Source organism: Falco cherrug, chromosome 1 (genome assembly GCF_023634085.1).
Source record: "Falco cherrug isolate bFalChe1 chromosome 1, bFalChe1.pri, whole genome shotgun sequence".
NCBI classification, from domain to species: Eukaryota; Metazoa; Chordata; class Aves; order Falconiformes; family Falconidae; genus Falco; species Falco cherrug.
Window position 1 is genome coordinate 116,846,960 of NC_073697.1, and position 70,694 is coordinate 116,917,653.

Genomic DNA, 70,694 nt, shown 5'->3' on the forward strand with positions numbered 1-70,694 from the left:
TGCTTCATTTCTGTAGAATTCAAGGTTTGATTCTATTTTGGAAAGAAGATTTCCAGTGCATATTCACATCTGCCCCTTCCCTCCTAATCCCAGGGTGGTCATTTATCCCTACAGAGCCTTCAGCCCTTTCCCAGCCTTCTCCTATATCCAACACCGTGGGCTTATCATAAGCCTCAAAACAAAAAAAAAAGCTTTCTTCAGCTTCCAGAAACAGATAACTCCTCAAGAACATCAGCTTTCCAGAAACACACAAAACTAATTTTTAGGCCTCCTAGTTATTGGAAAACACAACCCAAAAGGCAGCTCCGAAACATGGCTCAGATAACTACTGCTTGCATGAGCAGAGGTGATGGAGCCAGCCCTCCCTTCAGCTCCTGGGCTTGCTGTGGTGTCCCCAGCTCAGGGACAGCAGGACATGCCCAAGGTCACAGGGGAAGAGCCAAGGGAAGACTCAAAACATCAGCTCCAAAGCCCCCACCTGACTCCCTGCAAAGCACTTTCCTCTTGTCTCACCACCCTTCCCCACTGACACCCCTCCTTGTGCCCCTGCGAGGACAGGGGGAGGGACTGTCACCCCGCTATTTCATGAGGGCTCCTGCCTGAAAGCAACCAAAAGGTCCCACACAATCACTGAAGATAAACACAGATATATGCAACGGGAAGGTTTCTCCTGAACCCTGATGGAAGATTCTCAGATAGCCATGGATACAGGCACACATCGGGGCTTATTAACAGCTTGGGGGGGGGGGGGGGGGGGGGGGCAGCCCTTCCCACCCAGCTCCATCCATAATGGATGAGGCTTCAAAAGCCCATGAGTAGCCCAGGAGAAGGCAGCTGCTGCGAATCTCTGCTCCTGCGCCACGGGCAAAGGAAGCAAGCGATCCAAGCACAGAAGGAAACAGGTCTTTTATCCATCCCCTTTCAAGGGGGATTCCCATTAAGGGGAAAAAAAAAATTATCATGAATAACTGGATTTCTGACCTGCAGCCTGGTTCAGCACCATGCCATGCTTACTCATCCACGTGTCCTTTCCCGCACGCCTGGCTCCAGCATGCTGCACCGTACAGCCAGATATTTTTAATTGGAGCAAGCAGGCGCAGGCTGTCCCTTGTGTCATTGCGTGCACCCCGCTGAGCCAAGCAACCTGCAGTGTCGCAGATTGAACCCAGACATTGCCTAATTTCCTGGGTGAGCCCAGGCAGGCAGAAACTCAGCAGCAGAGCTGGCTACACACCCGCCATCAAAATGGAAATTTAGCTGTAGACGTGTCACTGGAAATTAAAATTTTTGCAGGGGAAAGAAAAAAAAAAAAAGAACTATTATTAATCATTTGTTCCAATTTTTCATTAAAAGCAAGAATTTTCCTTAAAGTAAATGTTGGTTACAGAAAAGCAGCTGTTTGTTTTGTTTTCTCTAACCAAAACCAGAAGATTGGTCTTGAAAAAGTTTTTGAAAACCAGCTGCTTTGGTCAATAAAGCAAAAACAAAAGGAAACTGTTGCAATGATTAAAACAAACGTTTCTCTCTGAACTTCCAAGAATATAAAGAAAAGACACGATTCAATTGATTGTAGTCAGTATTTGAATCACTTGACACTCCGCAGATGATGAGTGTTTGCTGCCTGCAGCATCCCAGACCTCTGCAGCCCCTTCCTGCTCCGGGTGTGCCGCAGTCTCAGCAGGACGGGATAACAGCCATGCGTTGGCAAAAAAAAAAAAAAAAAATAATAAAAAAAATATTCCTGTGCCCAGGCTTTCAAGGACCAAACCCACAACAGGACAGTAATTGTCTCTTGTTGGTATTAGATCTGAAGCCCTTCCAGGCAGCCCCCCAGCACCACGTGCATGGGGAGCTTTCGCATGGCTGCGGGTGCAGAAAGGACCCCCAGAGCCCTGAGCTCAGCTCCAGTTGGTCACAGCTCATGGAGACACGTTGGGAAGTGCTGTGCCACAGCCCTTTGCAATCCCTTGGTGCTTTCTTAGTTACCTGGACTGGTGTTTCCATCTCCCCCACCTTGACCATAGTTCTGTCTTTCCAAGGCTGATGAAGTTAAGCAGATCACTCTGGCAGACTTGTCTCTCTGGCTTACTCGCAGCATTTCAGTCACTAGGAAAAAAAAAAAAAAGAGAGAGAGAGAAAAAAAAATAAATCAAGATGTCTCCCTGGATCTTATGTTCTTTATTGATTTTTCAATTTGGACAAACAAAGCGTCATTCAAAAACCAAACTCTTCCTCATTAATGCACCTTCTCTGTATCATGTTCTATAGCAATCAATTAACACATAAATAATTAAAACAACATTTTACAATAAAATGTTTTGTCCATAAGAAGGCCTGTGATGTGTGAATTACAAGGCATTAATTCATACCTAGTTTTCTTAATGGACCTTGACCTTCGGCCTCATGTCTAGTGACAATGAAGTGTGAATTAATCCACCGTATTTCATGCACTGTCAACTCATCCCATCTAAATGGAGCACAGCCCCCCGAAAGGTCACCCAAATCTGCAGGGAGAGCAGATGTGGATGGTGTCAGCTTTACTGCAGCCCTTGGAAAGGTTTGGGGTGCACTGCATGGGGTGCCCCAAGGCTCCAGCGGCACCAGGCAAAGCCTGAGACCATCTCCCCTCCCCAGCCCTGGGCTTTATTTAACTCAACGCCAGAGCATATGGGCTTGGGATCCCCTTGCAGGGTAAAAATGCCACCATCAGCCCTCCCGTTGTTTAAGCAGAAGCTCGCCTAATGCCTTAGTCTGGCCTCTGCAAAGCCTTGCGGGATCCAGGCATGGGCTGCTCTGCGGAGGTCGCCCACCCCACGCCAGCCCCACCACCCAGGGCTTCACATCCCTTGAGGGCTGGGTGAGCAGCAGCACCCCCTTTGCTCTGCACCCCATGCATTGGGTCCATGGCCATTACGGGAGGAGCAGAGGTCCAGAGCTCAGACCTCCAGTCCCTAGAAAGCCCACATCCTGGAGGACACCGGCCCCTGGTCCTCTCTAGGCAGCGGGTTCACTCAGCCTCATTGGAGGGATGCTTCGAAGGAAAGGATGCAAATTCTATTACCCATCCCTCAAGGTTTCCTCCGTTAAAAAATCAGATCTGGGCTGTGAACATGTCTGTGCTCCTGCACTTTGAGATGAGCTTTAATTAAGAGGTAAAATTATTAAAGCTGCAAGTTATTATAGCCTTAGGACCCCGGCCAGTGATATGAAGCAGATGGTCCAGGGGCAAGCAAAAGCCCTTTAATAAAGAAGCGTTTGCAATTCATGAGCATTAATTATGTCCACTTCTCTCATTTTAAAATGTTATGCTTGTCAGCCCTGGTATTGTGTGGAAAGCAAGCATGATGAATTAGGCAAACCCCTTCTGGTTCAGGACATATTCTTTGTGTGACGAAAATTAAAAGTATTATCTCCCAGAAGATAGAGTGATTAGAATATTTAAGCACTCGGGGTTCCCCACCCTTCCTCAGCCTCCCTCCCCACCACCTCAGCTTCCCTTTTCAGGTTTTGGAGGGCACTGCTGGGGTCCGGCTGCCCCAGGAGGCAGCAGGGGATGCATCTCCCCGGTCCCTGGGATGCTGACTGAGGGCACTGGGGTGCTCCAAACAGCTGTTAAACGGGGAACTGGTGCCACCCGGAGCAAGTCACTTGTCCTCGTGCTGCACCCCATATATTATTTATAATAAGACTAGCCCATGAAACAAAGATGAGGGAGAGGGTCTATCCCATTGAATTCCTTGCTCTGCTGCAGTTTGCTGTCACCACCACCATGCTTCCTCACCTGATTTCCATGGGTGTGAAGTGCCACACCATGGTACCTGCTTGCCAGATGTTCTGTCCTGCCACCAGATCCCTGGCCGGAGCTGCAGCGTTTCAGTGGGACCACACACAGCTGGAGAGAGCCCTGCCAACCCAGGCAGTGCTGGGCTGGGGAAACCAAGGTGATACCACATGGTACAGCAGACAGGAGGCTCAGATCCCAGCCTGGACCTCCTAAAGCTGCAATCACAGTGCCCACCTGCCCTGCTCACCTGGGTGGTACAACAGCTTCAGGGCTAAAAGCAACGCACCTGGGGGCTGTTAGGGGAGGGCAGCATCCAGGATCCAAACGCATGGACAGCCCTGGGTAAGACCAGCTCTGCAGCCATTGCTGTCACTCCTCTTTTTGCAATGAGAGCCATATCTTAAACTTTCGCTAGTCCAGGGGCAGGAAATACTCTGACATCCCTGCAACAGCACCCAAGTCTCCAAATCTCAGCGTACCCACACTGCATGGGAGAGTGGGGCAGAGATTCATGCAGGACTTCCCTCAGGCCAGTTTACCTCCATATGCTGCTAGCACAGCCTCAAGCTGCTGAATAATCCCAGATTTTTGGAGTCTCAAAAGGGGAGGAAATATTGAATCTGTGCTACTCTTTTCAGAGAGCATCCATGACTATGTGGATTCAGGTAAATGCATATATGAGACCTTCCATTTGGGATGCAACAGATGGAGCAGCCTTGCTGTGCTGCTGGGAGGGAGCTCTGGCTGATGCCTGGGCCAGTGCTAGGTGAGCTCTGGTTGCTCATCACTTTCATTGATGGACTGAGAGAGTTGAATCCGTTTGTCTTGGTGGTAAGAGGTAGGCTTGAGACTGGTTTGGGCTGTAAGGGACAGATTGAGGAGGTGTGGGAAGCACTGGGAGCACTTCAGAAAAACAGCCACCGACAGCACTGCCCATCCTCACGTGGAACCTGAAAACATGGCACAGGGAACTGGTCACGCCGGCACATCAGGAAACCCCGCAAAGCCACGTGAACGTACCAGTCTGTCTTATTGTTGTCCTTTGCTTTCTCCCCTCATCTTTTTTCTCTGGGCACTTGAAGCATTCGTTAAGACCATTTAAAACATAACAGTGAATAATTTCTCCTACCACCCTCAACAACGAGAATCTCAACAAAGAGCCGAAAAGCCTCTCCTTGCATTTTCCTAGGTAGAAACTCAGGTTTTCCATGCAAGGGAGGTCTTGTGCCATGCCTGATGTTACAAGGTCGGTGGGAAAGGGCAAAGGATCTGAACTTGCTCAGACTGCTCCCCAACCCCCAAAGGCATCAGATAACCCAGTCTGACCTTACAGCATGAAGCCGCCTGCCCTCCCTGTAACAGCTTCACCCACTACAGAGCCTCATTTAAATATGACATAGTTTACATTCACAGAAATTTACTGGCTCTTCCTTTTGCCCTAAATTAAGCCCCATTATGGGACCATTTGATTTTTCCAGGGGTTAGTCAGAGAAGCCCAGGACTGGAGGAAATCATCTGTGTAAGCCCCCTGCAGAGTCCCAGCAAGGGCTGAGCACCAGGCTTTGGGAGGGTGCGAATCCACTCTGAAAATGGACCAATTCATCCCAAAAAAGCCATCCCACACACTGTGCTGACCACTGCTAAGCACCAGCCTGAGCTGGTCTGCGTTGAAATGAATCCCCAGCCTAGAGCCTGGAAGCTGATGCTTTAAGTGAAATGGGTCCTGCCTGTGAACCCTTACACAAAATAAACAAACCCAAACGCTTGGGTCTGGCTTTATTCAGGCAGCCCAGAGGAGGAGGTGGCTGTGGGTGCTTGTTTGCTGCAGTGATGGCTCAGTGCAATGGCTGGCTCGTACCTTGGTGCCTCTGCATTGCACCAGAGCTTGGGTCAGCTCATGACACCCTTTGCCCCCCTCCCTGTGCAGGGGTCCCAGGGGACAAACCCACCCGCTCCCACTGTGCAATGCAGGCTGGCAAGTACACACTGCTCCTACCTGCGCTTTGCAAGGGAGAAAACTGAGGCAGCAGTGGCTTGCCCACCGAAAAGCATTGCACAGCGTTGGTTTTAGGTTGGCTTGGTCGAATCGATCCACGAGGCCGTGTGGATGCTGAGCTCTGTCAGCACAGGAGCTCCCTAGGACCCTGCATCCAGCAGCCTGCTGCAAGCGCTGCAGGAACCTGCTGCCCCCTCCTGCACGTTTCTAGGGATCAGGGATTTTGTTTGCTTGCCTGCCAGCTTCACGGGATTTTATTTTTGCTTCCCGATTTAATTTGCCTGTCATTTATTTATAGCTATGCTTATAAAATATGCGGCCCCTTCTGAAACCTCTGTCCACATCAATGCTTGCAGGGACCAAAATAATTGCCACGTACACTGCTGGGCAAGACCAGCCCCAGAGGTAATGATCTCAGGCTGCTGCGGGACTGTGGAGCATCCTTTCCCAGGCCAGAACATTCAGCCATGCAGCCGTTTACTGTATTAACACTAAATTTCATGCTTGTGTTCCCATCCCTTCCCTGGCCACGTCTAGGCACTTCTGGTCACTCCCTGCCAGAAGAAGCACAGCTGGTGCTGCCATCTGAGCTCAGAGCCACTGCATGAAGACATCTCAGCACAGGGACAGCATGCCGACAAGGTCGCCAGGGTTTGCTCTGAGACCTCTCAGGAAGAGGAATGGGCGACCCTGCTGCAAGGTTCTCTAGTGAACCCCAAAGTGTTGTCAGTTGTCTCAGGGGCATCCAAACAGGCTTTAGGGGCAGGTATGGGAAGCATCTAATGCAAACTCTTCTCTGGCATGGATCCTGCCCAAAGGACCATGAGCTAAACCTGCCAGGAGCGCCCAGGCAGGGCTCAGCCCCAGCGCTGGCTCCCTGCTGGGAGGGACCAGTCCTGCAGCCATCCTTCCGAGGGCACCGAACGTCCCTGGAGGAGCAGCTAACAGACCATGCCCAGCAGACACCCAGGGCTCAGAGCAGACCCAAGGCTCATCCTTGTGCCCGAGACATCCAGCCAGGGCCGGGGGATGCGGCTCAGGTCTCCAGGAGGGCAGTGCATTTTTGGAGCAGCACCTGGAGGCCAGGTAGGGCTCCCCACAGTGACTGGAGCCAGCCTACAGCACAACTCTCCCAGGTCAAGCACCAAAGCACGGGCCTTTTCAGCTGCTGAAGGATAAATCAAATACACAGCTACCTCCTGCCACTGGTGGGTTATTGACATATGCAATGCTTCTCTTGCACATGCATGCATATAATTTGCATACGCAATTATCCCTTGACACAGGTATCTCAATTGCCTTGCTGTGAGCCTGCCCAGCTTGCAGCCGGCGAGAACACACGCTGCTTTTCCAGCGCAACACAGGGGTCAAAGGAGGCTCAGATCCCCCCAGCGCTCATTTCCCTGCCTCACGCACATGAAACCCAACCCCACACCACCGTTTTCGACCAAGTTCAACACCAGCACACCTCACCCTAGCTCATTGCCAAATTCAGCTGATTCCTCGGGTCCTGGGCCGGGCACACGAAGGGCTGTGCGGGGCTTGGGGAACATGCACCCCCAGAGCTCCGACAGCCACCGGGGCTCGGGAGCCTCCTGCTCCACCTGCTCCTGGCTGCAGAGGGGTCAGGTGCAGCTCCACCAGCGCAGCCGGGGGCACCGGGGCGCCCCTGGGCTCAGGGGGTCTCTCATTAAGGAGGAATAAGAAGAGAAGAGGGGGGGAGAAAAATCAGATACTGAACACAAGGAAAGGGAGGCGGAAAGTAATTCATTATCCCAGCTTACACCCAGGCCTATTAACTACTCCCCATCCCCTCGGCGTGGGCGGTAGGAAATCCTGCCCCGCACCAGGGCAGATGGCAGCGCCTCCAAATCACCCCCAGGTGCTTCACGGTCAATTAGAGGGAGTGTGGAGCAAGGGAGAGGGGTTAAAGATTACGCAAAGGGCCAGGCCAGTGACACAGCGGGGAGCTCTGCTGCTCATCTATATCATAGACACTAATTTGGTTTAATTTACTTCAAAGACTCTCCTGTAGGCTGTGGCATACGCAGGGCTGGGATCTATTTTTCTCAAAAGATGTTTGAAAGAGGGCAGGGGCCTTTCTCTTGAAAGCATCCCAAAGAGTGCTTTGGGGTTTGGTGTTTTTTGTGTTTGTTTGTGGTTTTTTTGTTGTTGTTGTTTGGTGGGTTTTTTTTCTTACAAGAGCTGTCTCTAAAGGCAGATAAGAGGGAGCCCTGGGAAATGAAAGCCAAAAAAGTATATATGAAAGGAAACACAACCAACAAAGACTGAAATGAAGCAGTTAAAGCACTTCAGAATAAAGCCTCTCCCCACCCAGTGCCTGCCGAGGGGCAATAAAAGCATCCTGCAAAGTACTAGCCACAGATTACCCCGGGAAAGTTAAAGTGTTGAATTATCTCCCAGGAAGCAAATAAACCAGGGAACGACTTGGAGCTTTTATCCTTTCATCAGTCTGGGAAGAAGTGGCTTGTTAATGCTGGGAGGCTTAGGGAGAATGGGAACACAAGCAAAACAGGGCAGCAGCTCAGAGCAGGATCCCCCTCGGTGGGCAGGAGGAAAGCGGGAGGACTGGGTCCTGGGTGCAGCATCCACCTGCTCCCTCCTGCACGGTGGGCGAGGTAGAGCCAGGGCCAGGGAGCTCCGGCTGCCAGCCCAGCTCTGAGCATCTTCCTGCAGCCTTGGGTGATCACAGCTGCCCTTCTCCATCCCACCCCAGGGAAGGGGCAGCACCTCCTTGGGGGGAGGGGATGCCAGACACAGCAAGAGCTAAGGGGTTTCCCTGTGGGAGCATCCCCGGTGCCCTTTCAGCCACAGCACAGATCATCCTTGGCTGAATTCAGGGTTAGACCCACTAAACACTCCTGGGGGTCTCTGCAGCATCTCAGGCACCTCCTGACTTCCAGGCAGGGCACTCCAGCACTGGCACCAGTGACTCACTGCTCAGCAGCCAGGCCAAAGCGTCATCCCCTGACTGCAGCCCCCAGTCAGCCTGTCCCTGCGAGGGGAGAGAGGAGCTGCAGCAGAGGAAGCACTCCATAAATCACCCCACAAAGAGGCTGTGTTCAAGGAAGCATCAATAATCATGTTAAATAATTACGAGGGAAAAAGTTGACCAAGTGAGAATGGGAGGGCTACGGGGTCAGCACCAGAGGGCAGAGAGGGGAGGGAGAGTTTTGAGGGCAGTCTGGAGGATGAGGGCAGCAAAGGGATGGGAGGGCTCAGGGGATGGGTAATAGATGCAGAAGAAAAAGTGTTGCTAGACTCCAAAAGCAGGCTGAGACTGCTCCAGCCAAGTCCCAAATGGATCTATATATTCACTAACCATATCCCAGCTTCAACCTGTTTGAGGAAAATGCAGCCCTCAGCACCCCTGTGCTAGGGAGAATCCAGCAGGGGAGATCTGCCATGGATGCTTTTATTTAAAGGCCAGTCCTAGTAGTGGTGGTGTTATCACATTTAGTTGAATTAACCAGATTACAAAACAGCAATAAAGCCTGTTCAGACAACATACAATCTGAGTCTTCTGCTAGTCTCAAACAGGGCTGAAGTGGGCAGCCTCAGAGCCCTCCCATCCAGGACAGGTTATCTGACATTATTTGTGTCAAATAAAAACAACAGGAAAAAAATTGCCACCTACCTCAGTTCTTGCAACAATAAAGCAAACATGGAAGTGGTTCATCTTATTTAGTTGATAAAAACAGACTAAGTAACCAAGGTAGACAAAAAAAAATAATAAAAAAATTAAAACAGCAACCTGCATCAGGGCTGTTCAACTTATAGTGCCAGGGTCACTTACCTGTACTGCTTCCTCCACACGGATTATATAGGATGACTAATTGCATGTTGCCAGCAAACTCTGCCAATTTGCTAATTGACTTGAGTTTGTCATGAGGCTATCTGACCCTCTCTGCAAGGTGTTGGCCCTTGACATGGTCCTGGATTTGCTTCAGGTGTCTTCCATGTTCATTAACTGATTCCAGCAAGGGGGTGGGGAGGGACTGGAGCATCTTTAGGCGACTTGTGTGATGCCTCCAAAAGCCTGGTTCTCTATAAAGAGCCATGCTTGCTCCCACTTGGTTCATCTTTGTGTGTCTGCAACTGAGCACTCCCTGGCTGAGTCACACTCGAGTGAGCCGACTTGTTCATTTTGACAGACTAAAAGACTCTTGCAACCTGTCAGCCACCATGGGCTGAAGAAAACCTTTCCTGCACGAATTAATGTGACATTGACCAAAGAAGTCAAGCCAGAATGAACTAATTAGCTAGCTGGCACTTAGGGCAGCAGCAGCTGCATTTCCCCAGCGTAGCCAGCGTGCTAGCACCTGCCTTATCGGCACGTGAAAAGACCAGGTCGGTGCCAGAAGAGAGGGCTTCAGAACCCCAGCCAGGGCTATGCCCAGGGTGGGAGTGCTGCTGCGAGCTTTGCAAGGAGACCCGGCTGATACCCTGGCCCAAGAGATCTGGTTGTCACCCCGGGCGAGGACAGTTGGTTGGCACCCCAGCCATGCTCACCGGAGCCCGCAGCGTGGCCAAGCTCAGCCCAAACACTTTCTGTCCGCTCAGGGCTGCAGGGAAAGGCTTAGCTGCTCCTACCCATGCCAGCTTTACAGCCAGGTCCTGCACGGGGACCATGCCCCTGCACCTGCGAGGTGTCCCCCAGAGCAGGGTTGGTGGCACCAGCGGGGCTGGGGGCTGCTCTCACACCACAGCCCGGGAGGGCTCTAGGAAGCGCGGTGGGAGCTGGGAGCCATGGCGGGCTGTGTGGGGAAAGGGGGCTGCATGGGGAAAGGGGGCTGCGAACAGAACGGCTGCTCCCAGGCACCCAGGATTTTTATTCCTACCATAATTTTTCAATTTACAAGGCAGTAAATGAAAGAGGAAGACGAGATTTGCTCAGCGCATTTTTCAGAAGTATTTACTGCTGAGAACGCTCAAAAAGCCATTTAAACAATTGCTTTTATGATACAACACACATTACAGAAACTTCCCTAATATTTTTTTTCACCCCTCTGCCACTTTGCATCACGCTGCTGCCGTGTTGTTCAGTTAGCTGGTTTATGGGCTGTTTTGATTTTAATTGGGCTGTAGCCCCAGGATGCACTGAAATTTTTGAGTTTCATTTAGCTCGGTGTGCTTACAGCTAATCGGGCAAAAGTGCTGGGTCCTGCCTTAATGTCTCCTGTCATCTTGTGAGCCAGGAGAGCCGGGAGCGGGGAACACAGCACCCGATGGGGGTGACGCACCTCCAGCCTGGGTGCTGGTGGTCCCCCACAGCCCTTGTAGAGATGGGTTCCTGGGCTGGGGTCTAGAGGATGGTCCCTGTGGCCGTTGGATGGCATGAGGGGTAGGCTGAGGCCTGGGATGCTCAGGCTGGTGTTTAGGAAAGGCTTTTTCACGGGGCGGGGGGGAGGCGGGGGAGTGTCGGGGACTCAGCCCTGGAGGGTGCCAAGGCTTGGCTGAGCAAAGCCCAGCTCAGCCCGGGGCATGGTCCCACCCCAGGCAGGGGACAGGACTAGAGACCTCTGGGGCTCCCTGCATTTTTAATTCTTAATTATCTGCACTTTAACCCAGCCATTCCCAGCGGGCAGTAAGTGACGCCAAGAGGGGGGGACAACCCTCCACACCGCCAGCACCGCGGCTGGGAGCTGCATCCCACCTACCGCCCCCAGCCGCCCCCAGGGACCGGCGATGCTCCCACCCCGGGGGCACATCACTTCAGCCCTGTCCCTGCTGTCATCTGGGGGGACACCCGGACCCTGCGCCTTCAGAGCGCGGCCCCCGCAGCGGGGTGTCCTGCGGCGCCCCGCACCCTGCCGTGCCGCCTGCAGCCAGCGGGCGGCGCCCACGCACCGCGCAGGGCCGGCCCCCTCCGCACCGCTGCCCTGGGGCAGAGGGAAGGGAAAGGGAAGAAGGGAAAGGGAAAGGAAAGGAAAAAAGATCAAAAAAAGCCCGTTCCAGGCCAGCACGGGGGCTGTGGTGGAGGGACAGGACGCAGCTGCCGGGTGTCGCCCAGCTCCTGTCGCCACAGGGCCACCCAGGTGGGAGCACGTTTGCAGTGGCTGTGAGCCAGGGTAATGGGGGGGGGGGGGGGGGGGGGGGGCAGGTTCCCACCCAGCCGAGTCAGCCCCCAGGAGGCAGGCTGGGGGGATACACATCAGCCCTGGTGCAAATAGGTGGCAGTTCCCCTTGGGCCCATTTCCAAAAGGGATTCAAACCTTCGTGTCTTTTCCACATCAAAAGTCACCTCGCTCCTCATGCTTTTAAAAACGCATCCCCCGGACAAAGCCAGGATGCAGCACTGAGGTGTTGGCACTGATGCTGCTCACTTGTTTACACCTTGAATGGATGGAGAGCACCGCGCTGAGAGGCAAAAATTAAGCAGTCAGCTTTTTGTGCCTTCTGAGATAACTGATTCAAACTAAGAAAGAGCATCTTTAATTTTCCCACAGGAGGAGGAAAAAGCACATGTGTTCCTACCTGCTCCTCAGAAGGGAAATGTTTGTCCCCTTTGCATGGTGAGTGGTGCCAAGCCCAGCAGGACCCAGGGTGGCCGTGTGTCCCAGCACTGCAGCTCGTGGGGGCTTAAATGCTGCTTCAGCAAGTGAGATACCGCCCTGGGCTTAGTTGGAGCTCAGCAAAATTAGCACATGGGGGAAATACTCCCAGCTGGAAGGTGATGACCAGGAGCACCCAGATGGGGTGGTCCCGCTGCGCTACCCACGCTCTGCATTGGGTGGCTGAGAAGATGCAAGGCAGCTCCTGCTCCTTTCCTTTGGGATGTGGCTGGGATGAGGGCTTTGGGATCTGGCCTGATGTTAATAACTGGCCTCAACAGGCAGCCTTACAAGAGCCATTGTGTTTCTGCCAGCACCGGTTGCTACATCAGCACAGACATTTAACAGCCAAATGAATGGGCCAACGGAAGTGTGAGCGTCTGTGCCAACCACTGGGGCTGCAGGTACTGCCCACAGGGTGCTAATCCCCCCGGCCATAACTGCACCCCCCGGCTCTGGGTGTTTCGGCACACAGGACTGAAAGGCTCCTGCTGTTTGTGCTGGGTGGCAGAGCCAGCCGGATCCCCCCAGGGCAGCTGCTGCTGACCTGAGCCGTCCTGGCTTGGGACACTGGGAGGGGTGAGTGTGGTCCTGCCAGCTGCTGCCCGGCTGCTGTCTCTGGGGAGCTGGTGGTCACATCACGTGAGCATCCTAGGACAGAGGTGGAATGATAAGCACGCACCAGCACTATGGCACTGGGCTCAGCTCCTGGCCCCAGTGCGAGCTCTGGTGCAGTCTTACCCCTCCGGCACAGACACATGTGCCACGCAGGCAGCCCAGCGAGCTCAGAGCCTCTCTCAGCACCATGAATTATCCCACAGATCCGCTACATGGCATCACTCGGAGCCTCTCTCAGCGCCATGAATTATCCCACAGATCTGCACATGGCATCGTCAAGAACCTCCGAGGCGTGGCCGGGCAAGCAGACTGGTAGAGCACAGCCCAGCTCTAACCCGCAAAAACGCCAAAAGCAACTGAGTTATTCTGACTTTTATTTCATTGCTTCTTAGTCCACACAGTCGGTATAAAATCAGAAAAGCAAAGCAAAAAAAAAAAAAAAAAAAAAGAACCAAAAAGAAAAAACAACCCCAAAATGAAACAAAAACAACAACAGCAACACAGTGTCTGGAGTCCTCAGAAGGCAGCCTGGGGTCTGCGCAGGTGCCCGTTCAATTCATGGCCAGACATGTCACTGCCACACAGAGAGAGGACAGACATCCCGCTCCGGCCGAAAACAGACCGACGGGCGCAACCCAGAGCTGTTTCTGTTCCTCTTGACCACAGCGGGGGGAAAAACGGAACGTCAGTTATAAATGCTTTATTAAAAATAATAGTAAGAGCAAGTCTAAGTACAAAAGCAGTTATAGCTCATTTATATTACACAGAATTATTTTTCATTTCTAGCTTGGTTGTTTACCTCCAGATTGTTAACTGAATTTCCAGTGAATAAGGTTAAATGGCTAGCAATATAAGGAATGGTAAATAGATAGCACCATTTCATATATCTGGTATTTGATTTCATAGATATACTGGGTTTGCTTCTTTCTCATCGGTGGTTTAGCTCCACGGCAAGGATAAAGCACATTTCACGGTTGGGAGCATCAGTGCCCCAGCAGCTCGGCTCGGCACGGCACGGCACGGCACAGCACACCCCCCGGCCCCACTGGCACAGGTGCCGGGGGCACCCCCAGAGCCCCCGCGGGCGAAGGCAGACAGCCCGTGCTGGATTGCAATCCAACCTAAGTGATTTAAAAGCCCAAACTCCCAGCGGGTGTGGTGGCAAGGCAATGGGACTTAGGCACATAAGTCATTTAGGCACTTGGGGCAATCAAAGCCTTTGTTCCAAAATCCTTCAAACCTTTAGGAAGCATCTCCCATCAGATCTGGATGTGCACTTCAGTTACCAGGATCACAGCATGTGGCAGGAGTGGGGGGGACTAACCCTCCGGCTGGCGTAAACAGGCGTAACTCTGATTTATGCCAGCCTAAAACCAGTCAGAGCTGGGGTTTTCTGATGGTTCAATACAGGCTGGGATGGGGAAGGAGAGTTCAGGTCAAAGAGGATTTTGCATGAGAGAAAAATCACTGCGCTCTTGTTACACTGTTAGGAGTAATAATTCCTTAGGCACTTGCTTTAGGCTTTAAAACATAGCATATGGTCAACAAAAGCAAACAATACTATGTACATATATGTAAAAAGTGTTATAAATAGTTTTTTTAAACCATAGATACTATATACATCTTCAATTAACAAGTAACCCTTTGAGTGTTTCCTTTTGGGGTCGGTTGGGTTTGGTTTTGGTTTTGGTGGGAGGGTTTATTCCTTTTTTTTTTTTTTTTTGTGTGTTAATTTTCTTTTCCGTTTTCTCGTCTATTTTCCCCCGCCTCCGTCTCCTCCGTGGACATCATGAGTGCCCTTGTCACACCACACCACCTCCTGCAGCATCACTCGCGCTTCCGTAGGATGACGTAGACGATGCCGCTGGCGAGGGCCAGGGGGAAGGCCAGCCACGCCAGGATATAGGCGAAGCCGTAGGAGGTGTTTTCTGAGGCTTGGTGCCAGTCCGTGTGCCTCACTGTGAAGATGGCCGCACCGGTCATCACGCAGAGCCCTGCCAGGGAAGCACACATGGGTTAGCAACGCCATGCACGGAGCAGTTCCCTGCTGGAAACCTGGAGCCGGAGTGGATAATACCCAGTACCAATATGGGAAACTTTTTATTATTGCCCCCTTGTTATCGTGTCTCTTGGACAGCTACAGATGATCGGGGCGGGGAGTGATGCTGTGGGCTCTGCGCTGGCTGCAGGTGAGTGGGGGTGTCTGCTGGACTGTGGAAGTGAAGCAGAAGCCCCTGGAGCAGGCAAAGCTGGAGCATCACCCGGGCTAACCCATCCTTCAGGCAAGCATCAGGCAGCCCCCTGCTCCAGGCTGCTGCTCCAGACCAACCCTGCTCCCTTGGGCAGCTTGTTCAAAACCCAGAGTGTAGCCTGAGCAGAGCTGCTGCAAGAGGGCACACACAAACCCGGCTTGTTTTAAAGCATGAGAGCTTCTGTATCACCTGCTCAGGCAGACAGCTGGGGTGAAGGACGCCCTGGCCTGGCAGGGTCTGTGCCGTGCGATGCCTTGTCCCCTTCCAGGGCTGAGCGAGGAGCTCAGCTGCAAGCCCCGCTCGCTGCAAGCCCCCCTGCGCCCATGGCTTGTCCCTCTTCCCAGCTCCTGGCACCCACCCTTGCCAGCCAGGGCCCAGCACAGGTCCCCGAGGGCTGTCCGGCCAGGCCCAGCTCCGGTAGGCAGCATTCAAGCTTTGTTGTAAAAACAACCCATCAACGTTGGGGACTGCCCAGAGCGAACACAAAGCCACCTCTATTTCTGCCCGAAAAGAAGCTCTTTCAGTCCATCCCAGCAGTTCTATTATACAGTCGTGGGGCTGTTGTCGGAGCTGAGTTCCAAATACCCTGCACGGACCTCGGGACCACCTACATTTAACCACCGTGATATTTGAGCTGTAATTCCACTTGACACTGCTCCTTTGTTCTGGGAAAGTGCAGAAGTGGGAATATGTTTCATTAACACGCCGCTGGTGCGGTTTCCATTCTCTGAGCACGAGAGCCAACTCCCACTGCCCCGGCCCATGCACAGGGAGCACAACAATTGTCTGCCGAGGCTGGTGGGACAGAAAGCAGGCGCGTGGCCATGCCAGTCACCTACAGACAGCAGAAAATACAGCAGCAATTGTCCGTGCGAGGAAATTGGCAAAATGGAGGCAATGGTTCTGACTGCACTTCTGCAGCATCTGCACTACTTTCGGCCTGGAGAACACGCTCGGGAAGTGAAGCACAGCTGCATTTGGCTGCTTGCACCAATGCAAGCAATAATGCATCACCACTTTAAAGCCTGGTTTTAAGAACACCCTCTAGTTTTGTTTTGACAGGCCAGGAGGGCAAATGCTACCGCAAATGTGCTCCTGCAGGTTTGCACGTGCTGCCCTAGCCCCGCAGATGAAGCAGGCTGGGTGCTGGTGCAGGCTTGAGGTCAGCTCTCCAATGCAGGTTTCTGCAAAAAGCTGTGGGATATGTGGAAAGCGCAGCCCTCGAGGCTGAGCTTACCCTCTCCACCCCTCAAGGACAGCAGCTCCAGGGTGGGAGGCATGACAGGAAAGGGATGAAAGTGATGCTGAAGATGGAGAGAGTGATGGAAAAGCTGGGTCAGACCTGGAGAGATCCAAACCAATGTCTCTCCCATGCTGGGCTTATGCAGCTATGGGAAGTTACCTGTCAATGTGATGGACCCGCCAAGGATGGAGGGGAGCTGTCAAGGGCCTTTTGATGCCTTTGTGATGGCTAAAATCCCATCAGGGCAAATTTAGCTAGACTTCAAGGCATGTTCCCAAGCAGTGTGGAGAAGGTGCGGGGGATGCATCCTGCCCTGCTGCCGCACAACAGACCCGAATGACCTTGTGCATCTCTTCTCACCCTGACCTCCACTCCCCAGCTCCCCTGAGCCACAGCCTAAGCCACAGTGCAGACCAGCCCCTGACCTGCTCCCCGGCTCTCAGGACACCACTGCCTGGCTCTGCCACGCAAGAGCACCCAGCAGTCCTGCTCTCGGCACCCGCTGGTTCAGGTCCAGCGCTGCTGTCTTTCAGGTTCCAAAACTGGAGACCCTCAGCATCGCCAGGCTGTATCACGCCGCGAGGCGGTGCAGGGTGATGGAGGGCTTCAGCAAGAGCCTTCCCATCCCCTCCCAGAAGGAGGGAGGTCCTCTCCATCTCTGCTGGAGCTGAAAGCAAAGCACTCAGGTGGGTAAGACCTTGTCCCTGGCAGACCTGCAGCAGGGCTTTGTGGTGCCAGGGCTTTGCAAGGCATGGATAAACACCTGCAATGCCTGAAGGCCACAGGAATTTCTTCCATTGGCTTTAGACAGCAGTGGCCTTCCACAGCAAGCTGCAAGGAGACCACATGAGGTTCAGCTCCTTTGACCAGAACCATCCATACCTCCTCCAGGTGGGATCTCCTGAAATTCAGGGTCACAAAGGCCACAACTGCCCTGAGCCCCCTTCTCCAGCCCTGATGGGGGAGAACAGCAAGGATGGCCACCAGTGCCCACCTCTGCATGGTCCGTTCCAATCCAGACCTCTGCCTACAGGTTCCTCAGGCCATAGGAATAAGATCACTCTTTTCCTGTCCTTCTTACTGGCTGGGGATGGATTTTGACCCATGGCTCAAACCCAACAAGGAAAAAGACAGCAGGTCTATAGCCTGACCCTGCATCCCCTTAGGACACCCAGCACAGCACGGACAAAAGGATTGCAGTCCCATTTTTTCTTCCTCCAGGAATGAGGATTCACCACCGATCACTCAGGAGAGAGAAGCCTTCTGCTCCCAGATCTATTAGACAAGCTCTCAGGCAGATAATTGCATTATTAATGCCCATTTCCCCTCCCTGTGTCCGTGCCTGTAATGTGTTTCTACACATCCATCTTTTCAGAGACAGTGAACTGATCTGAACTCATCACCTGCGTCACGGCCAGGCAGATACGCTTATAACAGATTTCATGCCACACCTGCTAATAAAGGTTAGCCCCGAACTTTTCCAGGGTTTGTGAAGATCGGTTGCTTAGAGGATGCTCAGAAACTTTGTTTAAATTCAGTGGATGAGTTTTTCCACTGATTTAGGGGCAGGACCTGGGGTGGCTTTTAGTGTAACATCTAAAGCTCTAGCAAACAACTAGTCTCCTTCCCAGACAGTCTGTCACAATTTAGCCAGAACCTTGCTGCACCATTTCATTTTTCTGGTCTTGAATGCTTGAAAATCCTCCCCACTGGTTTCATATGTGGAAACGTAAACGGAGCCCGTGGCTTTACAGCATCTATATTTGGAGAACTGCAACGTAGGACATGAACCGTGGCTCATTTCCAGTGCTGAGTTCTTTAAGAGTTAAAAATAGTAGCTGACAGTTCAAAGTCAGCTGGCTCACCCTGCACGCTCCAGCGCTCTTTGCTGAAGTGGAAAGCACCAGGCCCCCTTATGGCAAGTTTATAAATAATCATTGCATCCTCTTTTGCCAAAAGAGGTTTGCCACTACTTCCCCCAGCCCGCCAGCAGTTGCGGAAACCTCGCCCAGGCCAGCGGAGGTGGGTCCCAGAGCCAGCGTGGCCGCCCTGGACCCTCAGCATCCCACCCGGTGCCATGGGAGGAGGGGGAGGCAGAGCCCCCAGCCTGGCAGCCCCCGCGCCCTGCTTGCCCCACCACCCACGGTGGGCACAGCTCTGCCTCCAGCAGGCACCTGGCCCCTCTGAAACCTCCCCGGCCAGCACAGCGACCCCCTTACACCTTCCACGATCCAAAGGTTTGGATGCATAACGCCCTGACAGATGGATCCCATCCCGCAGCGTGCGAAACCTCACCAGACCTGAATTATTCATCCCCTCCCCCCCACCCTGAGCCAGGCAGGAGCCAGCTCAGGGGTCCTGCTTCCTGTACCCCAGGGTGTGATCATTCCCACCGTTACCCGATCATTCCCACCGTTACCCTCTCTTCTGCTGGAAAGCCCTTTCCCCACCGCTGACAGCCCCATCGATTGGCCCCCACTTACCAGCAAGGATTTGGAAGATTCCAGTAACGTAAAACCGCCCGCCCTTGGTGAGTGTGAACAGCTGGCAAAAGAACAGGAACAGGGATAAGACGCTGAAGATGATGGAGAGGATCATCATTGCTTGGACTGACTGCAGCCATTCTGGGGAAAGACAGACAGACAGAAACGTCAGTGTGGGCACCACAGATAGCAAGCGCCCACCACAGCCCGTGGCCTCAGCATCCTCCTCATGCCACCATCCCATCCCTGGCTCCCATTAAGTTTAACAGCTGGGGGATGCAGCCACATCCAGTGCTGCACCAGCTGGTGTGGTCCTCAGCACAGGCAGAGCGCTGCCTGGGATGGAGGATGCCACGTGCACAGACCTGCATGCTGGGGTAACATGAATTGCGGGGCCACACACTTTCACAAGGAACATTTCTAATAAAATACGAGCAGAGAGACGAGCTCCAGTCTGAAGCCTGCAGAAACAGTGACGAAGCCTCTGCCCCACCTTCATGTCAGGCCCTGGGAGTTCTGCTGTATAGAAACACAAAATCCATGTGCAACAAGCCATGAGACACCGAGCTGGCCAAGCTCAGAGGTAAAATAAATACACAGTGAGTGAGAACACCCTCTGCCCTTGTGGAGTCAAACCTTTTGGAAAAAGCCTTCCCCAGCTGCCAAACACAACTGCCTCCCAGAGCAGACCAGTTAAACCAGCCCCTGAGTGAGTCACTGCCCAGCTATTTCCAGGCTTCGTGGGTGTGTAACTCCCCACGTAAAAAATAAAATAAATAAACAAGCAAAATGCTGCTCCATCCCATGAGCTGCTGCAGCTTGGTGGAAAGAGACAGTGCCTGACGGTACTAGGACGGCGCCCTGCGCACAAACACCTCTGCCTTTGCTTCTCCTTATAGAATCTGAGATCAAAATGGGTATTCACAGCCTTCCTTGAGAGGGTCTTTAAGGATGCAATATTGATTAATTCACCATGGAAGGCAGACAGGACTTGGTACAGGTAAACTGAGACACAAACCACCCAGTGAAAGGCAGAAGAACCATGCTTTGGGCTGGATCCTCGCACAGGGGACAGCGAGGCAGCACTGAAGTCTCAGTCCCAGTATCATCTTCCTGCCAGTTTTACTCCCTGCAGCTTCGCTCCCCCGGCCGCACGCTGCGAGAGCCAGCTTTCTGCAGCAAGTACCTGAAACGCAGCAAAACTTCCACATCAAGCTATGCTTCAGCTCAGCGACCTTCGTGTGGGACTGCCCTGAGCAGCGTCTGCTCTCAGAGGAGCAAGCACGCTTCTCCCCCAGATCCTCGCAAAGCTGCACTCGTGGAGGGGAGAGAGGAATTTGAGCTGGAGAGCGAGGTACAGCCTTCAGCTGGGACAGCAGTGATGATCCATGCCTGAACCCTTCCAGCAAATCCGTGCCTGCAGGGAACATCCTGTGCAATTGAGTAACGTCTGGCGCGTTTGGCTTTGCACCATCAATCCTGCCCCTCGCCTTTGCCTCCCCGTGTTCACGCAATGGAGCAATTCAAGTCCTGCTCACCGAAGCAGACTGAACCCACCCAGAGCGGCCCCTGCTCATTGCAGCCTGCTTTTTCCTTCCCCTCCTTTCCACCATTCCCACACCAAACTGCTCTGCAGCGTTACCCGGCCCTGCTGAAGAGCTGCTGCGCTTCACCCGAGTCAGCGCCGCTGGGTTTACATCCACATGCACCAGTTGCTGCTGTTCCTTAGGAAGGAGCAGCTACCACTGCTGTCACTCCCAGGAAATCCCAGCGTAGCTTACACACCGATGCGCAGACGAAATGTCCCACAGATTTCATCACTCTCAGCTGGCCAGGCAGGGAAACCCACTGCCTCACCCACAGCTGCCCCCTCCGCTCTGCCCATGCTCGGCCAGGGAGCAGCGGAGGGAAGGAGGCAGCTCAAACGCTGCTAAAATCAAGTCATAAATCATTCCTTAGATGGGATCAGAAAGTATGGTTAGAGGATGCCCAGCTGCTGAATTGCCTTCTCCATCCACGTTCCACCACAGAAAGGGCTCCCGTCCCAGGTGTGAGAAGCTGAACCTTCATCTCACCATCTCCCGAGCCCCACAGCCCTGCCCCACTCCGTGTCCTGGCTCAGCCCACGCCTGCCCAGCCCCAAGCCCTGCAGTCAGGTCCAGGACCCAGGAAGCCAAGTCTTTTGTGATCTCAAAGGCCACGGGATCTGGCCCAGAGAGGAGCCCTTTCTGCTCCGAGGTGGATGCTCCAACTGCCAGTTATTTTAAGGAGAAGGCTCTCTAGATGGAAAGCTGAGCTGAGCTGCCCTTTTAATTGCATCCGCCTTCCCGTGCCTCTTTTTTGGTTCTGAATGCAAATGATTGATACAGGCTTTGCACAATCCCGTTGTAATAAAGAGCTGTGACAGAGGAATACAAAGGCAGGCACTGAGGGAGAGGGGAAAGCCCACCGTGACCGCAGGGCTCTCAGCGGCCAGAGAGCAGCAATCGCACAAGCTGGCAAGCAGGAAAATTGGAGATAATCCCACAGACCAGAGCTCTGGATCTGCTCACATCCAGCCCTTTGCTGACTTTTATTGGCCTCCTTTGTAAAAACAAGGGGCAGGATCCCCAGCTTATGACTCGGAGACCCACCAGTGCAAGCCGTTATACTCCCATTAAGTCCAAGCCCAGCTGCCCCCAGACTTCAGCTGTATTAGCACAGCTCATTGCCTTTAATTCCTTTGAAAACACCACTAGAATGGCGGATAAGATTGCTGCTTCCTCAGCCCCATATGCTCTCAACTCTGCTGCTATTAGTGCTCTCTCCTACCTATAGGCTTTTAAAAATAAAGCAAGTTTGCCACAGGGAGGTCTGCGCCCTGTCAGTTGTACCACGGGGCTGTCAGCACTGTTTACTCCCAGGCTGTTATTTGTGGTTTCCCCTGGGCAGTGAGTCGATTATTCCATTTTTCTCCTGCATCTCTTCAGCTCTGTGTTTATCTCTTTGTTCTTCAGGAGGAGGAAGAAAAGGAAACAGAGTGGAAAGGACAGATAACACCCTGCACGCCGCTTCCGGAGAGGACCCGTTGGGAGCAGTTTTCGAGCCCTTTCAGGCAGTCAGAAACAAAGTCAGAAGTTTTTACAAAACAATTTTACAAAACAAATTTGAAAATTTCCCTAAGCCCTGCAAACTCTGATGTGCTCATGCCGCCGCTTGTAACAGCGGGGAAAAAGATTTCACCCCGGGGATGCTGAAGACCACGTTCCACTGCCCTGAAGTCTAACGTGAAAGATGGAAACTCAGAGCAGAAATGGAAACCCAGAGCAGAAATTGCAGCTGACCCCACTAGAGCAGCAGATGCTAACCCAACCCCTTCCAGCAAAGCCCCAGCCCCCCTTGCAAGGAGGTTTTATACCCAGATGAGGGGTGCAGCTGAGCAGGATTGATGGGGCAGGCAGAAACATGCCCTTGGGCAGGAGCAGAGGGCTTTAAAAGACAGGCACTGGCTCCCCAGGGTTTAATTCACTGCTCTGTTTTAGACACCCTGTCCTCTTTTGAGCTAGCCAAGAAGAAAGAATGAAGTACAAACTGCAAAGAAACTTATATGAGCAATCAGCTTATGTACTCGCTGTAAGACATCACTAGATTAGTGCTGGGCACTAAAACCACCTGTGTGCCATGAGCTGATGGTAACATTCGGAGGAAAGCTTTCCCTTTGCAAACTGCATATGCACTGCATCCATCAAAAGCAGCCACTTCTCAGGAAGAAAGCACCCACTAAGGAGGTAACTGCAGCACATAACATATACAAAACTAGAGGGAGGGGAAATTCACGCCCACATCTGCAGGGTAAAACCTGCTCCTGCAGTGCTGCTGACCATGTATCAGCAGGGTCAGGAGCACATGCACCTACTGGCACAAGGTACCAGCCCAGCTCTGTCCACAAAAGCCGTAGTATCTGAGAAGGGTTTTTTCAAAGCAGACTCTCGGGCTTCAAGGTCTGACCAAGAAACTGAACCCAACCTGCATCCTCACCTGTGAAGCAGATAGGTCACATCGCAAGCGCTGGGGCTTGCAAGGGTGTTAAACCTTGATACTCAAACACACCTTAAGAGGGTTGAAAAAGGGTGAACTAAAGATGCAGAAATATTAGCTCAATGGCATCGTTCTTCTGGGCCTGACCTTCAGACTGCTGCCCCTTGGCAACTCGCTGTAGCAACTCAGAAAGTCAAAAAAGCTCAGCTACCCGCAGCACTACTCCTGAGTGGCACAGACCCCCCTGCTGCCTCCCACAGCCCCGTCACCCAAAGTGAACATCTCCTGTTGGGGACAACAGCATCACAGTTCATCAGCTGCATCCAGCAGAGCTGCTAACATCTCCTAGCGAAAATCCAGCTCCGTGACACTGCAGTTTTCTTCTGCTTTGGTCCCAGACCTCCCACCAGCACGAAATCAAACCTTCCCCAGCTGCATTTGTGGCTGCTGAATGTTCAAGCCAGGAAAAGCAGGTTTTGCACCCAGCAGTTGCTCCTTTCCCATCCTCCTATGGTCCATCCTCTGGAGGGGACCACAGAGTGCTGGTTGAGGTATTCCTGGAAAAACCACCAGAAAAGGGCGATTTTAAAGGGCTCCCAAAGTGTTTGTAAGGGCCAGGGGAGGAGCAGGTGAGAAACACTGGGGCTGCGGGGAGGCAGTGAATGAACTCAGTACTGCCCGAGACTTCTTGGTCCTCTTCTGTAGCTCCTTCAGAAGGAGATGAAACCCCCAAAGCCCTCTGTTCTCCTCTCGTCCTCTTTTCCTCTCAGCTGTCCTCCCTTTTGCCTTCTCCTTGAAGCTGCACCCAAGAAGTCCCCGAGGCCAGGAGATCTGTAGCTCTCCAGAGCTGCCATGTTCAGTCATCCAGTCAGACTGTTGAAGCTCACAACCCACAGAGGCAACCTCTGATGCTGTGGAGGCAGCAGAAAGCTGCTGGCACCATGAAAAACACCTTCCAACAGCTCCACAATGCCCAAGCCAGCTCCTCTCCAAGACCCTCGGTGTGGTGGCTCCGACTTCCTTTTGGTTTGTGTGTGAGAGTGAGCTGAGGTGGTCGACACGTCACTTCAGGCTCAGGTCCTCCAAAGGGCTTAGGTACCAGCTCCCACTGATTCCGAGTCCAGGCACCAGGAGCAGGGATGGGGAGCGATGCTGCCCTGACCCACAGGCACGTTGCAGGTATACACCTGGTCTGTGGCCACAGGGGCATCCAAGAGTCTCATCAAGGCCAAAAAAACGTTGATTTAAGGGTTCTCCAGCATGGTCCTCTGCAGTGGACCCACCGACCCATTCTTCTGGTTTTGCAGTCATTGTTAGTCCACACGTCAACTTCTTCCTCCCTTTCTCTCCTCTTCTATGGGCCAAAGCCCCCCACACAGCAGGGAAGGTTGACTGACCCCCTTCCACAGAAAAATGGGAGCCAAAGAGCCCTGAAGCAGCTGAGAAGGAAAAGCACGAGTTCCCTCCCTCTCCTTATCAGATGCTCTTTGTAAGAAGAACAAGAAACAGTAAAAAAATGGCTTTAACCAGAGGAAATCCCTTTAATATCATAGGCTACGTGGTTATGGGAGAAACTGATCTGAAATACAAAATGTTCTCCGGGAATACCCCACAATTTATTTGAGACAACTAAGGGGCAAGCTGTAGTCACCCACAGCTGGCAGAGAGGGGTTCAGCCCTGCCCCAGTCAGGGCAATGAGGTCAAGCGATGGCGAAGCGGGTGTCCTGGACCCACAGACTGCCGAGGGTAAAAGCTGGCTCTGCTGCAGACTGCAAAGACCCTGAAGGATCAGCTACGTCCCCAAATCAAGATACCTGTACATGCAGTCCCTGAGCTGAACGGGGCCAGCTGATGGCTAGAACCTCAAGCGTAAAGGCTACTACACAAACAAGCTACTCGGTATTTACTGCAGGGCTCGTCATAACAGATCCAGCATCTTAGACCTGGGGAATTTCTCGCTAGTTTGCAGCTGCCCAGCAGAAGTAAAGCAAAAGGCTGCGACGGTGCTGTGCCCGCAGGCTCAGCGAGACGCGCAGCCTAAGTGTGGCAGGTTACTTCAGCATTCAACAAAAAGCTGAAACCACTTTTTAAAATCCTTGCACTTCTAACTTGCAGGGGTGACTAGACTATTGCTTCCACCTCACCCTCGTGCACTGGGAAGTGTCCCCTCGCCAGTGACAAACCCTCCAAGTCTCAATCCACTTGGTGCAGTCTCAGTCCTTCCAGTGGGCTGGAGGGGAATCTGCTCCCATCTCTTTTTGTTGAGGTATTTTATACTCACTAGCAATACTGGAATTAGGCATTGAGAAGTAATTTTCCTCAGCGCAAGGCTTCACTGAAGCCTAGCAGCGTCGTTTTCAGTCACAAAAAGGATACAGCAGGTTAAATGGCACCTCCATCTCTCAATACCTTTTCTATGCCATGTGAATCCAGCCTTGCTGGAATAAAGGGTCTGAAAGAAGGGCAGCAAAGCCACTCGGGAGGGGGGGCTGACAGACCAAAAGCGATGGGGGTTCAGATGTTTCAGTTATGCATTTTAAAGTGGAGAAACAGCAGCGCAGCTCCTCCTGGGAACAGCTGATGGGTCAGGGCACCGATGCCCCTAACTCATGCCAGGAATGAAGATCTGTCCTGCCTTCTCCAGCCCAAAGAAAATGCATTTCAAGCACCAGCAGTGCTGCTTAGGGCACCACCTGCCAGAGCAAAGAGGGACGGTCAGTGTGCAGAAGAGCGGGGCAATGCCCCGGTGTGAGGCAGTGCCTGCCCCATCGATGGGAGGTCCATCCCTGCCCACCCAGGCTGTCCAGGGCAGATCTCCATGCTGGACAACCCACCTGGGCTTTGCTTGTGGCCATCACATCAGCAAATTAGCAGGTGCATCACACGGCCCATAGCACTTAGTAATCATGTGGACTGGCAGCCTGCACATTTCCCAAGGTTTAGGGTTTTCTTTTCCCTTTAAAAAAGCCAAAAAACCACCAGCCTGTCTGCGAACAAGCCAGTCATGTGAAAGCCACAGAGCAGTGACAGGAGAAACTGTGGGAAAACAATAGGAAAAGTGTCTCCTGATGTTACAGGAGGATGCGGGGATCTCCAGGGAGGTTCCCGTTCCTTCCCCACATTCCCCACTCCCACTGAAATCAGAAGAAGAATAGTAGAAAGTAGCAGAAAAAAAAATCTTCTTGCCTGCATGAAAATTCAGTTGTGGAAGGCAGAGGACATTTTTGGAGGAAAAAATACCACCATCTGCAAATTTGGGGTGGAATCTACTTAAGAGCAGTTGGGCGGTGCAGGTCCGGCCGTGTGCCCCATGTTTGCAGCGGGATCGCACAGCTGGGGGCTGGCGCGCAGCCGTGCCGACGCACAGTTCTGGGATTCAGAGCTGAATTCTTGAGATAAGTCTTTTCCAGGAATGTCTGACAGTGCAAACGAAGCAAAGATTGCAACATTTTTTCCATAGTTCTCGGCCTCTTGAAAAAAAAAAAAGGCATTATCTAACAAGCAAATGCAAAACTCAAAGCAACAAGCAGGCAGTTGTAAAAGGTGAAGAAGTGGGCATCTGCCCCCAGCCTGGTGTTTCCTCCTCCCTCCCTGCACACATTTCCACCAGGGCTGCTCAGCCCTCACACATGCACGGGGTTCAAACCCTGCCAAGAGGAATGTGGGAGGTGGGCGCTCAGCCCCCTCCAAGGCCAGCTCCAGCCTGTACCCCAGGTCTGCTAATGTCCCAGGAAGCCCCGGTCTGGCAGTCCTGCAGCCAACTCTTGGGCTGTTCTGCTGCTTATTCCATCCCGTGGGATAATCTGTGAAGTCCGGAGCACAGTCCCCAACCTGCCCCTGTGTTCAACACAAGTGCATCTTGCTGGCACCTGGTTTTAGCAAGTTGAGTTTCTCGTTGGGCATCTGCATAATGGTCATGGAAACAAAAGGGTCCCTGTGCAGCTGCCCCCTCCTCACCGTGCTGAGACCGAGAGGGGCACCGCAGCACAACACCCCCCAAAGCCCCCATCCGTGCTGAACGCACAAGACCCCACCCTCCCTAATTCCACATATTCCGAGTACTGAGCACCACCCCTTCCCAAAAAGAGAGGAAGAAGTGACTGCACTACAGCGGCCACTGCAATGGCCAGAAGAAACACCGTCTCTACGTCAGGACTAAGTTCTGCCAAAATTCCCAAGCGAGGATTTCTTGCTCTTAGCCCAGAGCAGACCTTGGCACTCTGCAGTTAACCATTAAGTACCCTCCTTGGCACAAGACAGAGAAACAAGTTCTTACAGCTTTCTACAACTGCGTGTAGCACGCACAGCCGTTGGAAGAGATTTAAATGGGAATGGTTTGCAGTATCTGGTATGGGATCTTTCTTATCTTTTAAAGTAAGCATATTCCTAGCAAAGAGCATATGAGGAGCATAACAAGGTTGAGGGAGGGACAAGCACAAGCCTCAGAGGTGTCTCGGCCACAGTATCCTTGCCCTGTGTTCCCACTATCGCTTCACATAGTGACCGACCACAATTCCCCCAGCAGCGTGGGGTGGTGGGAGCAAGGGGCCCAGAGATGGGCAGCGGGGAGGGAGAGAGCAGGGATCTACTGGAAAGGAAGCCACATGGCAGTTTTGTTCTGGTTTTACAGACAGATTTTAAAAGCCTTGTGCAGGCCTAGGAAATATCTTTTAATTTTGTGTTCCTACAGCACCGGTGAGCTCTGGATCCTGCATCCAGAGTCCCACCAGATGAAGACTGGTCCTGAGTAGCACTGCTCCCACACTCCTGTCATGGGTGGATGAGGCACAAGCCCTTGCCCAAGCAAAATCCCCTTCTGATGCCGGAGCAGAGCCTTCATATGAACAAGAGCTGTCAGAAAGCTCTTTCAGGCTCGAGCACCATTGCACCTCACTCACAGCAGCCCGCTGGGGCACCTTATCAACCAAACTCAGCTGCTCAACTGCATTCTTAGCAGGGTCATCTTGACTATAGTCCCATTAATGATAAAAAAAATGAGGGAAGCCCTTCTTTGAGCAGTTTCTGGGAGCAGGGCAATATAGATGCACAACACCCAGCGGGACAGTCAGATGTGGAGGAAACGATCCCAACTGCTTTTTGGACAAGCCCCTCTCAACACCGATAACTCCTCGACACGCAGCATCCTGCAAACACCCAGAATAAGCAGTGCAGGTTTGAAAAGCAAAAGAATTGGGGAGGCTTTACAGCCCTGGGCTCTGGGACTCCTGGGGGCCATCGCTGCCTTTTATTTCAAAACGCAAAGTCAGCAGTTTTGGAGCACGGATGAATGGCCGTGAAGCAGCCTGCCTACGCTGCAGATAGCCAGCACCAGCCAACTGCTGATGAAGGACATGGCTCCAGAAGGCTCCTCGGCTGGGATAGGATCCAGCCGCTTCCTGGCCAGCCTGGACACCACCAGGCGTCAGCAGAGACCAGCACGGCAGCTTCGTTCCCACCCAGAGCAGAGCCTGGGCCCGTGCACGGGAACAGCCGCTGCTTTCAGCCCAGGGGAGGTAAGAGGGAGGGTGAGCATCAGCATCCACCCCCCTGCGTGGGGGAACCACGACTGTTTTGCTCCCAGCAGGCTGGGGATTAGGGTGACCCACATCTCCAAAAACCTCCGATAGTCCCCCATCGCCGCAACCCTTTGAAAGCATCTCAGTGTTCCCTCCTTGTCGACCTAGTGCTCCCAGTGCGACCATTCCCTCCTTGCCGACACCACGCGGCATTGGTTTGCTCCTGTGCCAGGACCATGTTTCCAGCACAGTATGACTGTGCGTGCAGTGACATCGCCATGATTCACAGGTGGTTTCACTGGGGGAATCTGTTTCCATGGGAAAGCAAAAGCCAAGCTAACTGAAAACGAATGCTGGACACACTGGCATTAGCCCTGTCTTCTGGGGAAACTGAGGCACAGGCTTGCCTGACACCCCGAGCACAGATTTCTCATTCCTGGTACCTCTGTATGCCCTGGAAACTCTGTCACAGCATCTTAGCAACTACTCCTCCCCTGCTGACCTCAGCAAGCACTTCGCTGGGCGATGTCACCCAGCGTGACATCAGCCTTCACCCAGCTTGGTCCAGAGGCGGCTGCTCAGCCACCCCAGCTGTGCAGGTGCCACGGGCACCATTTCAGCAGCAGGATGAAGAGCCTGAGCACTCAGCACATCCCACACACAGTGCTCAACAGCCAGCTGTAGGGTGAGGCGTGTGCCTGAAACCTCAGCCTGTCATAGCAGCAAAAAGCAGTGCAGCTTTCCAGGCAGGGACACGCTGTCAGTGGGGTACCACGCGCATCTTTGCGACACCCTCACAACCGGAGCAAAAGGGAGGTGTGCCAGAATCAGTCCCTCCACGCCCAGCAGGGCGATGGGTGCTCAGCAAGCCCTGCTCCAAGGACTGCCTCGTGTTTGTACATCCGAGTGAAATCAAAACAGGCTGATAACAGGACACCACCCAACAGGGCTTGAGCCAGTCACCTCCAGTGCGGCTGAGCATGCCAAACACACTACCACAGTGCTACCAGGAGCTGCCCCGCAGCTCGAGGGCAGAAGGGCAGAGCAACGGGCACTGGGTCTGGTACCCACGCCAAGCCCCATCACAACATCAGGGACTGGTAAGGTGTTAGGGAGCCATCTCTCCACTACATCCCCCCATCAAGACATCAACAACGTGGTGGAGCCCTGCCCCTCCATCTGGGGACAGGGCAGAGGAGGCAAGGGGAAGGGCTGGGAGGGAACAGCTTTGGGGGTGCAGGAAAAAGCAAGAGGGAATCACAAATAACCTGCACAGGCAAATCCCCCCTGATTTCCCATGTCCAGGGAAGTCACTAGAAGTGATGGGCAGCACCAGCCCTGACTGCTGGGCAGCACTCACCGTTCGTGGACGACGTCAGGCAGTGGAAGACGCTACCAGAAGTGCAGTTCTGCCAGAGGTCTGCCGTGTGCCCGCCATTCACCAGCCATTGCTGCAAAAGAGACGCAGCCCCGTGAGCAGGACCCTGGCAGGAGGCAGCAGGCAGCCGAACGCCCCCCCACAAGGCTTCGGCACCGGCCAGCCCCAGTGCGTACTGGTACGCGCGTGCCTGGCCAGGCGCTCCCAGGCACATGCTTTTCTTTGGGGCGTTTGGGGTTTGGAAAGTAAATACTGATATTTTCTTTTAGCTGCTTTCGCCTCAACGGCAGAAAAACAGAACCTCTTTATTCTCTTTAACATGGATCAAGTCCCACGGGGGACGTGCATTTCCCTCCCCTCTGCTGTCCTCGCCTGGTGCCAAGCCGGGCTATTTGAATGTTTCCACGTGATTTCTAACGACTCAGAAGATTTTTGTAACGTCTTCTACTACCATTACCACTCCCCCCCTCAAAAAAAAAAAGAAAAAAAAATAATATGGGAAAGAAGAACCTGGTGAAGCAAGCCTGGAATTCACTAGCTCCACAAAACTGCTGCCTTAAAACCAAGTCAAACCTCTTCCTAAGAAGATTACACATTAATTGGGCTTAAGACTGAGCGCAGTGCTGGGAACCCTCACTGCAACATCCAGCCCTTCCCACTGCTTGCAAAACTTGAGCCTTGAAAATCGCCAGCAGGAGCCCATCTGGGTTAGGAGACAGAGGCTGTGCCTAACTCACAGCCCTAAAGGAGCAGAGCTGGAGAGCAAAACGCTGGTGCTGAGCAGCCAGTGCCCAAACCAGCCCCCTTCCCAGGGGTTTTACCCACACTGGCTGTACTGGTCCTGCGGGCTGAAGCCCATGAGCAGGCGGAGCTCCTTTGCGAAAGGGGAGCGCAGCGTCACCCCCAAGGAGGGTATTTTGGGTGCTCTGAGGCTGCTCCCTGATGCGAACCAGCGTGGGGACGATGAGGAGATGGGCTTCATCAGCACCGATGCCCTGAGCACCCGCTGCCGCACGCAGCCCAGCACCCCACCAGTTCCACCTGCCAGCACAAAGCCAGAAGGAGCTCTCTGTGTGAGATGCTCCAAAATTCCACTGCTAGTAAGACCAGCAATCGGCAAGTTTCCCGCTAAAAGCCAGGCTGTAAAATAAACCACAAAGAAAAATAACACCATCTGCTCTTGCCATGCCGTGCCCCCCCCCACAGCCGCCCCTGCCCTGCCGGTGCCGGAGGAGCCCGCACTTACGCTGACGATGGTGGAGACGAAGAGCAGCACCAGCACGGTGACATGGAGCACGATGATCCCCAGCAGCAAAAGCAGCATCTCGGCGGCGGGCAGCGCTGGAGGGGACAGGGATGCCGCTGGGCGCGGGCCCGGTCCGGGGCGGCAGGAGGCGCACGGCAGCGCCTGGACCCGCCCGCGCCGGGGGATGCTCGGGCAGCGCCCGGCTCCCGGCTTCCCCCCCCCGGCCCCTGCCTGCCCCCCCCCCCCCCCCGGAGACCCCCGGGGGCCCCTCCGAGCCCTTCCCCCGAGCCTGCTCCCCCAAGCCCTCTTACCGAGGGGGCTACCCCCCGCCCCGCTCCCCTGGGGTCTTACCCGAGGGCGGCCCCCCAGCTCCTCTCCTCCGAGGGGGGGCTCCGATCCCTCTCCCCGAGGGCACCTCCGGGGCGGGGGAGGGGTCCATCGCGGCGCATGTCACCCGAGGGGCTACCCCGGCCCCTCTCAGCTGGGAGGGGGGTCCCCTGCCCACCTACCCAAAGGACCACTGGGGGTGACTCTGCCTGCTCGTCTCCCCAGGGCAGGCTTTCCCCGGCCCATCTGCCCTGGAGACCCCCGGGGGACGGTGGGGTCGGGGCGTTTACCTCGGCCTCTCTTCTCCGGCGGGTGCCCTCGGCCCATCTCCCCTCGGCACCCCCCGCTGAGGCTCTTTTGGACCCTCTCCCCGGAGAAGGGGGGGGCTCTCCCCAGCCTATTCCCCCCTCGGCACTCTCGGAGAAGAGGGGAGGGGGGCTGCCCTGACCCCACTCCCTAGAGGACCCCCGGAGCTGGGGGCCTCCCTCAGTCCCTCTCCCCTGCGGACCCCCGGAGGGTCTCTCCGGCCCTTCGGGGTGCCTGTTGCCCTCCCCGGGGAGCGCCCCGCGGTGCCCCCGCAGCCTGGCTGGCGGAGCGGGCCGCCCGGGCCGTACTCACGTCGCGGCGGAGCCGAGCGGAGCGGAGCTGGAGCGGAACGGGCGGCGGGAGCGGGCGGCGGCGCTGACAAGTTTCCCCTTTAACCGGGGCCACCGCCCCGCTTGCGTCTGCGGGACAGGGAGGGCTCTGCGGCGGCGCCCGGCCGCTCCTCCTATAAATGTGGCAGCGCCCCAGCCCCGGCCCGCCTCCCCCGAGCGAGAGTCACTCACCGTCCCATCCCCATCCCCATCCCCATCCCCATCCCCATCCCCATCCCCATCCCCATCCCCATCCCCATCCCCATCCCCATCCCCATCCCCATCCCCATCCCCACACACCGCCGTTCCCGCCTTCGCCCTCCAGCCGCGCAGCGGGGACATGTGGGGCGACACCCACCCCATGGCCTGCCTGCCCCCCTACTTCTTACCCACGACGCTCCCCCCTCAGCGAGGACCCCTGGCTTGGCCACGCGTGTCTTGGGGGGCACTGCGTGTCAGGGCGGCCGTCACGGAGCTGGGCTGTGCCCCACGCAGGATGTGGCCAGTGTCCCGCAGCTGGCAGCTGGGGCGGGGGGTCCTAAAGCAGATAAGGGGAGGGCTGGCAGGGGGTTTCCCCTTCCAGGGCTGCCAGGGGACGGGGCACAGGGAGCTCTGCTGCATCAGGTGGGTGCCAGAAGCAGGGACCCGAGGGACAGGACCTGGGGAGCGAGCATCTGGCTGTGCTGAGCTGAGGGGTGCTGAGCCGAGGGGAGCGTCATCTGATTTACACAGCGGGGCTGCCTCCAGGAGAGCGACACCTTTGCCATTTGCTCCTACGATGGCGATGTGATTCTGACTCTCGAGCTGGAGTATCTTAGCACTTGAAAGCCAAATTCTGCGGAACCGAGCAACTTTTTGCTAAATAGAGTATGAGATTTTCCAAAATGCTGGAGGACTCGATAGCTCGGAGAGGAAGGGGTGGCTGCACTCCGTAGGCAGCCCGTGCTCATTCCTCAACCACAGCTAACCTGCTGAAATGAACACCCTAGAGCCACCCACACCCACACAGCCCTAGTCCCCACAGGAGACGTGCACACTCCTCCCCTGCACACTCCGGGGAGTCCTGAGCACTAGCACCAACCTCCCATCACCTCTCCCCTCTTCATGCACCAGCTCCAAACTAGTCCTGCTTTGTTGCAGAGACGAGGGAATTCGGCATCCAGCCACCAAAATTGTAAATCTTGGGAGAAAAGAGGGAGAGAAGCGTGCTTGGCTCCTTCCTCCTGGCAAGCACAGGCGTGTTCCCTGCAGCACAGGCTCTGGCTCCTCCGCACTCGTGTAAGTAGTCCCATAACACACGTTAGCCAGCAACTGGGAGTTCAGAGCACTCTGGGGGTGAGGGGGAGATGGGCCAGCGGCTCAGACGAGGCCCCTGGCCTCACACCATGCTCCAGCCTGTTTCAGTACCTGCCTGCATGCCCCACTGCAATGCCACCAAGCCAAACTGTGCTCCAGCAGTGCCAGCTCTGCCTGGTGCAGGTTTGCCCAGCCTGGTTCCAAAGGATGTGATTTGCCCTTTCTTCTGAAAAATGCCCGCCCATTCCCCTGCTACCACCACCGCCCCCCCGCCCCCGCTGCTGCTGCCTGCCACAGCAGCCTGCTGCATGTGCCGCCGTCAGAAGCCAGTGCCATCTGTGACTGCAAGCCCCACAGGACTACAACATCTGCACAACCATCAGGACATTCCTCACTAATGAGGCTATTTCAGGCTGTCTTGCCTCTGTGGGTCGGCTGCCCGTGCTGCTTTCAGAGCAGAAGCCACCACGCTCCAGGCAGCACAAACACAGAGCGAGAAGGGTCTTGTCCCCAGGGACTGCCACTCAGCCTGCCGTTAGAGACTATCTTCTGATTCGGGTGTGTAGGTCTGAGATCTCAGCTGCTGTCTCTCTGGATAAATAATCTAACCTGCTCCCCCAAAGCAGAGCGGGAAGATGCACAGTGGTGAAAGGCAGCTGGGAGGTGTGGGACTCACATACTGCACCCGAGCTCCTCCATGAATGCGGGAGAGCAAACCCACCTCTGCTCCAGTTCTGAAAATGGTGCCAAAAGCAGCTTTTTAAGCACAAAAGAAATATCTGAAACTCAAATCAGGGAAAGAGTAGCCTGCGGGTAATGAAGCCTGTTTTGGCTGAGAGTCGCAGATTAGGAATGGTGGAGGCAGCCCAGAGAGAAGAGCACATCACTCCCGTGCTCCTCAGACACTTCTCTTCTTGGAAAGGTGCACGATCCAAAAGGAGAAGGGCTTTGGAAAAACATCTGCTGAGCACGTGCTATGACAGCAGCTCTGGTGATGGGACCATGCTGCCCCAGGGAGCATGGCGAGTTCCCGTGAAAGTGCTGGAGGCAAAGCTCCTCCATGTGCCCTCCATCAACCAGAGGTGCTGGATGGCGACTGTCCGGGCCAGGACAAGAGGAGGCAAGAAAGCGAGGATGCTCACAGCAGAGCCCTTGAGGTTTTGCTGCAGAGACAGCATCGCCAGCAGAGCCGGCACAGGCTGGAGCACTGCAGTGCTCCCCATCAAGGGGCTCACAGTTGCCCCAGCTCAGTCTCCATGTGAGTGTGGGTAGCAGTGGCCATCACCGCCTAAATAAAAGCAGGCGCCACAATAAATTTAAAAAATGTTTTGTGTACAAACAAGATTCGCCACAGGCTGTGCTGGGAATACTGTAAGATTGGTGGATTGTATAAACACTGGGCAAGAAAATGTGGATTTCTCACTTTGAAACTATTCCATGGGATCGCTTCAAACTCTTTATGATGCTCAAGCTTGAATTTTTAGAATAAAATAATGAGAATTCAGGAGGGAAAGTGGGGTTTATGTCACTTTGAGGGGCTCAGATGCTAATCTGACAAGGTAGTGATGGACTTTGAAGACTTTGCTGAAAATGATCTAAGCTTTGTTTAAGTGTCTGTGGCATCACCTGAACCAGCACATCATGGGCTCTGCTGCCACTGGTCCAGCGTACACTTGGCACCATCCCCTTCCGCAGGCCCGGTGAATGACACCGCTCTTAAAACAAGCATTTTCAAACTACACAGAAAGACAAGATTTTCTCTGTATGTCTTCTTGTTTAACCCCAAGATTTTGCTTGGTCATCACAATTTTTAGGGACTTGCTTTCTGTTCCCTGCCCTCGTGATTAAGACCATTAGCAACAGAGGGTTTGAAACACAGAGGGGAAGGGGCAGACATCTGCACTGCCATCAGCAAGCCCACAGCTCATCTGGGGCTGGGAACAGGACAATGGGGGGGAAAATCCTGTTGTCAAACAGCTGTGCAACTAGGGAAAGGAGGAGAGCAATCTATGGTTTAATTTGCATTGCATGGAGAACGTATAGTGCTCCCCCAAGCAACGCACATACATATATATGTATGTATATATAAATACACCTACACAGAGCGGAGTAACTGTCTCACTAAGTTTTCCAGCTCTCCACCTTGAGCGCACGTCCCCAGCTGGCAGCGAGAGCCGGCTCAGCAGGCTGCCAGGACCTTGCCCTTTCCCCAGCACACGGAGGGATGTGCGCTGAGTGCACTGGGTCTCAGCCAGGCACCCGGGGGCAGGCAGACACTGTGCCCTGAGCAGGGGCACCGCTGCGGGCTGCTGAGCCCCACGGCCGGGCTGAGAGAGGAACGGGCCTTTTCTCCAGTGTAAAACGCTTTTTGGATCAAAAGGCACTGAGTGGTTTTTACCTTTTTGGATAGAACTGGTAGAATGGCTATCTGAAAAGCCATCTCTAGCAGAAAAAAAGAGAAGACATTTAAATTCAGCAGACTTCTAAAACAAGAGGTCTAATATATCTTGGACACATTTACTTACTTTTCCTGACATTTGTTCTCCACCAAACCAAGAAGAATTTGCAAAATATTTTAGTCCTGTCTGCATTCATGCCCAAAACCCAGCTTTGTCCAACTTTGTACTTTGAGCTCCAAGCCAGTTGTCATCACTGATAGGGGCAGGCTGAAATCACTGGAGAAAATCCCACTGGCTTCAATGAAAAAACCAAAATTTATCCACTGACTCCAAAACCAAAAAAAAAAAATAAACCCACTCAACCAGGCTTCCCAGCTGGGACACGGCTCTGTGCCAGATGTATTCAGATACTTTCAGAAATTGTGATTTGTGCTCATCTCCTGCATACTGACAGCATAGAAAAAGAGCCAACCCGCTGCGAGCTCCTGCGGTGAACCTACAGAGGATACAGACCTACGCCAGCCTGGAGCTACCTTTCTGCCCAAGCTACTGGGTTTTACACTTCTGCCTTCAGCAGTCCCAGGTCTGGCCCCTTTTTCAGTCACCTCCAGTGTCCCAAGAGTGGCCACCGATGCTCTGAGCGTGACAATGCTCCATCTCCTGCAGCTCCCTGCTGAGGGACACAGCAGATGCTGTGAGTCTGCACAGGCTCGAAGAACAGCTAGAACAAGACCATGTGAAACAAATCCATCGGGGGCTATTAAATCCAAGGACAGCCCTGTCAGCTCAGGAAGTCCTTGAGATACTAATTGCTGGAAGCTGGGAAAGTGGACTGGGAAACTATCACAGGGTGCTTGCCCTGCTCTGGTGCTTTTATCTACGCATCCTCTGTTGGCTCTGTCAGGGGCTGAATCTGGGGCTTGCTGGACTTTGGTTGGAGCCAGCACAGCCACTTCGACGATCCTACACTGCCCGAGTTTTCCTTAGCATTTTGCCAAAGTTTTCTTCCCTCTCTTCCCCTTTCTTTTTTCGTAATAGCAATGAGTTTGGGTTTTTTTCTGACTGCTGATGCTGTTTTGGGAATTCTGTCTCCCTTGAGCATAATAATCTACATTAATTATGCAATATACTGTTAACATGGGGTTTGGCAAGCTTTCACTTCACCCAAATTCATATCAGACTCCTCCAGGACATCTAATAATTTTTCTTTTCTTAGACAAAAATATCATCCAAGCCTCCTTTCGGAATAGCTTCTTGATAGACTGGCCTTGACAGTTCAGCTGGGTCCTGGACTGACATGAAGCTTAGCTTGCATGAAGCAACGCTGTCCTAGTTTTACTAATTTATTTTCTTTCCTCCAGTCAGTAAACAATCAGTTTACAAACCCGACTCTGCAGGGTTTATTGGAATGATGCAGGAGGGTGGGAATATGGCTGTGGGATGCAAAGGAATTTCCACAAACCAACTTTCTCAGCAACTTGGCTGATAAAGCCAGCAATAAAAGCAGCCATGTCGTTCTTCAGACTGAAGGCATTTAAAGAAAGGAAACATCACATCAGTGCAGAAAGGCAGCCGAGGCAGCCGGGCATACTATTTAGAAGTGATCTATGAAAGCAAATCATGTAACGGTACGAAGGCAAAGGCATCTCGCACATCAGAAGCGGGAAGGCAGGGCAGTTGTTTAATGCACTTGGTATAGATCAAAGACAGAGGCTGCTTGGCTGCAGCCCCACAGGCAGCCCCACAGTGACTGAACCCAGCGGCTTTACCCACCAGCAGCTCAGCCATGGGAGGCAAACCCATCCCTGTGCAGGAGACCCTGCCACAAGCCACGTGTCTATGGGAATGTCACCCAGAGCCCTCTCCCTGGAGACCCATTTTTACAGGAGCTTTGTGGCAGGGCTGGCTGCCACCGTGAGATGTGCACAGGACGCACTGTCAGAGTGGGGGGAAAAAAAAAAAAGAAAAAAAAGACTCAAACTGAAGCACATGTAGGATTAGACAATCAAATCCTACAACTGGGCGGGATTTCAGAGTATCAGCTGCCAGAAGAAGTAACATCAATATTGTCAACTTATGGAAAACTGGCGTGGGGAGAATGAAGCCCCAAAGGGACCTGGGAATTCTCTAATGTCTGGGAAATCTGCTGCAGGAAAGCGGAAAGTATTTGTGAAAGAAATTAGAGAAGCTGCAACTGAAATTCCTCTGGTCACGGCTCAAATGGAGGAAAGAAACGCACTGCCAATATTGTGTGAAGAAGCACTGCGAGGGCAGGACGGCAAGATAAAATTTAGAGAGAGAGAACTGTGACACCACATAAATGCTGTCAGTTAGGAGAAAGCCTTAGAGGAGCTGGGCTGGTGGGAAAGATGAGTGTTTGGGGGGTGCTGAAAGCAAAATCGGAGAAAATCGGAGGCTCCGGGTGCTGACTGTTACCGGAGTGCCCTCAGAGTAAAACGGAGCTCAGCTATATTTTTTGATGTGGCTCAGAAATGAAGGTGGAAGTAAAATGAATGTGAAGCTGTCAGCGATGCCAGGACCTCGCACAAGTTACTTCAAACCATGAGCCTTTCAGAAAAGGGCTGGGGACGAACTCACGGGGCCCATTTCTCAAAAAAGAAAACGGGCAGCTCTGCCTGAGAAACCAGCTGTCTGGAGCCGGGCTGCAAAACAGCAGGGCAGCCAAAATCACCAGGATTTGGGCAAGTCAAAGTAAAGGAACACGGGCAGAGCAGGCGCACAAAGCAGCACAAGGCTAGCGAGGATGCTAACGAAAACCGGCAATCCCGGTGAACTCGGCATGCCCTCGGCATGTTCTGGGGAGGGAGTTTAGTGGAGAAAGGGAAGGTGTGATGAGCTGGACAGTCTTTTCCTGCTTACGGTTGTATCTTCTCTTTAGAAAGGGTGGCTTCTGTCTCTGACAGACTCTGGCTCCAAGATACACACAAAGCAGAGGAAATCTATTTTTAGTTTCCACAAGACAAAAGTGCTAGTAAAAAAAAAAAAAATGTTAAAAAGACAATTGCTTCCTGTGTAGGGCTGCTGCTGCCGAGGGAGACCCTGCCAGGGTGCTGAGGTTGGGGCAGGACCTGGGCACAGGTCACAGCTCTCAGGGGCTGTCCCGGGGACAGCAGGGAGGGCAGGCAGGTCTGTCGGGACCTGTGCTGTGAGATGGAGTCATCCAGGGATGTGGGACAAGAAAAGATGCTCTCAGCTCCTGAGAGCCCCCACACTGGACCAGGAGGTCCATGCCCTGCATTCCCCAGGGAGGAGAAGCGACTTGAGCCTCTGCTTCTTGGGGATTCTTGGCTTTAGGCTGAGCTCAGCTCTGCTGGGGTTAGAAGATTCAAGAGTGTCTAAGTGACACGTGAGTATGGAGCCAATTTGCAAAGTGACTTTCACACTGAACCTGGGATAGATTGAAGGCTTAGCCCTCTGAAAATTCCGATCCTTGCAAAACAGGTCTGTGTCACAGCAGGAGAGCAGGTGCTGATTCATTCCTCCGTCTTCAAAGCGCTTTGGTGCTCCCACCACCAAGCTACACGCAAGAGGTTAAATTAGGAACCAATCCATACTCACCAAAATTAAAACCACAGCATTTTCTTCAATTACCTAGTTGAAAGTACTTCCTCATTTTAGGACCCCAGCACTGACATTTTAGATGACATCTAAAATTTTTCAAAAGCAAGAAAATGATCATTAGAAATCAGCTTAAAATATAGGGCTTTCTATTTAGGAACAGAACATACTGCAGCGATTTACAGGATAGTTTGTGTTTCTTCTGCTGCACCATTAAAATTACATCATGGATGTCAACAGCTAATTACTCTGACAACTAGCTTTACCTCCCCTTGTGATTTTTCCACAGACTCGGGCAGACTCAAAAGGAGGAAGAACGATAGTTTTGCTCCTAAAATCACAGACTGGAAGGGTAGGAATAAACCCCTGTGGGTGGATTTACTCTTAGTTGCATACAGGATATTTTCAGCTACTTTCTGGCACACTGTGAAAGAGCGGTGGAAGGAGAGAAACCAAAGGAAAAAAAAATCCTGGTATACCATGTAACACACAAAGCAATCATTTAATTTCTACTCAGGGCTTTCAACAGGAAGTGGAAGTCTAAACATGTATTTTCAAAGCCAAGCATCTTAGCAGAGCTGGAAACGCATCCTAGCAAAGCTGGGAATATCCCCTGCAACAGATAGCGTGGGCCCAGCAGAGCCCAGCCTAGACATAACCCAAGAGTCGCGTGGTGCTGGGAGAGGTCTCGCGCATCCCCATGCAGGTCCCCTGGTCGATGGAGAGCCAGCTGGCTGTGACGGCCAGGCTCCAAGACCAACTTGGCACGAAGCAGCACTTGCAGCACACCCTCAGCACGTCTCAGCTGCTGCTGAAGGCTTGGGATCATCTCCTTGATTTCATGGACCTCCTTGATGAGGCTGGGGAACAGCAAGAACCCCCCATCTGACAGTCCCATCACAGGGCTGGTTTATAGCACCGTGTTGCTGACGGGCCCTGTGGGCACAGGATCTCCCCCTCCAGCGGTCTCGGGCTGACTCGGACCCCCCATTTCTGGCAGACGTGTGGGGAAGCCGAGGGCAGAGCCCCTCTGGAGGGGAGGGAGGCACGGTTCGGTTTGCTCTAAGGCTCTGCCAACGCACAGCCGCATCTCCCAGTGCAGCTCATCTCCCAGAGCAGCTCATCTCCCGGAGCAGCTCATGCCACCCAGAAGAGGGACAGGCAGCGGCAGTTTCCCGTTCCTGTTTAGTTTTGCGGGTTTGTTGGTTCCCTCGCCTTTGATTTCCCTGTGCAGGGGTCCTGCCCACACCCACGGATGCACATACAGCAACATAGGACAGATGGGAGAGGCTGGAAGTGAAACAAGTGGAGGATCAGAAAAAACGACGGGGTGTGAGATGCTGAGCAGGCTCTGGGGCGGTGCTGAAATTGCTTTATGAAGGCTTCACCTGGAGTCATGCCCAGAGGGCTCCCAGGAGGAGGTGGGAGGTTGGGGGGCCTCAAGGGGGGTGCTGCTGGGTGCTCAGGGCAGCCTGCTTCTCCACGGCCCCTTGGGGTGCAATCCCAAAGAGCTCACTGTGTCCTTGAAAGGATTCCTGGGGTCCCTGGGGAGGACAGGACAGCCCCTACTGCTTCTCCATACGGTAACCCCCCTCTTGTAGCTCCCCAAGAGGAAGGAGCCGAGGGCTCTCAGCATGAGCCTGGTGGAGAGTAAAGGGGTTATTCCTCAGAACTGAGCACATCCCACCGCTGGGAAGCAGGCACAGAAGAAGATGAGGTTTACCCAAGTGGGAAAAATCCAGCCCCTCATAGTGGGGCATCAGGCTGCACCTGGCCGTGGTGTGCAGCCTCCTCCACGGGTGCAGAGCTCTCCCAGCACCCAAAAGCTGGGATGCCTGCTCATTGCTTTTGATTATATCAGTGCACACTTGTGGAAGGACTATTTAGAAAAAACCCACATGATTAATTAATGTCTTACCAGAGCTGGGCAGCATCCTGGCACAGCTCCACATCTGGTCTCCATGTGCGCTCATCCAGCCGGGTCTGAGCCACTTTTAAGGGACACCTTTTGTCCTTAATGGCTTTTCAGATGGCTCCTATGTTCACCTTGATCTGGAAGATTTCCTGCAGTGTCTGGTGTGAAAAGGAAACATATGCATAAATTAAAAAATATATTCTCAAGTGACCACTTAATTTCCCTTTTCTCCTGCCTGTCTGCAGAAACAAACGAGTTCAATAAGCAGACCCTGAGCTCAGACCACTGCCCCTCTGCCACATATCCAGGCACAGATCCAGCAGGGATTTCTCTTCAGGGAAAGGCCTCTCTTTGCTGTTGCTGTCACATCAGAAGAGGTTTCGGAGTAGTGATGGATCCATTGAATTATCAGCTTCCCAATAGCACTGCTTGCAGGAACTGATCATCCATCAATAGCAACGACTAGAGGGAAGTTTTTAATGGATCCTCATTTAAGGATGTGGTATCAGCCCACAGTGCTGCAACTCTGCTCAGTTAATCAATACTGTGTCCAGCACTTTTCAGGGAGCTTCCCGTGAGCCCCACCAACCTGAGCCCGGTGCCCATCACTGGTCTGCGCTCCCTCTGCTTGGCAGAGCAATGCAGGAAACACAGGCAAAACCACGCAGCAAGCAGAGCGCTGAGGCTGAAAGCACGTCCTTGGAGGGGAAGCAAGCCTGCGACCCCCCCGGCAGGCACCCCAGCAGAGACCTTCTGCAGGGCAGCCAGCATTTCTGGAGTAACTACCAGGAGATGCAGCCAGAATTGGCACTTCCTGCTGGAAATCCCTGTGCTGCCAGGCTGTCAGCTAGGATCACAGAATCCCAGACTGGTGGGGGCTGGAAGGGACCTCTGGAGACCACTTAGTCCAAACCCTACTGCAGCAGGTTCTCCTCCAGCAGGCTGCAAAGAGTCACGTCCAGGTGGGTTTTGAACATCTCCAGAGGAGACTGCACAGCCTCTCTGGGCAGCTAGCGCAGGAGGCACAAGCAAAACACAGTATCCACGGAGATGAAGTTACAGTGCCAAATCATCCTGCTCCAAGAAGAAAGTCCCCAATACTTTTGAGTTTCAAACAGAAAATGATACTGTAACCAACTTCTTCTGGTGACCATCCTCGGGCCAGGTCTGCATGGAAGGTGGCGTCACGGGGAAGTGACAGTGTCACACCAAACAGGAGGGGCTAGGGCTACCTTGGCCAGTGGGTCTGGTCTTGCTCTTGGCTTCAGCAGTCTCAGAGATGCGGTTGGTGAAGGTGACGCTCACCCCGCTGAAATGCTGCCACATCTCGTTGGCCATCACCATCAGCAGGTTCCTGATGTCCTGCAGCTTGGCAGAGGCCGCCTGTTCACACTGGGAGGGGAGGAGGTTGTTGTCCGTGAACATGGTCCGTGACTCTGGCACCGAGATCCTGGTGAGGGAAGGGACAGGCCCCTGGTGAGCCCGTGCTGCTGCTGGCTGTGGGCAGGCACGGACCCTGCCAGGGAGCAGCGTGGATTAAACATAGATCAAACCTGTGTTCTTAATTTGACCACATGGAAAGTGAGATATCTGGACACCATTTGTTTAAGAATACTTATCAAAAAATTCCACGTCCATGAAGACAACTGTGATACTTATGAAAGCTCAGACAAAAAAACAATTATCCCAGAAAAACAGGTATTTTAATCAGACCTCATGTTTACGTGTTTGAGGCATTTAAGTGCTTCCCAGCTTCACAACAGCGCGCAGATTGCGGTCGATTCACTTTGCTCATAACTTGCTCAGTTTCACACTAAACTGAACGAGCATTAGATGATACTCGATTCCCTGTCTGTGCATACAGGATGAAGTTCACGCCTGTGCAGTAGTCCAGAACAAGGTCAACAAAAGACTTAAATACCACATAAGCTCCATTTAAAACATGCTGATCCTCGGCACATTTTACCCCCCTCTGAATTTTAGCGTCAATCCTTTGCAATTCATTTGCCTGTCTAAATATGTCTGAGCTCTGCTGTGAATAATTATCAAAACATTAGAAAAATTGAATCAATCTATGCCCCTCCATAAACCACACGTGCCTGTGCGAGCAGCAGATTTATTCCCTCAGCCCTTTGCCACTTGGGGCATATCTCTGCGAGTGCTGGTTTAGGTCCCCATTCATTTACTGCAGAGCCAAAGCCGAATTCCTGGCACCCAAAAGCAGCTGAACTCTATCCCGGGACCATGCTCTCTATTTCTTTATCTTCTATGTCATGTCGGCTCCCTGCCAGGCCCTCTCCATGCAGGGGTGAACCCCCCCCGACCTTACGTCAATGAAGAGCGCTCAGGCAAGCACTGACACATCTTTGAAAATATGCATAAACTTAATGAGCTGTGCAGAGGTGCTGGACTGAATTCATTTCCAGGCTGATCTCTGAACCCTGATATAATGTTTAATTAGGTGGGACTCGTTTTTACCCGTTGGATGTTCAGCATCCAGCTGAAAGCAGAGTGGTGTTCTCCCTTTATGGTGAAAAACGGCCCCTCCGAGGTGGGTGTCTCTGGGTGGGATGGATGTGATGCCCTTATAGTGGGCTGAGGAAAACCAGTTCTCTGCCGGGGAGAGGCACCACACATCCCGGGGACAGCCCAGCACTCGCGGGCTGCCTGGCATGCGCTCACGTGGCGTCAGCCTGCTCCAGCCCTGGGCAGCAGCCGATGCCATCGGAGGTGTTCCTCAGGTGGTGGCACTTGCTGTCGATGCGGTGGGCCATCCGCTTGTTGGCCAGGTCCCTCTCCAGCTCATGCTGGGCCACCCAGTTGGACCTTCAACACACAAACAACAGCCATGGGTGGGGATGTTTGGGTGGGAACTCTACCCTCCCCATCCCGCTTCCCTGCAACTCCCACAGCTACGTGCTCCCATGAGCATCACTGCCCACTTCCCAGGGAGCCTGCACAGGTTTTACACCTGTGGCATGTGGGTAGATGTCGGGGGTCACCTGGGGGTTTCAATTACTGCTGTCAATGCACACCTGCCCTGCAGCAGGAGATAAGGAGTTCCCCCTTACATGAGCTGGGCTGCTGCCTCATCCAGGCACCTCTGCATCCTCTCCTGGCAGGACCCGATGACGCCGACTTCCTGGGCGAAGGCAAAGCGTGACCCCATCAGCGTCCGTGCTCGATCCTCCTGGTCACACTCATCCCCTCGGGTCCCTCCAGCCTTGCACACAGCAAGAACGTGCCTGCCTGTCTTTCTGCCCAAAGCAAACAGGCAGGGAGTGGAGAAAGTGCCCCCCAGCCCCAGCACACTCGCTTGTGCAGCTGAGCCCGCCCGCAGTGACCGGGAGGGGCCGGGAAGCTGCTGTGGCCGCGGCCTCTGAATTTACTTTCGGGGTGGATTGGCAAGTGTTTTTTCATCTTGACATCAATGTCAAGTGTTTAGTTCCACTACATCGAGACAGGGACAGATCCTGACCTAATACGAACAGGCATAGTGGTTCCCCGGACCAGCAGCGCTTCACATCCCCATCCCCAATGACTACTTGCCCTTTTGGCTCCCAAAATTTTTTCCTCCCCATGAGAAATCCCATCCATATCGGACAAGAGGAGATGCACTTCACTTTGGTGTAAATCCCCAGCTATTTCTGAGAAACCCCCAGCTCCACCAGAGGAAGGCATGTGCTGCTCTCAGCTCACGGACTGCGGCACGAACCTATTGCGCTCGTAAAGCCCCAGCTGCTGGAGCCAGGTGATTCCTGCTCCAAACCCAGGAATTTTTAAGCCCTCCTGTCTGCAGGTGCCAGCTGAAAAAGCACAGCCCAAACATGTCCCAGACACTTAAAATCCAAAATGCCATTACGGAGATATCAGCTTTGATTATTTTCCTAAAATCTCATGACCTTTAAATTAATCCTTTAATTTTTCAGGGCCTGACTCATAAGAAAATAAAAAAATCTTCTAACGGAGCAGTGGCTTCACAGTCCCAGGGGCTTCAATGTCCTTCCCAGTTCCGCGATGCCTTTGCACGATTGTACTTCGCTGTACCCCGCGTTCGCATCTCATCTTCTGTGCCAGCTCTCATCGTGTTTGCTTTTTATTCATAATTCAAAGCAGACTATATAAAGACAGGCAGGAGTGCACATTTTATGATTTCTCTAAAATACATTGCTGAAGGGTATGGAGCACCAGGCTGATGGGGAGCTCAGGGGGGAGCTGGGGGGGTTCAGCCTGGAGAGGCGGCACCTCTGGGGGGCCCTGATGGCTCCCTACAGCTGCCTGGCAGGGGGTGTGTAGGCAGGGGGGGTCAGTCTCTCCTCCAAGTAACAAGCAACAGAACAAGAGGAAACAGCCTCAAGTTGTGCCAGGGGAGGTTTAGACTGGATAGTAGGAAAAATGTCTTCATCAAAAGGGTGGTCAAGCCCTGGAACAGGCTGCCCAGGGAGGTGGTTGAGTCACCATCCCTGGAGGTACTTAAAAGCTGCGTAGACGTGGCACTTAGGGAAATGGTTTCGTGGTGGACTTGGCAGTGCTTGGTTAATGGTTGGACTTGATGATCTTAAAAGTCTTTTCCAACCTAAACGACTCTGTGATTCTAAGCACACACGGCGGCGGCCCTGCTGCAGCCATGCTGCTCTGAGCAAAGCAGAGCTGGGGGGAGAGGTAATATCTTTTATCAGACCAACTCATAGAGTTGGGAAAACCAAACAAGCTGTCAGGCACTCGCTGCTTTCTCCATACCTGTGTGTGCATATGTGTGTAATACATATAGATACGTGTCTGTGACATAGATACATACAGGACCTGTTCTGCAGGGCTCCGGAAGGCAGGAAAGGATCACAGACTCCTTGAAGAGGGACAGAGGACCCCGATATACTACAGACACAGAGAGCTGGTTGTCACCTAGTCCTTCCTCTGTAAGGGTAAGTCTTACTCCCACTGTGTGGGGGAACGCCGCCCCCCGGCCCAACAGGGTTTGGGGGTGGGAAGAGTTTATACCTCAGCAGCACTAAGGAGCCAGTGAGGGAACAGGGCTGAAAAACCTGTTTAGGGAGGTTTAGGTAAAAATAACTTCATACACAATCTGTGTTGCCAAACTTACTGTGAAGAGCCGTTTCTCCACATCGTCATGGACTAGGTCGATGCCCATCCTCTTCTCCTGGTGACACACGCACTCCTGAGTGACCTGTTGGGGACACGCCATCACTGCTGGCTGCTGGGGCAGGGCTCCCTACAGGGATGCTCCCTCTGCCAAGTAATGTAAGAAAAGAAATTATAGGTGGTCACAGAGATGACAGCGCAGGAGAAAAGTGCCCAGGGCAGCTGGTTTAGCTGACAACGAGCAGCTGAGCTGCAACATCAGCATTAAATCAACATGAGGGAGCACACGTGTCCGTGGTGCAACCGCAGCTGAATGCAGGGACCTGTGTCAGGCTTGACGCTGACCTTGCCAGAGCCTCGTAGTAAGGCATGGGCTTTTGTCTCCCAAACCGTGATTTTGGATATACCGCTTTATAAAAATATTTGGTTAAGCAAATACTGTTCCGATGCGCTCAGCATGCGCTGATCGGGGATGCAGCAGATGGCAAGGGATTTGTTTATCGCTAACTTAATTAATGGCCTCTTAATAAAAACTTTCTAGATGTTACAGAGCTGTAATGAAACTTCATCAGACGTTTGAAAGGCTGCAGATGCTCCAGCAGGAGGCTACAGCCTGCAGCCCACTGGACAGGGCGTACCCGGAGAGGGGTCTCCATCCCAGCCAGGGCTCTCTCCAGTCAGTTCTTCATGTCTGTGAGGGCACTGCTTGCCCCAGCCACCTCTTCCAGCTCACGGCACAGTTCTGACTTCCAAAATCCTGTATCAGCGGCATGTTCTCCCTGAGTTTTGGTGCTTTATTCTTGGGGTTTTTTGTTTGCTGAAATTTACCCTGTATCACGCGGGAGGTTTCAACTCTCAGATGCTCCACGTCGTGCCGGGAAGCCTCTGACTGTTCATAGTTGGTCAGGTTGGAGCTGTACCAGTCATCGGGAGTGTACTGGGTCAAAGGGGGTTGTTCTGTTGGAAATCAAAGGAAGCGTCTTGCTGGGAGCCAACACCTGGGAGCTTCTGGAAAAGGGAGCCAAAGCTGAGTTGATGGCACCTGCTTTATAGAAGGCATTGAGCATCCAGAGGAAGCTGAAGCTCTGGGGCAAGGGGTGCTGAGGAAAACAGTTCTTATAGCTTGAAGCCATGGTGCTGATGGAGGCGGGAACTTGGCAGGGCTTGCTCTTCGATGGGCATACGTTGCTGGGAAGGGAGAGCCATCCAGCTCTATTCCTGAGTGCTGCTATTTGGGTACGTGTCCTGCACAGAGGCAACAGGAGGAGACAACCTCACTGACAAAGCTCCTGCACTTGTGTTACTTCTTACAGCAACACACGCAACTTATAACACAGGCAGTGATGCGCACAGCACCCACACAGCGCCTGTCCAGGCCTAAAACTCTTGAAAACAAATCCCTTCTGTCAGCATCCCAAGCATTTGTATACATAAGGATTTGTCTTTGTTGTTAGTATCCAGCGTCAGGTCTTGAAATACAGAGAGAAACAAATCACGGCTGCTAAGGAGGACGACAGATATTATGCCTCCATTTTCCTTAAATCTGTCAGTCCAGTCAAACTGGAGTTGCTGATTCTCTGCTGTTCATTTGTTTCTTTCGGCTAGTGTACTGCTGATCTTAGAGTACTCCAGATACAATTTTCTCTTTAAAAGTTCCATTACCAGCCCCAACAGCGCTGGACACACAGCTGGTACCCACCCAGCACGATTTGTGGGTGAGGGACTCCATCCTCATCATCTCTACCTTCACTTGCATTAAATGCTCAAGCGAGGAGTCTGCAGGTGAGCTGAGTTTTACAGGACTAGATCCAAATTTGAAAAATCCCTCCTATTTCAACCTAAAAAGAACAGCCACGTCTTCCTGCAAAGGAAGAAAAATGTCTTTGGCTCACCTGATGTAAAATAAATGCACTTGGAAAGGAGATCACCCACAAAGTCTTTTCAGAGCGGCTCGTAAACACCAGCCTTGCGGTAAGCCTAGGAGGAATGGCCACACAGGGAAGTTTTGCTACCAATAACTGCAGACAGCACTGTGGGTGCTATTGCCCTTTTCAGACGGAGGCTATCAATTATTACCAGAAATATAACGCAGAGGGCCACCAAATGCACCCAACACACATAACCCGAGGACAAATGCTCAGGAGGGCACGTTGTACTCACGAAGTTCTTGTGCGGTTACAGGTGTCTCCCACTGGCAGAATAAGTCTCCATGGCTGTTGTCACCCACTGCGCCGTTGCAGGGATGTGTCCTTCCCCTAGCACCGTCCCGTCCCCACTGCTCCCAGCCTGGCTCAGAGCCCCAGTGACAGATGAGGACACTGGCGTCCTGTGATCATGGATGGGAGTGGGGCTTGACACGAAGCATGCGCTAAATCCTATTTGTAACAGCATGAAATCAACTTTATTCCTTTAAAAATGGGATGTTTGCATGAAATAAACTTGCTTTCACTCCGGAACTAAGCATCCACAGAAGCAATCACGTAACTAGAGGTGTAATTGTTCCTCCTGGGCTACCCTGATCACTTTGCACGTGTAGGTGAGCTGGCAGAGACTGGCTTGTTTTAAAAATCAAAAAATCCTTGGGAAAGACAGTTGCTTTCGTTTTAGTCACCTCTGCAACAAAGAATGCATCTTTCTGCACAAGGGCAGGACCAAGGACTCAGGCTTTCCTGCTGGAAAGCTTAATGGGTGGTAGATGGGAGACACAGAGCCAGGCAGCTCTGCTCTCGAGCTAGTGCCAGGGTCTCAAAACGCAGCTATTAAATAAACAGCAAACGCAGGAGAATAACAGGTCCTTTAGCTAGGGCAAACTGCAGAAAAATAGGGATGAGTCAGAGGGGAAAAGTGCACAGCCTGCAGCTGGGAAATCTTTGAACTTTCAGGCTGTAAGCCTTGCCCAAGTCTGGCCGCGCTGGCACAGGCTGCCCCAGTACCTGCCTGGGCACCGTGCTGGCACCGCATCTCGCCCCAGATCCAGCCTGGCCAAGGAGGCTGTGGGATAGGCAGCGGGAAACTCACACCCTCACATTTAGCAAAAGAACTCTCACAAACACGACCCTCCGAGCCAGTTTGGCAGAACTGAGGACAAAATGTCTGTGCTCAGGTCCAACAAAAACCACTGTGCGTGCCGGTTCCCACAGACCAGTCGTTTCAGCCCTTTTGTCCCTGCTCGGGATAGACGAGTGCACTTTCCTTTGCTCCACACCACTTATTTATACCTGAGAAACAGCATTCAGAGAATGGGAGATGGCTTCCCCAGCTCCCACCCTTGCCAATAAATTACTCCCTTTCAGATACTGGCAGACACACATTTAAGAAAGGGAGGAAAAACCCTTGGGAATGGACTGGAGTTACTTTTCCCTGCATTTCCAGCTGAAATAAATGCCCCATCTCCCTGGGGAGAAACCATCCCAGGGTGACATGTTCTACTACCCCTGAACACAGACACATGCCTGGAGCTACCGACGACCTCATTTGGGTACATCTGGACGATATAAGAGATACTGGGGGCGATTAGGAGAAATACTGGCTTTTTCAGTCCTCCCCTCCCAGTTAGAGCACATGCTCCCCCTTAGCTGCCTGGGTGAGGGATGCACGTTCCAGGGGGCTGGGGTGCCCGGAGTCGGGGGACTGATACTCACCGCTGTGCTGTCAGGCTCGGTGGCAGCACCGTCAGGCACTGCAGCATCCCCGGTGCAGTCAGGCACAGGACCAGGGGAACGCTGCCACGGGCGCAGGTTGCTCAGTGACTGGATTCTGCCTAGGTGACTCCCTGCAGCCATTATGGCAACCTGGTGCAGCAGCTCAATGGGCAACCCAGGGCCACCCCTGGGCAAGAAAATACCCTCAAACGGCATCCTAGTTCATGCCCTGGACAACCTACTGCCCTCGCTGGGCAACTTCATGCAGCCCCTGGGCAACCAGGTGCAGCTGTTGAGCAGCTGGACAATGCTCTTAGTCATACGATTTAATTTTAGGTAGTTCTGCATGGAGCAGGGAGTTGGACTCAATGATCCTTCTGGCTCCCTTCCAATTTGAGATATTCTATGATCCTATGAACTCAGCACCCTCAGTGGGAAACCCAGTGCCACCCCTGGGAAACTCAGTGCAGAATCTGTGCAACCTAGTGCCTTTGCTGGGCAACTTGATCGCAACCCTGGACAACCCCTGGTACCATCAGTGGGCAACCCAGCACAGCCCCTGGGCAACAAAGTGCCAGGCATGGGCAAACCAGTGCTCGTGACGGGCAAACCAGTGCCCTCACTGGGTAACCCAGTGGCAGCCCTGGTGCTCCTGGGCCAGCCTGCGGCCAAGACGAGGACTTACTGGGACAGGCAGATGTAGCACGGTGGGGGTGCTGGCACCCCAGGTGAGGAGATGCACGATGTCCCCAGGAGCCCCACCACGGCACAGCCTCATGTGGCACCAGGGCAGCGTGCAGCAGGCACTTGGTGACATCGGGAACACTTCCCAGGAGAGGGACCTTCCTTGGTTATTTCAAGCTTTAGCCTGAGAAAAGGCACTGGAACAGGAGGAGCCCGGTGGTGCCGGTGGGGGTTAGCACAGCCACTCCAGCTAACCCAAGGGGGTTTCTCTCCAACTTTTGAAAACATCCATCAGGTCCTGCTGTGAGGACCTTGGGTCCCACTTCATCCAGAGGAAACCTTTCCGTTTGCTTCATTTTACCACTTTGATTAACTGTGAGCTACGTGGATGGCTCACCCAGGCTGATTCATCCGTCTTCTCAGAGTCGTTTTCAGTCCCCTCTCATCTTCCCAGCCATTGCAGACTGAGATTGCACCAAAATGTTTTACAGCTTCTGAGTGCAGTGACACCCTGCCCCACCGCTCCTGCTCTCCATGCACGCACACGGAGCTGCTCTCCATGGAAAGCCGTGCCTCTACTGCCAAAAACCTGACACAAAAAATAACTCAAACTGTTTTGTGTATACAAAGTTTAGCACACTTTGATTTAACTTTAAACACACGTCTGTTACGGTGTTTAAACCGGGTGAAGAATCAACTTAATCAAACTGAAATAAAAAGTTCAGCACGTTAAGTTGTATCCTTCTACAGCTAAATCAGATAAAATAATTCCAATTACAGCGAGCCAACCTCCACCCCTGGGCAAGACACGCACACCCCCTTGGACCAGCCCCGCTCTCTGGTCCCTGCGTGCTCCCAGCCTCCCTCTACACCCGCTCTCATCCCTGCCCAGAGCTATTTTTGTGTAGATGAATCACTGCACAACGAGGGACACCACTAATTGTTGTAGGCAACCACGTGGGTTTTGAAGTATTTGCTAAATTAAGCAATAATAATAATTAGATAATATTGTAAATGGCCCACGGGCGCGCTGCAAAGCACGCAGAACAGGACTTTCTGGGGAAGCAGCCACAAGCACCATGATGCAGCAGAGGGACAGCTGGGGACATCAAAACCGAAGAAGCTTTGGTCCCACCATAGCATCTGGAGCGGCTCTTCGAGCGAAGGGTTCGTAACATACCTAAAAGCTACAAAGATGAGGAGAATTGGCACGGGTAAAATAGTCACATTCACAAGCTAAATGACTCTCCAGCAAGAAGTTATCGACTGCATGCAGTAAGGGGTCTCCAAATCCCTTATGCCTGGGTCCCACACCAAATTAAGTAGACTATTTACATCATCTCCATTTACAAGTAATTAAACTAGGTTCCTTCACTGTGGCTGCAACTCCACAGCAGCAAATTCACTGAAATTACAAAACTACCCTTCCCGGTTCTGGTGGGGCATACCCAGTTTTGGTGGGCACGTAGGAACATAGTTTGTCCCAAAGCCTCGACCATTTTAGCTCAGAATCAAAAAAGAAAAACAAGAGAACGCGAGGCTGACGTTAAGCAGGGGGACAATTTTCAGCATGTCAGCCCAGGTTTGCCTAGTTGACTAAACTGGAATTTCAAAGGCTAAGTACAAAATCTACTGCCAAAAGCTGTCAATCTTTCTGTCACAGCTCTATATTCTTGCTATTAATACAGCATTACGCTGGATCATAAGCTGCCCTTCTGAAAATACCCAGATCCAGATCTTTTATAGCATCCGTCATGAGTCTACATTCACCTATAACATTGCCCAGATGCAGGTTTACGCCACTTTTGAACATTCCTCTCCCTCCTATAAACGCTGTACCTGCCTGAAAGGGATCAGTTGTCTATTCAATAGCAGAATAATTTTCAAAAGCCACATTCATTTATGGAGGCTTAAAAAAATTTAAACTGTGCACCCTGCATCCCCTGCTGTCACACTGAAGGACCAGGATGCTCACAGGCAGTGCACGCTGCAGCCTGGCCTAGGGCTGCTTTAGGGATTCAAACAGGCTTCGAGATGTTATCTATTTACAAAAGCAAGGCTGGCTCCTAGGGATGAGCTGCACAGAGCTGCAGCCGTGGGGACCCCCAGCGGGCTCCATCTGCCCATGAAACATGAGACTTTCCAGGGTATTACTGAGTTTCCTGCGTTTTGGTGAAAATGGAGTTGACCATAAAATAGAGTGTGCCAAGGACTCTCGAGGTGAGGCTTGGGCTGCTTTGATCTCTGCATGTAGCCCATGGGAAAAGATAGTTGTGACCATCTCTGAGCCCTCACTTGCCACAGCAGAGGCTGGGACTGGCAGGAGGAGGGCTGAGGGGCTGGACACCAAACCCAGAGCAAGCGGAGAGGAGGCTGGGCAGGTCGGCAAGGAGAAAGAGCCAGCTTTGGACATGGGCAGCCACTGGAGATCATCTGGGGCTCTCCCTTCCTTTGCCAACAGCCCCTCAAAGAGCTTGTGCTCTTCAGAGAAGCTCAAGAGTCCGTGCTGGCCCCTCCACAACCCCATGCAGCACCTGGGAGTGCCACCATCCTGCTGGCTGGGCTCCTTCACAAACCCGCTCCCCAGCCCAGCGGCACCCATCTGTGCTCTGCAGGCAGGCAGCTCAGCCCCAGCAGGGCACATACCCACCTATAAATAAGGGGTAATGCCAAATTCCAATTTGTCATTAATTCCACCTCATTTGAGTCACTTTCTTGATATCCTTAAATGGCTACAAAAACACGGTCCAGCAGCAGGTTGCCCCAGAAGGACCTGACTCCTCCCTCTCCCTTGCTCTGGTTTAAGGCGGGATGACCTCTGCGATGTTCACGAGCCTGCACCAGAGTAAACACAGTGTAAGTTAAGGAAGAATCAGCCCGCAGTTAATGCCTCAGCGCAGCCGGGACCGTCTGCACGTGCTGGCAAAGGCTGAGCAAGCCCCTCGGGCTGCTGGCGCTGCGCTCGGTTCTGACACAGGAGCCGTTACAGCAGTCTCGGAGGTGGGAGCGTGCTGCACGCACCCTGCTGCCCTGAAAGAGGCACGAGCAACAGGCCAAATATTTTGCCCAAATCAGTGACAGCTGCCCAAGTGAATCATTCCTTATGCATGTGTTTCAAGCGCGTTTCTTTCCCCCCACATTCTTGAGGAGGTTAGTGATTGATTTCTCAGAACCTGCGCTCTCTGCCAAAGTTCACATCTCCATTTCCATCCTGACTTTTCTATCCATAAACCAAGGGGATAGATGTGAGCCAACTGCAAGTGGACGCGGGCAGGCTGCAGCGAGGGGAGGCCAAAGCAAAACCTCTGCCCTGCCCTGCCCACCCCCCCATTATCCCTGGTGCAAAGGTGGGGTGGCCATTCCCACCCTGCTCATACCCTTCTCCTGATGGAACGAGCACATCCCACCTCCAGCCCTGCCTCAGAGCCGAGGGATCGGCTATCCTCTACAGGAAGACTTTTCATCGGATTTCTCAAAGGCACTAGGAAAATGATGGCGTTAAACCAGCGCGAGCTGCTGTGTGGAGACACAAATGCCATTTTACATCAACACACCTCTCTGTCCCGACGCAAAACCGCCCTGGCGCTCAGGAGCTGCGTGTGACATGTGAGAGGAGCCCAGGTGCCCCCGTTTGGCCCATGGGGGACATGCTGAATGCGAGTCACCTCACCTAAGTTTAGACATTGCAGTCTAAATAATTTTCCTTTACGGTCAGGAGGAAGAAATAGGTCTCTCCAGAGGCCATTATCTGACCAACCTTACGTGCTTTTTTTAGCATTAGGCAGATGGTGCAAGGGAAGGCGCATTTCTTCAGCATCCCGTAAGAGATGCACAGAGCGATGCTCAGACTTGGACATCTGACCAACCCAGGGCAGATGAACCCGGACCCACTCAAAAACACCCTCAGTCCTTCAGCAAGGCCAGACTCACTGAAAATCTACCCTTGAAGTTTTGGGTTCCAAAGATAACGGGCACAGAAAATCGCCTCTAGACGAAGGTAATCTTCACCTCCAAACATGAGACTCTTAACGAAGAGAGAAACCAATAAAGAGATCAAAAAGTAGACTGGTGGATGAATTATTCAGTCTAACAATAGTAGCGTTTGATGGAGCTTTCCAAACAATAAATGTGGCATGAATAAATCATTACAAATCCCTCCTTGAGCTCTCGTGATGAGTCACAACCAGCAAACCACAGATGCTTGGGGCAGGCTGCTCCGCACATCCCCAAGGTTAAGACACAGATAACTCATGTAATCACAGCAATCATGATCTCGGAAAATGTAACAATTTACTGGTGATGTTCTCAGCGTACCCAAGGAGCTATAGGAAATAATCCCCAGTGATTTTGGAAAGAGCCTCCTTGTAGCTGGAGCCCTGGATTTTGCTCTCTGCATTGGCCTCACCGCAAAGTCCAAGGCTGTGGGGAAGGTGTACTAAAATTGCATCTACCAAGCAAAGGGGTTGCTCACACCATAAAATTCAATCAACTAGACAAAGAAATAGGCATACAAGCAAGTAGGAGACAGCCTTATGCACACCCACTGATTCACAGTCGTATAAAAGGCCTACACATGGGCATGAACAAAGAGGGATGCGTGCCCAGAGCTGAGGATGCAGAGCATCACACCACATCTCTGGCTCCCTGGAACCTGCCAGGAGCCTGATGGGAATTGTGATCTTCCAGCCAAGTTCGCACAAGGTCACATTTTGGGGTTACCTCCTTGGCACACAGAAAAGGCCTTATGAAACCATCCCCAGCTACTTCTCCCTTGTATATCCCACTTGCTGTGGCCCTCGATTTACCAGAGGTGCAACCTTCCAGCCACTCCGGGGGCTGACTTCTTTCCAAGGAGAAAAGCCAGGCAAAAAACATTCAGAGCTGACAGCACAGTGGTCCGATAACTGATGGAGGGGGAAGAAGGGAAATGAAAACAGTTTCCCCAGATTTGCCTTGAAATACCCCACCCGTGAAAGCATTTCACCACGTGCTGTTTGTTAACATCACGATCAGCCCCATAATTTCAGTGTAATTTAAACACAAACTTAAAACTGAGCCCCAGCATCTGAGATGTGCTGAGTAGAAATAGATGGCTCGCGTGATTGATGCTACGCACACGCTTTTGTGCTTAGCTGAAGTGAGTTATTGGTGGCCTCTCCATGCTCATATATACTCCTCATTTCTGAGCCAGATGTGAAAGCAATTAGCACAACGGGAAGACTATCTTTAAGTCTGTGGGGCTTTTTATAGGTCAGTGTTTATTTTTGGACCTACTTTCTTGAGGTGAATTTTGGCAGGCTGCTCAAGGACTGGTTTATGTCATGACTGGCTATTGTTTAAAGTTTTTTATTGCTTTGGCAAGGGCTTGGGTTGGAAAGGGGAGGGGAGAGTTGTATGGGGTTTTTTTCTCTGTCATCATATTCAGGCTACTATTTCACAGACAGCAGAAGGATCTCAAAGTCTGCAGAGCCGATAGAAACGACTTCAGTTTCTGCCTCCTCAGGAAATAGCGAGGGCTGGATGCAGCCCCACTGTAGAAGTGCCCAGAAAGCTTGTCTGGAAAAAAAACAACAAACCAGCCTTCACGGAAATTGCTTCTAAAAAGGAAAAGAACTGTCTCTCTCTCTCTCTCCTCACTTCAGCTCCCCTTGCAGCACTGCCAGGGTGCTCCTTCCATGGTCACACAGACGCTTGCAAAGGAGGGCTGAGCCCCTGCACCGTCCCGCGGCACAGAGCCTTGCTCAGCCTCAGCTGCTGCTCAGAAGGACACGACTGGAGAGGAGCCTTAGCTGCAGAAAAGCCCCCGATTCCTGGGCTGTAGGGCGGTCTAGATGGGGAAATAATACCAAACAATCTCAACAGAGCAGCAACCCCTGAGGCTGCTGGAGCGCCAGAAGAAAAAGGTCCACGTAGCACTTCCATGAGCGCAGCGCGGTGCTAGTGGGGTGCTGGGGAGGTCTGCGGTGCCCTTCGCCGCTGCTGTCACACCTGCCTGGCTCAGGGGGAAGAAAAAGTCTTCCCAGAGCACCGTTACTTCTGTAAATACGCAGCAAATGCAGCAAATATTCCTGTAAGGAACGGTTGCAGCAAACTGGCTAAGCACAGCGGCGGGAACCACTTTTGTTGCATTTCAGCTCCCGGAGCGCATCCGTGCTGCTTCTGCAGCAGCAACACCCTGCAGCCGAGCTGGGCTGCGTGTGGCACAGCCAGCTCAGGAAATCAGCAGCCAGCTCAGGGAAAAACCACTCTCAACAAGCCAGGTGAGACATGGGGGTGTGCTGACCTGACTCCCCCCAGGCCAGGGGGAGAAGGAGGCCAGCGCTCGCCGCAGCCTTTCTGCTGTGCCTCCTCCCCAGGTCTGGGACACAACCAGCCCTGCAGGTTGGGTGCACAGCTGAGAAGCAGCAGAGGGAACATCTGCTGGGCTCAGCCCCGGCCACCTGCCCCGGGACCTCAGAGGGCTGCAGCCACAACACAACGATTTCCACACCACTTACTTATACCTGAACTTTCCCAAATACAGGTGGTCTCGGCTGGCCTGTCCCTGACGTACACACAAAACACACAAAGTGCTCGTGACTACAACTTATTGTAAAACACCACCCAAGCTGTGCTTGACTGATTTTAATACTCCTGCAAAGAGATCACCTACAGAGTTACTTCTGCTAAAAACAAAGCACTAATTCCACATTTTAGTACCGGGATCACTCAAGGGATTGTCTAACTCCAGACTAAATTTCCTTTTATCAGATTTGGCCACTGAGAGCTCTGATAAGCACAACGTGTGTGTATTTACAAGCCATTTCAATAGGCAATATAAAAAAACTCCAACTACATTTACTTGCTGGATAAGGACAAGAAAGCAGCCTACCTGGTTTGGCCAAACGTTTGGCTGGACTCGGAGCCTGAATCTGAACTGCCTTTTCCTTTCAGCCACATTTGTGACCGGCCCTTACAGCTGCCCCAGCCCCAGCCAGGATGCCAGAGACGGACCCACCAGCGAAGGACGGGATGGATTTGGATCCGAGCCCAGCTGCAGCCCGTGACGCTCGGGGCCCTTGGTGGTTTCGGTCAGTTCTAGTTTCCGTACGCCAGCAGGATCACAGAGGAAGTTTACTACTTCGAAACAAAGGGAAACCATTTCCATGTAAAGCTGACAAATCATTAAGACAGCTGCAATCAGATTAGATCCCATAAACTACTTGATATCATTTGGTAGATTTTTATTTTTTTTCCTAGAAAGGGCAGATTACATTTCCTACTAAAACCGCCCTTTTTTCTCACCCCTGTGAGCGTCTTTCTGTCCCCGCTGGGACAAGCCAGCAAGAGCAGTGTTTCTTTTCTGCCATGCCCTGCTGCAGACCTTTAGAGCTATCATTAAGATTTCATCACATAAATATTTTGCCTGATCCTTTATCTCATATTACATGTAATTTTTATCCTTGGAACACTGTGGTCCACTTAGCCAGATGGAGTACGCGGCGCCTGCTGAAGAAAATATAAAAGCAGGGCTGAATCGACGGGTTTCTTCCCTTGTAAGTGACAAATATTTTCAAGCAGTTTAAGCAAAAGGTGTTTTCTGATTGTATCCCGAGCAGCCTTCAGAAAAAGGTTAATTCTAGCACATTTTGGAGAGACAAATGTTGTTCAGACTAATGGGTGAGAGGATGAAAGTTGTTGAGGTCTCTGCACACTGAACCCTCATTAAAGTTTGCTCCCAAAGGTACCTATGAGCTATTTTGGTTTGGGGCTTCAGTCAGCAGCTGGGATTTTCACCTGTATCCCCCAAAAGTGATGGGCCAGCCTCTCAGTTTTCTTCTAAATCCATGGCTTCTTCCTGAATCTTGCCTTACACAATTAAAATACAAGGCACAAACACTTTGCATCAGCCCTGGGCCACGGAGTAGGGTGCAGAGCAGCCAAGGAATGAGCAGCCTCCCCAGAGATGCAGCCCATGTGTTTTAGCACAGGTACCGAGGGCAGGACTCCTTACTGCCACAGACTGCCCGAAGCCCCCTCTCTGTGGGTCTGGGGGTGTGCGGCAGGATTTGTTCTGCTGCAGCTGCAGGGAGCTCTGCAAAACCCATCCCAAGGGGTTTGCCCAGGGGGAAAATCCCTCCGGACAACCAGCTGGTGCTTGGAAAGATCTACAGGGACCCCAAAGCCCCTTCTGCCAGGTTCCTGCCCAAGGCAGACAGGGGAACTGTGCCAGGTACCTGCACATCAGGGGTGATCATGAGGGTATCCTCATGCAGACAGGTTCCAGTCCTGGTGCTGGTGCCTCACCAGTGCACATGCTGCACAGATCCTTTGGTCCCTGCTGCCCAGCTCCATTGAGATTTGCAAGCGGGACTCATCCCCTACCCAATGCAGACTGGCTATATGGCAGACAGCACCCATTCTGGTTTTCAACCATTTTTTTTTCCTAACCTGCATTAAAAAAACTGCACACAAATGCTTTCTGCCTGGTACCACGCAGCACTAACAGCGATACAAGTCTCTCCCGGTAGCAAGATGCGGATAACCAACGGTAACAAGAGCATCCTGCGGCCTCTTGCTTGCTCTTTTGCACCCACTCCACGGCAGCTTTTCCTGTGACCCGAGAGCCAGGCTGGGCATTCCCAGTGCCACCAACAGTCCTCAGAAAGAAAGAGCTGGACAGAGTTGTCCTGCCCCCAGAAAATCCTCACACACATGAACCAGAGGGTGGGCAGGAGGGGCCCCACTGCTGGGGAGCCCGAGCCAGAACACGCTCTGCCTTTGCCCATCAGCTATATGAAGCAAAACAAAACACCCTGATTTCACCTTAGAACAATGATGAAAATAGAAAAAAAAAAAAACAAAACAGATAAAGATAATGAAGAAAAAAATAACTGGAATAGATGTGAAATAAATCATGACAGCCGGAAAAGTATGCCAGGAAATTTGCATTTTCCCACCCTTTGCTGAGAAACACTTTTGTGATGTGCTTGCCCTGACTGCCTGCCAGCACTAACAACTATAGCACCTATAGAGACCACTGACACCAGACAAACCAGTAACAAAGCTCAGGGCTGTCAGCGGGGCCACCGCTCCCCAGAGTGCAGCAAGACCTGTGAGAGGTTTCTCAGCGATGCCAGTTCAGCAGCAATATCTGCTGGGGCTGGAGCTACGGGCAGCGACTCCTTGAATGAGACTTCCAGGCTAGAGCAAAATAAATATTTACCCTGAGCCAAGCAGCTATAAAACCCAGTACCAGGGTGCTAGGCCACCTGCTTTGTGGTGGAGAAGCCCTTCGAACCCACTTTCAGGGACAAACATAAGGAGCAGAGGTGCACATACTGGGAAATAAATAATTAGCCTGGAAAGCAGAAGACTGAGAGGGGATCTTATCAATGCTTACAAATACCTTAGGGCGAGCGCCCAGAAGATGGGACTGGGGTCTTTTCAGTGGTGCCCAGTGACAGCACAAGGGGCAACAGGCACAAACTGCAGCACAAGAAGTGATTTGGGTGATCTGCAAGGGAGATGTACGCAGGTAAGACTGATTTCCAAAAAAACAGAAAGGAAGGTGGGGAAAAAAAGTCGAAGGAGATAGCCTGGCACTATTATGTCCTTGTCCTTCAGCAGCTGGGTCTGAGGACAAGGGCAGGAGCAGCACGTGGACCAGAAACCTTTGGCTGCCTCAAGAAGAGTCCGTATTTCTTTGGCACAGCCAGCTCCAGCGTGCGTCACCCTCGCCACCGGCACCCTGAGCAGGGATGCCCCAAAGGGCCCTCTGCACCCATGCGGAGGGGCAGGCTGCAGCCCCGACCCCCCGGACCCCCTGCGCTGATGGGCACGCAGCGTGGGCTCACGGAGGCGCATCTTGGCAGCTGTGTTTTCCTCTTCTCCCCGCGGAGGGTTTGTTCCTCGGTGGGTGCGAGCGGCAGGAAGGAGGCAGCTCGGGCTGGACCAGCCCTTCCCGCAGTGGAAGCCTTGGCAGGAGCTCGGCTCCTTGGCTGGATTTTTTGCAAACAAGCACCGAAGGGTTTCAGCTTTGCAGCTTGTTGGAGCTCACATTTTTCCACCTTATTATTTTTTTCCCTCTTTCCGGAGCGTGAGATTCAGCTCCTGAGGGCTTTTCAGGGTTTCGTGCAAGCTATCTTTCAGATTTGGGGCTTTGTGGTTTCGTTACACCCACCTTGAGTTTTATTTGAGAAGGGACCAAAATACAAAGCGAGCAATTGGCCAAACCCAGTGGGTTTTGCCTGGTTTTAGGCCAACATTTTTCAACCCACCTGAACACATAAATCATCTCAGTTGCGAAGCTGGGCTATAAAAGCAGAGAAGTTCATTCACTTTCTTACACATGTAATACCATCACAGCAGGGAGTGATTCTGCCCCAAAATCGTCTTGTTTCTGTCCACTGAGTGCCAAGGAGTCTGCCCAACCGGCTCACACGGAGACACCTGCCCTGTAGACAGGAACAAGAACAAATGACACCCTCCACCAGGCACACGGCAGCACCAAAAACGTTGGTTTTAAACTAAAGGTGCGATTCTATAAAGCTGATATCATGCATGATACTTAAGGTCTGACACGCACTCCTGAAAAACTTGGGATTACGTTATTTAGTGTTGAGCATCACCTGAATCTGGTTATTGACTCCTGGGGAAAGGCTCAATCCAAATGCAACACCCATGTCACACAGAGAAAAAGTTTCAAGCACAGTTCCAGGAGGGATGTACCAGGAACAGGTACAATAGATAGGAACGGGAAAGGTGCAGCTTGCACCCCCAGGAGATGTTAAGCTCTCAGCATCTGCGGGTGTTTATAACTTGTGAGATTTAAATTCCACTGCCAGCATTGAAAGAAAGGAAATGGGGGCGGAAGGACCTGCCTGTGCTGTCTGTTTTTATTGTTTCATTAGGACTTCCATGAAAATTAGTATTTTTCTTAAAGCCACAATGCCTGGGGTTGTAAGACTATGTGAGAAACTCACCTCTCACTCCAAGATTCCTCTCTAAACCTCATAACTGCATAGAAAATGACCCCAAAAGGGGAATATTAAAGTCAAAACCGTTTCAATTATGCAAACCTCTATTTTCTATGGAAAGGGGGGTCCATCCAATCTGACCTCTGAACGTCACAGGACCTGGGGTGCCCCAGCACTGCACTTTTCCAACCAAAAGAGATGGGAATAAGAGTCCTCCCTACCCCAGACACACAGAGCCGCACACAAAAGCCTTCCAGCCTGGTAGCACCTGATCATAGGGTAACTCACGGTGGAGGAGACTTCAGAAGGTCGTGCCGCCCAACCTCATTTTTTTCCATGGGACGCCTTCACTTCTGTCTGTCAGGACACACCGAGCATGGCTGGGGCATCCTCTCCTTGCTCCAGGCTTGCCCAATGGGCGCACACCCTCCCCAGCTGCGCGACGGGCTCCGATAGCAGCGGGGTGCAGGACGCCAATGTGTGTTCCCTGCAGGGTGGCCAGCAAGTCCCTAAGGAACAGCTCTGCCAACCCAAGGAGCCAGTGAGCCATCCTGGTCCCCAGCTGTCCGCAGCTCTGAACCACCTCAGTGGGGTTGGATGCTCCAGGGGCGATCACCCGCGGTCAGAGTTGAAACCCATCACTTCGCAATTAGAGCCCGGCTATTTAGGGAAAATACTTCTCGTTTCCCCCAACCCTTTTTCCTCCTGACAGCATCCTGCCCCGCCATGGGGAATGGCTATTCTTAGAGACGTCTATTTTGGGTTGGAATGCTGGAATTAAGATCCTTCCTTCCTTTAAAGAAAACATGCCAAACGGTATTTCGAAAGCTTCACCCCGGTTTGAAGGCTACGGTCTGGCTGCTGAGTGAAGCAGATTTATTTGTTAGCTTAATGTGTACTGGGGGCTGTGATGTGCCCTGCCCCACCACCCCAGCACCAGGACCACCCAACCACCTCCTGAGGCTCTGGGCACTCCAGTGATGGTTCCTTTAATGACTAGCTGCCACAGGCTTTATTCATTCCTTCTTTCTTGGCAATGCCTTGTATTGGTTTCAAATAGGTTTAGTAAAACATTTTCCATCAAAGCTTTTTTTGACAGAAAATGCCTTTGGACACAAAGGAAACTTTTGTGGAGAAAAAAAATAATAAAATAAAACCTGCTCAGCTGACGTTGGAGACCTTTATTAGAAACTCAGAGTTGTTTTCCTCCTTGAAACATTTTTGGGACGGTACTGCTGATGCAAAAGATGTTATTTTTTCAAGGCAAATACAAATTTTTTGTGGAATTACCAGAAAATTTCTCCTGCAGTTATCACTCCTGGACCGGGAATTGCTAGCAAAAGTGGGTGAATCTGACAGCAGCAGCCCCTGGGGACTCAGGCATCGCAGCCTCCGGGCTCCCCTACCCCAACCTGGGGCAATAAGGCAACTCTCTTCCTTCTACGTAACAACACTCAAAGCTTAAACCGAGGATGAAATGCGTATTTCCTCCCTACTGCAGGTTTCCCCCATGGCTACAGCTCTCCACAGGGCTCTATGGTCAATGTACAAAGGTGTCTCGAATGCCAAAATGAACGTGGCTTTTCACAGGTAACAATGCAGTGAGATTTTTGGAAGACAATGTAAAATAATAGGGATTCACCTTGCCTTTCAAGTCTATTACCCCGAGGACCTGGTTTTGTACAGCACCTGAGATGCTGACGTAGCCACAGGACTCCAAGATGTGGGGGCTCGAAAGGAACAAACCCAAACAGCTCAGTGCTCGCCAGAAAATCAAAGTAGCTGGCAGCAAAACCTTCCTTCGAGACGGCTAGATGAAATTCCATGGCAGAAACTTAAGAGGCAGCAAGTTTTGGACCAAGGAAGCAGCTCTTTCCATGGGGGCTGCAGCGAAGTGCCATGTTTCACCCACAGAAGCCTCCTCCAGTCCCCGCACGGCTCGGCACCAAGCCAGCTACGTGGCAAAGCCCTGGCACCATGCAGCATGGGGGGCCCCGGGCTCTCGCTCTTACCCTCCTCCACATTCTCCCTTTCCAAAAGCAATGTTAATGCAACATTTTTTCTGGAAACCTTGACAATAAATTCTTGCCGCTGCCTGTTTCTCAACGGGTGCTGGAGAGCCCCAGCGCAGAACAAGCACGCCAAGGTGGTGGGTGCCTCCGGCATGCTCCCCATCGCTGGGCGATGCTCAGCCCAGGCGCATTACCCACCCCCACCCCCCCCACCCCCCCCCCGTACATCTTCCCTGGGGTCCACCTGCAAACCAGCATGGACTGTTGCTGCCTCCCTCAAACACACACACACACTCTCTAAGGACTTCAGGATTTTGCTAAACGAAGCAAACGAAAGCTGATTCTGGCTGCTGGCAGCCGCAGCCCCCTTATTGCTTTAGCAGCCACCGGCTAAAACTTTGCAAGGCAGAGCCAAGAGCCACAACGGGCTGCTGGGCTCTCCAGCCCACGTCAGGGGTTTGGAGCATTCAAATTGGGTCTCTGTGGTCACACACAGAGCTGAGGTGTCCTCCAGCCCTGCAAGGTCTGAAAAGCTTGCTGCCACCCCCCCACACTCCACCCACCCCCCCAGCAGACCAGGGCTGTCTGTCAGAGCAGCCTGTCCGTCCCATGCACTGCCAGCCAAGCATCCTTTGCTCCGCATCCCCAGCCAGCCCAGGGATGTGACATGACTTTAAAGCAGTGGTGTTATCCCACGTTTCCTCTAAGTTATCTCCTATATTATCTGACTCTGATGAATAATTAACACAGACTACATCCTGAGCAGAGCTGGCTGGGAGCTGCAATTTCCATTACTTGGGAAATCCTGACATTAAGGGAGAGATTGATTCTGATTCTGCATAAAAAGCTAAAATTCTTGTGTTTGCCAGGAAACATTTCCTCCCAGCAATCACTTTAGGGCCATTACAATGTTTCACTTCAGTAACTCTTTTCATTATTCTTTTCGTTCCTATGCATTTCTTAAACCATGCACTACATGCGCTTGGAATTATACAGTCTATAAAGACAACATAATGTTAAAATTTACAGTCTGCATTGCATGAAATTAATTTAAGTGACAAAACAGAAACATTCTACTTCTGCTGGAGTTTTGGTACTGTCCAAACAAAATATTTCAACTTCTTTTTTGCTGCTGGAAAATGTTGTTGTAATCAGCACATTTCTACTATATGGCTCAAGTTCAATTAACCTGCTTTTTCATATGGAAAGTTCTATGAGAACAATTTTTCAGTGGCTTTAATAACAGAGATACTCTTATACTACTCATCCCCAAAACACTCTCACCCATCTTTTATTTCCTGATGTTAAAATGCTGTGCCAACAGATAAGCAAGGAAGACAGAAACTGAGACCATGTTTTCCCAACCTTATACTCCAACCCCCAAAGCTGGCACAAAAAGGCTACGGAGAGGCTCAGCTCAGAGCAATTTCAGTCCCATTCGCTTTTCCATGGGCTGTTCTGGATTAAATAACTAACTTCTGCTAGGTTTCACAGGCAAAATCTCTACTTCTCTACACCAACGACTGTGCTGGATTGTGCACAGACTTGTGCACCCACAAGGTCTTTTGAACACTTTGATTTCACAGAGATACATGGAGGGGGAAAAAGGGAGAACATCAAGAGCACAATCAGTGAGGGGCATTTGCTGCACGTTGGGATCCCCAGGATAGAAACGCTGGTAAAAGCCGCCTCCGAACGGAGCGGGACTGCAGACGGATTAGTTGCAGTGACTGAAAACGCCACTTCTGTTTACTCCACAGCACCTGGTTCTTGGTGCTCTGTTTGCCTTCAAAGGGTTTTCAGCAGCAAACACTGCTGTTGGAAACACCCCACGGACAAGAGGGAAGGGCAAATCTTTTGAGGGCACCAGGAGGTGTCTTGGTGTCTCCTTCGGGGCTCACGATGGGCAGCACAGATCTCCCTGCCCTCTCCATGAGGGCCCTAACACCCCACGCTGACCCGTGCATTACAGACTATCTTGCAATAGCAAAACCGCTCTCTTCTTCCCACAGCTATTGATACTTGGCGCTCAGCTGCCTTTTTTCACCACCTCCAAAACCAGCTGCCTTTCAAATGTATTTTACCCCCAGCAGCCCCTTGCCCATGACGGCAGCATTGGGTGGGTCTCACCTGCAAGGAGAAGACCAACTTCTCATGAAAAACAAGGACGGTATTTCCTAAAGCACCTGTACAACAGCCGGTATGTGGGATGGGGAAAGCCGCGGGGCAGCTCTGCACCTTCACCAGGGCTATGCCAGGGCACACAGGAGTTTGCTGGTGGATTCCAGACCCTGGAGCCCTGCATGGAGCATCACCAAACCGGCCAGGCGCCAGCAGAGACATTGCATGGGGACCCTCTCACCAGCTAATGTGCTACACGCTCTCCCCTGGGCTGGATGACTCAACAGTGACCTGTGTGTCTGTCTGCAGCCTCGGCTATTTGTAAACCTCGCTAATAGCGAGCTCCAGACATTGCACTTAAAAAAAAGAAGTAATTACATCATGCTACATTTGTCAGGGTCAGGCTGAGCGAAGCCAGGCCAGGCTGGTGCCTTCCAGGAACAGCCCTGCCATCCAACCCATCCATCCATCCATCCATCCATCCATCCATCCATCCATCCATCCCAGCACCGTGTCTGCTCTGCCCCTCCCCTGGCCACGTGAGATCTTCCTTCTCAGCCTGCAGCTAAATCTTTATCTTTTGCAGGAACTAAGCACAGATTTGGTTTTCTGCACTTTATTCCTGCCGCTGACAGACATTCCTGCGTTAATCCTAGGGGAAGGAGAACCAGGAGCCTCTCTCCAAGGCTGGGTTGATTTGAGTGCAGCCCAAATGCAGCAGTGCTATGCCAGCTTAAAGGGACACATTGCCCGCACAGGTTAGCATGGTGACCAGCCAGCAGGAAAATGGAGACAAGGATGGAGTACAAGCCCCAGTCCTGCACTGCCTCTAGGAAAATCACATTTCGCAGCAAAGACAGGATAAAATCATCCCCTGCCTCCCTGCATGCAGAAAGATGCCTGCATCCCCCAAAGCAACCAACAGCATAGCCCCAGTGGGGCTGCAACGCCGAGGGGTTGGCACTGCAGACCCAGGCATGGCTCTTAACCAGGTGAGGAGCACAATGTCCGAGCATTTTTATAAACAGCCTGTGAAAACAGAAATATTGGTACAGAGCTTCACCCTGACACACAGTCAGGGCCACGCACTGCGGTGCCAGGGCGCTTGCTGAAAGGCGACGTGATCAGATGTACAAGGGGCAGTGCCCCAGCCCTGCTCTTCCCAACAGCTAAACCCTTCCCTGGAAAACTTCCAGAAAGAAAAAAGAGAGCTGACACACAGCATGAACAATGTAAATGCTAATGGCCACACTTTTTATAATCGAATAAAAACACGATGGACATTGTTAGGCAAACACAGCCAGAGACGTTGCTATGAGCCCCACCTGCAATAAAGCCTAATCTCAGGACTGGAGACAGCTTATTTTGAGGGCTCATAAAGTGCCAGCGTACGTACAAAACACACTGTAAGGGCTCGGGAGCAATGCCAGAGCCAATGTCACTTTTGCCTCTTTGGCAGAGAGGAGTTCTGCCCCAGCCGAGCTCCTCCCTGCCTGCTCAGCACGCTCTTCAGGAACGGCAGATCGACGTTTCCAGCAGAGCACTCCCCATGCCGCGGCTGCCTGGCCACTGCCTTGGCTTGACAGATTTTTAAACATAGAAACAAAAGAGTGCATCACCCCGTCCCTCCCTCCTCCCCGCCGTGAGGACACCCGTCCTGGCGAAGGGACCGTGGCGAGGGGTTTAATGCAGGGCTCTCCCGTTCAACCTCCGCAGCCCACCCCTGCGCAGAGGCGGCTTGTAACAACTACAGCAGCACCTGGGGGACTCCGAGAGCCCCAGCCAGGATGGTGGGTCTGGCACAGAAAGGAACGTCCATATCAAGAAGTTTTCTCCTGCTACCTAAGCGCAGCCACCTCCCGCGGGACCCCTCCCTGCACAACACGGCCACCCCATTCCTGTCCCCTCGTGGCCACCCTGCAGGCGTGGGTGCACCCGGCCGAGCCACCAGCCCACACACCCATGGGCCAGCTCCTGCACACACTCACTTTATTTCCATATATACGGCTTTCTGCAACGAACACCTACTTTTTGAATCACAATGCAAAAATCTGGGTCTTTGGGAAGGGAGTCACATCCAACATGCTTGCAAGAAGCTTCCCAGGGTGACTTAAACTGTCCTTGCCACTACCCACATACAATTTTGCTCCTTTTCCCTGGGAAAAGCCACTGTGTTGCCCTAACTTCACTCTTCATCCTTTAATTTCCAAGAAAGCTGCCACTACCTTGTTCCCTGCTACCCTGAGCGAGGCTGGGGGGGGTTAAAACAGGCTGCTGAAGTGCTCCATGGTCCTGGGGAAATCACAGCACATGTCTGTGGGATGCGTGTGCCATTGCTCAGGGCACCCACAGCCATATCCACTGTGTCTGATCGCCACAAGGCCACGGAGAGGGAGGAGAGGCACAGCGACCTGCCCAGAGGTGCTGGCATGGAGATAAAGGAAATAACGCTGCCTCCACAAAGAACGGAGGTAAAAAAAAATTATATCAACGAGCAAGGAGTGCTGCTGAATCATCAGACACCAGGGAGCCTGATAAACATGACAGCAGCATACAGCTGGGGAGCAGGGGGGCCTTTTTCTTAAAAAAACCTCTTGAAATTTCAGGTAGCATTATTCAAGGTAGATTTGAGTGAACAGCTCTGTTATTTTGCAAAGAGGAGGAGGAAATGCTTTTTCCAGGCAAGCTCTTGGCATGCCCCAAATATGCTTTTTAAGTAGAACAGCAAGAGAAAAGATAAATTTAAGTCCTTTGCAAATATGCTAGGAGTGTGTGCAGAGCACACAGTAGAAACCGCTGGGAGCGTTCACGCAGGGCCTGGGAAGGATCAGCGCAGCCGTGCACAGCACCGCATAGAAGCGGCTTTTGTTCCAGCAGCAATTAGCGCATTCCTGCAGAGCCCCGGAGCCCAAGAGAAGAGGCATCCCTTGTCCCAGCCTCCAGCCCCGTGCTCCCACCGAGACACCCAGGCTTGGGATGCTGCCTCTGCCAGCGAAACAACTCTGGGAATGCAAGGAGGACACACCAGCAAAGCAGGGGGAAGCATCCACAGCCGTGCCACTGATGGAGGGATGCCGAGGGCTCCACAGAGACAGGGCTCTGCCCCTGGAATGGGGATGGGACCCAGCCTAGCCAGCCCTTGGTGGGAGAGTGGGGCTCCTCACTCCTACCTTGGGCCACCTGCAGTGAAGGTGTGTGCTGGTGGCCTGATCCCCAACCTCTCCCACACCGGTAGTGTCCACCAGGAGACACCTGGTAGATGCCTAAGAAATGGATAGTGATACTGGTCTCCTTCCAGTGACTATAAAGCGAGTCCAGAAGGGTAGTGTAGATGAGACATCCAGCTCTTAGGTGGCTACATCAGAAATAATTCTTCCCTCTGTGCATTTAACATCATCATATAAGGCAGCATCTTCCCACGAGCACATTGGGCTGCTTTAGCTGATGGCTGGAGGAGGTCCCAATCCTGCCCTGCACTCAACACATCTGTTTGACGACAAACACGGCAGGACTCCCACTGCGCCCAGCAGAAGCAGTCTCTGGTGTAAGCGGAGCTGCTTGCAGAGCTGAGATCGGGCGAAGGGCTGGGGGGGTTCTGGCTCCTCGCTCAGTGCCCTGCCTCAAGAGGCTGGAGATCATCTGCAGAGCATTTAGGAATCCCCAACAGAAAGCACGTAGATAGGCACTTCAGAGTGGAAAATGTTACAAAGCCCAAACTCCTCATATAACTGGAGATGTTCTGGTCAAAAGGACAATATTTGGCTTCTACTTATCACTTATCTACTTGTCACAGCACAAGCAAACTATCAGGCTGCAACAAGGCTTTTACCGTCGGTCAGATTCTACTGTCCGTGCTGTTTCTCCTTCCTCCAGAGGCCAGACCACACTGCTCCTCCGTCCAGCCTTCTCCACTCTTTCCATTCTTTCCTTGATTTCCTTTTCTTCACGCTTCCGCTCATATTTTCGGTGATATTCTGCAGTTTTCTGGGCTCTCGGTTGCACCCCCTCCAGCACGGCACTAGCCTCTTCACCATAATCCAGTTTACAAGCTAACTAAAGATCACGAGCGGCCTCCTCCCAGCGACTTAGAAGTCTATGGGCTTTCCCCCTCCATTTTTAGGGCTGTGCCAGGTCAGGATGAATCCTGATGGCTCTGTCACAACCTCTAATGGCAGCACAGTATTACTGGAAAAAGGGGGGGGTTCTTCCCCTGTGAGGTGCAAACCCTGCGCTGCTCTCCCTTCTGAAGCGCACACAGCCAAGTGCTGAGCACACATCCAGCCCTCAACCCACCCAAACCCACAGACACTGGTGAACCCCACGTCGCTCTTTGCCCATGCTCCTCAGCAGCAGAGCTCCTGCAGATCAGTAGCATGATTCCCACATTGTATGGGGACAGATCTCTGTCTCCAGAGCAAAACAGACATTTGTGCATTGAAACAGCAGGGTCAGGGCACAGGCAGCAGGGCTCACAGCTCCACATGGCACCCAGTGTCACCTTGGCTTCCAGCCACAACCTTCCTCAGGGATGACTGTGGTGTGTCACAGGCAAAAGAGAAGGCCAGAGTGCACGAGCAAGGGCAGGGGCATCAGCAAGGGCAGGGCCGTCAGCAGTGCCCACTGGGATGCTGTGCCTATGTGATTCACGTGTCCCTCCGTGGTGCAGAGATAGGCTGAAAGGGCTCTGCCAATCCAAGGTGGCACTGAGGGCAGCCTGGGTATGTGAGCGCATCCCCTGGGCTGTGCCAAGTGGTCCCCAACACCGATCCTTCACAGGAAGGATGAAAGCAGCCCCTGCACGCCGCTAGCATACACCTACCACAGGGACAGCCTTCTCCTGCTGGCACTGCTGCACCCGGGCACGTCACCGGCATTTCGACCAGCGACACAGGAGCATCACTTTAACACTGTTCTCTCT

General features: G+C 52.5%; 2 protein-coding genes across 2 annotated transcripts; both read right to left on the reverse strand.

Annotated features, from left to right (window-relative positions):
* Nucleotides 1-13,658: 13,658 nt before the first annotated feature.
* On the reverse strand, nt 13,659-32,205 carry PMP22 (peripheral myelin protein 22). Its single transcript, XM_055728268.1, has 5 exons — nt 32,055-32,205; nt 31,110-31,204; nt 29,846-29,936; nt 18,952-19,092; nt 13,659-14,967 (listed from the first exon to the last, which is right to left on the reverse strand). The coding sequence occupies exons 2-5, from the start codon at nt 31,185-31,187 to the stop codon at nt 14,801-14,803; spliced, it is 477 nt and encodes a 158-aa protein (XP_055584243.1). The 5' UTR covers nt 31,188-31,204; nt 32,055-32,205; the 3' UTR covers nt 13,659-14,800.
* Nucleotides 32,206-39,828: 7,623 nt separating this feature from the next.
* Nucleotides 39,829-50,142, reverse strand: TEKT3 (tektin 3). The gene is given in 13 exon segments (XM_027813339.2): nt 39,829-40,093; nt 40,095-40,205; nt 41,264-41,418; nt 42,493-42,502; nt 42,504-42,710; nt 43,943-44,086; nt 44,332-44,402; nt 46,362-46,445; nt 46,999-47,165; nt 47,168-47,303; nt 47,305-47,504; nt 47,507-47,588; nt 50,002-50,142. Coding segments are annotated over 13 exon segments (1,608 nt in total). The 3' UTR covers nt 39,829-39,993.
* Nucleotides 50,143-70,694: the final 20,552 nt, after the last annotated feature.

Coding starts and splice junctions, on each gene's coding strand:
- PMP22 (XM_055728268.1), bottom strand. CDS start 31,187: ATGCTGCTTTTGCTGCTGGGGATCATCGTGCTCCATGTCACCGTGCTG. Junction 19,093..29,845: donor CCTGACGTCGTCCACGAACG/GTGAGTGCTGCC, acceptor GTCTTTCCCCAG/AATGGCTGCAGTCAGTCCAA. Junction 14,968..18,951: donor AATCTTCCAAATCCTTGCTG/GTAAGTGGGGGC, acceptor CTTCCCTGGCAG/GGCTCTGCGTGATGACCGGT.